We start from the raw sequence: 72,089 nt of genomic DNA, 5'->3' as shown, positions 1-72,089 counted from the left end.
TTTGAAATAAACTAAACTGTTGTGAATGTTCCTCCACAAACACTTAGATGATTTAGTTCACGTTTGTATTATGTATGTTTGTGAATTTCGAGCAAAGCTGCATGAGGGATATCTGCGCTAGCCGTACATAATTTAGCAGTGTAAGACGAGAAGGAAGGCGACTAGTCATTACCATCAACCGCCAACTCTTGGGTTACTCTTTTATTAATTAATAATGGGATTTATCGTCACAATATAACGCCCCCACGGCTGAAATGATGAGCATGTTTGTTGTGACGGGGACTCGAACCTGCGACCCTCAGATTGCGAGTCGAGTGCCGTAACCACCTGGGCATGTCGGGCCATCATGTGGGAAGGTACACTATTGTTAACGGGAGTTTCGTGATTATGATGTGATTCGTTATATTAGTTTGTTCTTGTTTGTTTGTATTTAAATTTCGCGCAAAGCTACACGAGGGCTAGCTGCGCTGGCCATCCCTCATTTAGCAGTGTAAGACTAGAGGGAAGGCAGCTAGTCAACTCTTGAGCTACTCTTTTATCAACGAATAGTGGGATTGACCGAAACATTATAACGTCTCCTCGACCAAAAAGGTGAGTAATTTTGATGGAAAGGGGACTCGAACCCGCAACCCTCAAATTACGATCGAGCGTTCCAACCACCTGGCCATGCCTGACCTTCGTTTACATATTCTATCCATATGTGTGTATCTTTACTTTCAAAGCGATCAGTTAAAAGGAACGTTGTGGTTGAGTATATAAGTAAAATTAGCTAAAATCAGTTGCATATTTGGTACAAACGTAAATGTTCTAATCTTTACTCACTGTTTTAATTCTGCGGAATGTTCAAACTAATAGATATCTGAAGGGTTTTTTGCCCGTAATGTAGTGTACAAACCAATACAAAACCTCATGATACAAATCAAAGCTCTGAAACTACAAACTGGCATATTATTGTCGTTTTATTCTGCATTAAAAAAATTAAAAATATTCCCCTTAACATAAAACATTAACGTATTTCAACTGGCTGCACTGCCTTTTCAACGTATTATATTAAATTGTAATAAGTTCAAACTAGTCACACAGTATGGTTATTTTATGATAATACAGAACAGTAACAAGCTGAACTGATCATACTGTTTTTCATTGTATAACAATAAAACAATTACAAGTTCAAACCGGTCACAATCAATACCTTTTCATTAACTGCAAATAATCCTACACTTTGTTTCGCTAAACTATTTGAATTTTAATAGTTGACATTATCGTTTGTTTGTTTTTTTATTTTAATTTCATTTTTATTCCCCTGGAAGACCACCCAAACTAAAAAAAAACAAACATCTTAACCTACGTAGGTTTCAAGTGGCAAGTGCTAGTGTAGTTCTAAACAAGTACAGCGTAACTTTCTTCAGACCCAACCCGAAGGAAATGTAACCCGATAACAGTCTCCCAACAAGTTTTTTGTTTTTTTAGAGTTATAGTATTAACTTTTAAGTGGCAATTCTGTCGTGATAAGATTACGATGCCGTAGTGCTTTCATACCACACAGAATGGGTTTTCAAAGCGTGTGTTTATTTTATCAATCAGATATCTTTGTTTTTTAAAGTTTAACACATTTTATTATTATGGGAGGGCGCATCTCTATAAATTCTGACTAATCCGTTTATTTGTTTTTAAAAGTCATAAAATACAGATGCGAAGTAAGAAAAAATAAGTTAATCGTTGTCTCCCTAGAGCAGGAGTTCAACCTCGGATTCATCACTCTACAAGGGAACACTTTCAAGTGAAATAAAGTTTTGGTTTGCTTTGAATTTCGCGCAAAGCTACACGTGAACATCTCGTGTCCTGTTATTGGAAATAATGTTTTAACGTGTTAAATAAAACTATTGAAACACAAATTGTTTGTTTTTTTAATTTCGCGCAAAGCTACACGAAGGCTACCTGTGATAGCCGTCCCTAATTTAACATTGTAAGACTAGAGGGAAAGTAGCTGGCCATCACCATCCACTATCAACTCTTGGGCTACTCTTTTACCAACGAATAGCGGGATTAACCGTTACATAACGCCCCCACGGCTGAAAGGGTGAGCATGTTTGGTGTGATGAGGATTCGAACCCGCGACCCTAACCATCTAGCCATGTCAAGCCTCTTGATATAAGTGATTAACCTACTGTTAAAATGAGTTGTTAGAAAGAAATTTTACGTTTACAGATAACAGTAGGTTAGTCATATTTGTGACAGTCAGAGCATTGTGTAGTTTGTGCTTAACATCGGACAAAGAGCAGCAGAAAGATTGCTTCTTTGTACGATATTAAGCACAAACTACACAATGAGCTAAGTGTGCTCTGCCTATCACAGGTATCAAAACCCGGTTTCTAGCGTTGTAAATCCGTGGACATGATGCTCTCTCACGGGGCCGGGGTCGCAAAAATCTAATTTGTTGTAGAAAATACTTGTCTGTTGTTAAACGCAAAGCTGGATTACTTGTACTTTGCTAATCACAGGGATTGAACACCGAAATTGGGTTGTTCCACCACAAAAGCTGAAATCACCATCTGAGAATAAAAAGAATTGAAAAAATAAATATTATAGAAAGTAAAAAACGTAAATTTCAGGCCTTTTAAAAACAACATAATTTCACATTGCGTAAGAAGTCGGAACATTTGTGTCATACAGTCTCTAGAGAAAACTTTTGTTTGTTGGTTTTCTTCATCCATGAAAAATGAGTTTTTTGTTCCCAAAAATTTACTAACGCCCAATTTAGATGTGAACATATAAAAACTAACTATAGCCAATTACATAGAAAACCTGATTAAAAATACATTGATTATGATGCTTGCTTCTAAACCGACTATTCACAAGGTCCTTCGTTTCTGCCTTACTCGTTTGTTTTTAGATTCTTTTTGGTTTGTTTTTATTTTCAGACACAAAGCTTCGCAAAGTGTTGTCTGTGGCGTACCCGCAGCAAAGTTGAAATCTCAAATTTTAGCGTTATAAGCCCTGACGCTTACCATTGAGCCACTAAGGTGCTTCCATCTTGCTCACAAACAAACGTCCATCAACTAAATAATAATAATAATAAGATATTCTTCTTCTGAAAGATTTTTCAGGTTTTGTCAGTTTAACCAAAAAGAGTTTGATTCATTAAAGCATAGGAAATTCAAAACTGGGGTCATGAATTTCTGGGGATCTCGCAGAAAAGAGCAGGGGAACAGAATACTACTAAGTGAGCCTCAGTCAGGATACGTTGTTGGGTGGGGTCTTTGCTGAGAAACTTCGGAAATTCCTGCGTTAAAGGAAGATTATAAACGTATTCTTCAGAGACACAATCTCTTACACCGATATTTGATCTTCGTTAAGCTATCTTTGTACTTGCTATGGACCTTAAGGCACAAAAATGTCTTTAAACAAAAATGATTGATATTATCACTATTCATGTTCGATATACGATGTTATCCTTATCTGAGCACACTAAATCAAAATGAATGAACCATTTTTAAGAACCTAAAGACATGCGTGAAATGTTCGTGACAGCGCATCTCTTTTAAATCACCATATTTCGATATCAAACTCATTTAAACAAAAGAGCCAGAAGAGAGACAGAGAAAGAGATAAATTTCTTCATATATTCGAGAACGGACGTCTCACGTAGCATTTCAATAAGTCCTTGGCTGTTATTTAAGACTGGAAGCAAGACCGCTGGTTTAAACAGTCAGCTTAAATGACAATAAGTGTCACTGGGGCTGGCGACTTTCGCAGTTTCTGTCACTTGCATGTGTCACTTTATCTCCAAGACGAGACCAAATGACTGATCGTGTTTTTCTGGACGTCTGCACAGTTGCACGAACATTTTGCTTCTTTTGAACCGGAGGCTATTAGAGAGTACCGAAACCGGAGCGCACAAACTAAAGAGTTAGGCATGGGAATGAAGATCATGTTTCAAGTCTTTACTTTTTTTTTGTGCAAAAGTAGCATGTTTGTTTGTAATGTACACAAACCCCTGTGACAGTGTGACAAAACAACACGTCCGAGGTAAAATCCAGCAATAGTGCGAGATTCATGGGTTTGGTTTGTTTGTTTAATTTGAATTTTCGTGCAAGGCTAAACGAGGACTATCTGCGCTAGCCGCCCCTGATTTAACAGTGTAAGACTATAGGGAAGACAGCTAGTCATCACCACCCACCGCCATCTCTTGGGCTACTCTTTTACCAACGAGTAGTGGGATTATTCGTAACCTATAACGCCCCTACTGCTGAAAGGGCGAACATGTTTGGTATGACGAAGATTCAAACCTGCGACCCCCAGATTACGAGTCGACTACCCTAACCAAATGGCCATACGGGGCTTCTCATGGGTTTGATCGGCGAGAGCTTAAGCATTGTTAAAATTACGTCTTGTAAAAGTACAGAACTAGCACGTATACGGTGTACGAATTTTTCTGTAAAATAATGACTTCTCTTTCTGCTCTGTTAAGACTTAACTGTAAAGAAATAAAAATAATAACACCCTGAACTACCTTCCAAAAATTTAATTTAAAAAAAAGAGCGGTATTCCTCTTGTACCCGGTACAAGGTTTCTTCGGTGAATACCAGTGAGTACAACTTTCATACTTTTTTTCCACGTTGTTGAATGTGAAACAGGAAACATATATTGAAGATTTTCTTGCATAAATAATCGAAATGGCTGAAATTGGGAACTAAGATGAATACAGGCTTACAATAAATATACTACAAGCAAAGTGAATAAATGATCATGTAACAGAAATAAATTCACAAACAACGTTTCAAACATATACACATAACACACTATCAGACTTGTGGTTTTCTCCAGAGCTACGACTACTCTGACCAATCGCATGATAATCAGGAAACTCTCGTGCACAACAGTGTACCTTCCCAACTGACGGCCCGACATGGCCAGGTAGTTGGAGCGCTCGACTCGTAATCTGAGGGCCGCGGGTTCGGATCTCCATTTCAACAAACATGCTCACCTTTCCAGCCGTGGGGATATTATAATGTTATGGTTAATCCCACTATTTATTGATAAAACAGAAGATCAAGAATTCGCGGTTGATAGTGATGACTAGCTGCTACATTAGGGACAATTTAGTATAGATAGCTCTTTGCGTGAAATTCCAACCTATTCTCACGTGACTATTGCGTTGCCAAACCTATCATAATACTCACCAAAGCTCTACAGGCCGGCGGGAAGGCAGACATAACCACAGAACATGTCTCAACTTTCTTACGCTTTTCTTCTTGTTTTTCACCTGTAACAATTGTTGTTGTTTCCCTTGTGGATTAGGAAACTTCTGCAGCCAAAGACGTAACTTGGGTTTCAAAAATGTCGGGAAAACTTTGTTTATCAAGGATATGTTTGAGGGTATTTTATCAACACATTTCTTCTATCTTTGACACAAAAGGCGCATGCTTCCCGCGTCCCTTCCTTCAGGAAATTACGTCTACGTTTCCAATAGTTACTGCAAAAAACTTGCGTCAACTTACTTTCATCTCTTTCGGCTTCAACAATTATTGCATTTCACTGCTAAGTTATACATAATGCATCTGAGACAGTTATTGTATTTTACTGGTAAGTTATAATATACTTAAAACAATTATTGTATTTTACTGCTAAATTATAACACTACGTAACACAAATTTTGTTCCTGGATAATATGTGTTATTTCTTAATTGCTTATGTTGTAAAAGTACAAAAAATCGCCATTATTCCCTTCAAACTTTGTTTTTATGACATGGATAATGAAATTTAGAAAGTAACCTATTTTCTATGTAAAAACGGGCAAATTTGCACATTTTCATTTGCATGAGGTCTGAATAAAATAACAAATGAATCAAGATTTACATGTATTTATACTAAAGTTATACAAAAATGTTTAGAAGTGAGTAGTTTTTCGAGATTTGCGACTGTAATGTATCACGTATCAGCCCCCAAATATTTTCTCGGCATTTTACTTTGTTAGACCAAGATCTCTGATCAAATCATTGAGGTCTCTTTGGTTAGAGTAGTATGGGTTTATCTCACCAGCTGCACCTCTGAAATTGTAATCTGGATCTTCAACGTCTACCTCCTCTTCTGATTTGCTGCTCTCTTCTGAGGATGGTTGCTTTCTCTCTGGCAGAGTGGGTACAGGGAGCTCAAGGCAGTGTGGCACTGGGGTGATAGATGATGGAAGGTCCGGGTACATGATAGCAGATTCGTTCTTGCCTGCCCGACGTTTGGAAGGGTCCACCATACAGAAGTAGCAATTGCTTGAGTGGTCAGTGGGTTCACGTCAAATTCTTGGAATAGTGAACTTCATGACTCTCTTTTCCTCTCTGTACCATTCTGCAAAAAAACAACAACAAAATAAAATTGTTATTATGAAGATTAAATTTATTTCATCCACAACTAGTGTGTAATAGGTTCATGCAAAATATTTTATGTGATATTTTTATACTATTGGATATTAAAAATAAATAAATTAAAATATATTTAAATTTCAAAAGGTATAAAATTTGTATAATATAAAATATTACTATTCAAGCAAGCAAAAATTGTCTATCTTACCTTCTAAAGTTTTTTTGCAGTGCTCGCAGATAAAATGAGGTGCTCAGGGTTTGTCTTGATTCCCGACAGGCATGCTGAAATATGTCTTGTAGGCTTCACACATTTTAGCAGATGCTGTCACAGAGTACTTTTTCGCTGTTGTCTTGAAAAATTGGCCACATACATAGGGGAATGCGTCTGGAGAATGCTTGCAGCTTCTTGATGCCACCTCTGATAAAATCAGATAGGTCTATGTGTTCACTAAGACAGCTATAACTAAACTGAAGTAGAGAGTGATGAGCCCCTGTATATATTTAATGCCATGGAAAGTTCTGGAAAATTCTCATAAGTTCCACAACAGTTTTTGAAAATTCTTGTAAGTTCGAAAAAATTCTTTATCAGCTATTCAGTACTGAATCTTCCTGGAATGTTCTGGAAAAATAGGTAAATTTAAAATTTTCATTACCCAGGTCACAAAAGCAAAGTTTGATAAGAAAAAATAGGCCTTTTCCATTTACTTTAGGCACAAGCAATTGGGAAATAACACTTTCTGTCCAGGAACAAGAAAAAGTAAAAATTTTGTTACATAGTCTAATACACCTGAAACAGTTATTGTATTTTACTGCTAAGTTATAATACACCTGAAACAGTTATTGTATTTTACTGTTGAGTTATAATACACCTCAAACAATTATTTTATTTTACTGCTAAGTTATAACAAACCTGAAACGGTTATTGTATTTTATTGCTAAGTTATAACGAACCTGAAACGGTTATTATATTTTATTGCTAAGTTATAACAAACCTGAAACGGTTATTGTATTTTATTGCTAAGTTGTAACAAACCTGAAACAGTTACTACATTTTCCCTCCGGGTTTAAACATGTACCCCAAAATTTCATTCATATCAAAATAAAAGAGCTTTTATTTATTTATATTAATTACTAAGCTAAAGGATCCATTTCAACAATTAATGAAATACTCTAGAAAAACAAGTAACAGTAGTACTACATATTTTCGGAAAATATAATAATTTACCAGACAACCAGAGGCGAGTGTCGCCTAGATCGTACTGATATTTACCCAAATATATGAAACAAATATATATATTCAAAACAGTTATCCCCCCCCAGTAACACAGCAGTATGTATGCAGACTCACCCCCTGAAAACCGGGTTTCAATACCCGTGGTGGGCAGATCAGAGAAAGACCATTATGCATCTTTGTGCTTAATTCCAAACAAACAAAACCAGTTATGTTACAAAAATATGTAATGATTTATCATAATGACATGCTCTCGTTTTTTAGACAGTAGCGACACCACTGGCGTATAATAGAAAACATTGTTATTACTTTTGTAAAATATAGTTGGATTTCTGGCGGTGTTTCTAAAGTAAATCAATTAGTTTGAGAATAGGACTCTGTTCTGATTAAGGTAGGTTTCAGGCATTGTTTGGTTCTTCAGACCACTATTAAATAAATCTTAGATAGCTTGATGGATTAGCACATGCTGATAAAGAAATGAGTTCCTTATCCATAAACAAAAAATCTTTACAAAGATAGGCTGCGTAGAATTGTCATAAATCAAGGGATTCGTGATGATCTTACGGTAGTTTAACATGGTCACGTCCAAAGCATTTCTAATGTAATCATTTCATCAAACGGAAACAATGAATTGGTTGTTGCTGTTTTGTGATTAAGCACAACGCTACACAATGGACTATCTATGTTCTGCCCACTACGTGTATTGAAACCTGATTTCTAGCATTATAATTCCACAGACACCTTTGTCTCACTAGAGGAAACAAAGGATTGAAAGATGGTGGTTTTGGAATGTTGTATTATATCTAAAAAATAATAAGAACCGAACCCTTGAAATCACAGTTGTGACGAAACGTTATGGGCTGCAGCCTATTCATGAAATTCGATAGCATAGAAATGTTTTCTTAGACTAAATATGCTGACCTACAGTTCTGAATTCTTATTAAAGTCCTGGTTGAAAGATTTGATGCATATATGTCCAGTTTCCTTTCACAACAGGTTCAAGGTTTACATGAACCAAAGAGTAGTTATTTTATAGCAGCTGACCAGATATTTCCATCCAAAAATATATTAATTTTCCACTTCCTCAGTACTTCTCTCAGTAGACAAGGGTTCCAGAAGATGGCCTCCATTCAATAACTATTCTTCTCTGAAAGCCTAAGAGCTGCTTCCTTCATAGAATCTTGACTCCAGTTTTTCGTTTGTTGATAACATAACATTTATGCCTTAGTTTTAGCATCTGCAGAAAAAGGTAACATTATATTAATATATCTTCCATTTCTTGATTTTTTAATTTCAAAAACTAGACCGAAGATAAGTCAAAGTACACATATAGTTTAATTGTGTTTAACGCAAAGCTACACAATAAATAATGGGCTATAAATCTTCAATATTGCCTCTGAGCCACCGAAAGCGCGTGTATTGGAAGATAATTGTTTGTTTGTTTTGGAATTTCGCACAAAGCTACTCGAGGGTTACCTGTGCTAGCCGTCCCTAAGTTAGCAGTGTAAGACGAGAAGAAAGGCAGTTAGTCATCACCACCCACCGCCAACTCTTGGGCTACCCTTTTACCAGCAAATAGTGGGGTTGACCGTCACATTATAACGTCCCCACGGCTGGGGGGGGCGAGCATGTTGGGTGCGACCGGGATTCGAATCCGCGACCCTCGGATTACGAATCGAACGCCCTAACACACTTGGCCATGCCGGGCCCACACAGGAAGTAATATCATTCATATTATTTTAGTTTAGAGAAATTCCGCTAGAATTCAGTGATAACTTTATATATCTACAACGACAAATATCCGAGGCTCGATCCACGCGGTGAATACTGCAGATAGCCCAATGTGCTTTGCTCTAAAGCAAATAAATGAGTTATAAGAGATCAGTATAGGTAAAAATTAATGTAATTCTTCTCCTAATAATATTATTTTAGTAGACAATAATCACAACCATTTGGCCCGGCATGGCCAGGTGGGTTGAGGCGTTCGACTCGTAATCTGAGGATCGTGGGTTCGAATCTCCGTCGCAACAAACATGCTCGCTCTTTCAACCGTGGGGACGTTATAATGTTACGGTCAATCCCACTATTCATTGGTAAAAGAGTAGCCTTAGAGTTGGCTGTGGGTGGTGATGATTAGCTGAATTCCCTCTAGTCTTACATAGCTAAATTATGGACGGCTAGCGCAGATAGCCTTCGTGTAGCTTTGCGCAAAATTCCCAAACAAACACAACCATTTTTTAAAATAATAATAGTGATGTTTGTTTATGACTTCCAAAAGCAAAGCTATATGCAGAGTTCACAGGGGGGAAATCGAGCCGCTGATTTTAGCGTTGTAAATCCATAGACTAACCGCTGTAGTAGCGGGGTACAAAGTAATAATAATCAAAAAGAACAAATTAGCGATCCCCCTTCATGAATCTCTACACTGAATCATCGTGGTCAACTCATCTGTATAGAAGCAGAGGAATTGTGAGGAGCCATAAAGACAGACTTTATGTGTATTGAATGTAGTTTTAATAAGGAAATGCCTTTGAAATTCACAAATGTTGCAAATCTTTCTAGTTTTTTCTTTTCAGTGGAATGTAAATTCGCTGTTAATGTATTTTATAGAAAGAAATTACGTATATATATATACATACATTTTTAAATTTTATTTCGCGTTGTATTTCACAAATTATAGAACAAACAAAAATAGCGACGTAAATGGAGAAACAAACTGCCCACACTTCGTGTATCAGAGATATCTCGACATTTTCTGGAAAATTAGTGCTTTAAGCTACAAAATATAAAAATAAAATTTAAAATAACCAGTGAAGAAGTAAAATTAGTTAACATTAAGTGTGACTTTCATGTATTTTATGTCTATTCTCCGTACCGAAACAGTCGCTTTAACATGAAAGAAAAGTAATTTATTTTAAGTATTTGTTATAAGTATGTTATTGACGAAGAAATATAAACGTTTTTTTCTTTCTTAAACAATAGAAGCATAGACTGGCGATAAGTGTTATTTTGTCAACAAAACCATCATAAGTATGCTACGGTTATGGTAATAATATATGATTATCCTGGAATTCCAACATTAAAAGAGAAAACGAGAGTATAAAAATATAAGTTTTACACATGAGTCATGTATTTTGAAAAAACTACGGTGAAAATTTCTAAATAAAAATCCGTTCTAATACATACATAAGTTCAAATGCATTACTATCAGAAGCACTAACAACTCTTTATTATATGTTCACACCTAATTACAGGGTTGAAAAGTCACACAGAGGATTTTAATTTTCTCAACTTAGGATGAAGATTCACATTAACTACGTGACTAGAATATCAAACGAATTTAAATAATAATGAAATATTTTAGTCTGTCTAATGTTGCCATGTAGATTATTACCTATGTACGAATTTCTTTTGTCAAGAATTTTTAAGTCATGATAAAGTATCTTGATTAAAAGCTAAGTTACTGCTTGTTTATATCACGACTTTTACTTCGCAAATTTAAAGAGTTAACACGTTCTCGAATCTTTTTGTGGTAAAACATTGTTTTCAATAACAGGATATGAGATGTTCTCGTGGTTAAGTTAGGGTAAAGTCTGGCGCGTGATTGTTATGCCCTTATGTGGTGAACTAAACCTAACTATATGAGTGAGCATGTTCGATTTCCCAGACGCTGCTGAAAACCAACACAATATAGTGTTTATCATTTTCAATATGTAAAAATATTTTTGTAACAAAGAACAACGTACTGACTAAATTAATTAAGAATATTTATTCTTGGGTTTCGCGCAAATCTACACGAGGAATTTTTTGCGCTAGTCGTCACTAAATTTTCAGTATAAGACTAACACTTCGGATGCTCTTTTACCAACGAATAGTGGGAGTGACCATTACAATATAACATCTCCATGACTGGAATTGGCAGGATATTTCGTGTGACAGGGATTCTATAACATCTCCATGACTGGAATTGGCAGGATATTTCGTGTGACAGGGATTCGAATCCGCGACCCTAAGATTAAGAGTCGAGCGCCCTAACCGCCTGGCTATGCTGGGGCTCAACAGGTTTGTTGAAAACAGAAGTATAACAAAACAATTACTATTTTCTTTATTTAAAGTTAAACGAAACGGTAACAAGATAAATTGAGCAATAAAGTTCGTTTCAGTACTAGAAAACTTTCTTTCTTCAGCTAAATTTATTAACGTCAGAATATTTTCTTTTTTATTTTAAGATAATTAGTATATTTGATGATATGAATTTTAAAACACCAGATAGCAGTGAACTTAATCCTCAATAAAAAAAACACATCTTTCAAATATCGAGATTTCACAACACTATAAATTGGGTTTTGATACCCTTGGTGCTTGATTAAAACTAACCAATCAGATAGACGTCTTTATGTTGGTTGATTAAATCTACTTTTTTGAAAAGTGAATATTTTGTAACAAAAAGACAAAGTCACCATAATTTTATGAAACGTTATATATGGTAATTAAACAGTTTACTTACAGATATAAGTGTGGGGTAAAGTTGTATTATTAATGTAAAGACGAAATTAACTACTTTTCATTGTGGCTGCTAGTTAGTTTACTTTTATTTCACTCTTACCTCCGAAGCACATAAATTAAAGCACGTGAGATCACTTAGAAAATAGGCAGGAATTACCCAACACATATTAAATTTAATTTAACAGTATAAGTTGCATGCATTTCTAAATATATATTTAAGTAAAACAAAGATCGATAATAAAATAAATATATGATAGTAAATCCGTTACACCTATGGTTTACACTGAACTCTATACATTGGGTCTGCGGCCTACCCATAAATTATCTGTACGTTTAACGACCCATGGGTATCAAAAGTTATTAAGTAGATTCGTTCTGTGATTGTGTTTGTCGTTGCTGTTTAGCAAGCCGGTGTGTTATCCAGCATGATATAATAATGAAACTCTAACTTACATGTATGATACTGGAAAAACTTTTTTATTATGCGATGTGCAACTCCCAACTTCGTAACATTTGTGTCCGATGTGCATGTAGATTTGCATTAGGAGTCAAGATTTTCGCGTTTCACCTCCGTTTCCCATCACGGAGAACTTTATTCTTCTCTATTCGAATGAACAGAAAAAATTGGGAATCTATATTTCTGGGCAAAACAAAGATGGAAAGGTCGCACGCATATTCGATATTTACGAAGTATTTGGTATGTTTTCGACACTGAACAAGAGAAAAAAAAAAAGAATTCAATAGAGATCACTAGACAAGGCTGCAAATCGCTCATAGCCACCATACACTATTAGCCCTACCAACTATGTGAAGATTTTAAAGATTTTTGCCTAAATACGATATAATTTAGTGCAATTTAGGGCCATTTTCTTAAATAACTAAGACCGTTGTAGGGAGTTCATAAGTTTCTCTTCTTAATCTGTGGTACATTAATTCTAAATATGAAGACTAGGCCATTCATAATAATCAAATTTTTGTGTAAACTTTTATTGGGGTTCAACGTATAAAGTGGTATCAATTGTAGGCATATATATTGATATTGTCAAAACTTTAAAAGTTGCGTGAAAAGGAACAACTGTGACATTTAGGCCAAATTTTAGGGTTAGACTTGTTCTATTTCTTAGTACATGGTTAGGCTTAACGCTTATGGATTAACAAAGAAATGGAAACGTTAAAAAGATAGCCTTAATTAATGAAAGAAACCAGATTAATATGAAATATTATCATTGACGCAGAATTATAGAAATAATGAAAATATCCGGAAGTAATTTGTGCCACGTACAACGTTCAAACTTCATATTAAGAAATATAAAGTTTTTATTTTATTATTTGTAAAGAAACAATCTCATGACAGAGCATATATATTACAGTTTTACTCATTTATTTGAGATATAAAGTATCAAACCATTAGAACTCTTGTTCGCCACTAGGTGACGGGTCTATCTCGAAATGTTAATTTAGTGCACGAGTGATGTTCGGTAGAAGGTGAGCTACATTTCACCTTGTTGCAATTATTTAAAAAAAAAATACAACCGAATTACCGGTATTAATTATTGAAGGCTAAGTACAGACATGATTACTGGTACGTTATTCCATAAAACTCACCATAACTGGAGAACGTAAAATATGAATGAAATAAGATTTACGTTCTGGCATTTATGCATGCCTGCCATACGGCAATTAATACGTAATTAAGGCAGAAAGAACATAAAAAGGAAACACTTCCCCTACCTTTGGAAAAAGGTAATGCAATATAAAGATAGGCTCAAACTATCAAAAAATAAATATAGCTGTCCCCTTTTATCAGACATGTTATTCGACCTCTTGGTGGACAAACAAACAGCTTCATATCGTTACTTCCTTGAAAGTATAACGGTAATATTATTAGATCACGTTTAAACATTAGAACATAAAATACGTTGATTGTTTGAATTTTGCGCAAAGCTACACGAGGACTATCTGCGCTAGCCGTCCCTAATTTACTAGTATAAGAGTAGAGGGAAGGCAGCTAATCATCACCACCCACCACCAGCTCTTGGGCTACTCTTTTATCTACGAATAGTGAGCTTCACCGTAACATTATAATGCCCCCACGGCTAAAAGGACGAGTATGTTTGATGTGAGTGCCTTAACCACCTGGCTTTGCTGGGCCCCTCAAATCAGTTGATAGTAAGAATTAAATTTGAATTCAAATGTGCTGATGAGGGTCGAAATAGGTGAATCTTTACCTATTCTCCAAACCTTTATATAGCATTTAGTCAAATTTGAATAAGAGTTTTATATATTTTAATCTAGTTTTGCATTATAGGTCTAATTTACGTGTACTATTAAGGAGAGAGAGAGGTGAATTTTTACCATTTCTCTAATATTCTTATATGTGGTTAATTATACCGATGCATAGACTAAACATTTATGGAAACTAATATTAGGCTACCATTTAGTAGAGCTGAAGAGTCATAAAAGTAGAATTTAGGATCTGTTTTTGCCACAAAAACATTATAGAAAAAGCGTGAGAAGTTATAAATTGTTTATTTATTTAATTTTAAAAATACCCATTTTAAAACTTTCAGCGTCGTATATTGGATAAGTAATATACAGTTTTAGCTGTTACTACTTATATGACCCTCGGTAACGAAAAACCGACCTGTCTAGGCGTCACTCCAAATTTTGGAATATTGTGTTCCAGAAGACCCTTATTGGTGTAAATAAACTATCTTGACTATTATTCAGAATCTTTTTTTCAGATTTAAAATTTATGAAGTACTAAAAAGACACAACTGTATAAAGCAGTAATGATTTTAGAGGTTTCACGTTTCCATCTTCTCCAGAATCAATATCATACACCTTGGTTTTTATAACCTGCACCAGAGAGGTCACTTGTCGTTCTAATTACTTTCCTTTCTCCATTTTCAACACCACTTCTTGACTTATATTTAATTTGATTTGTTTTATTCGAACATGATTCCAAAGGTTAGCAACATCTACAAACACCACAGGTGAAGCAGTCAGCCCCCTTTACTTCTATGTTTATGTTTCTGGCAAAGCATTTTATTGATTTCACTTATGAGTAGATTTTCACAATGAGAAAAAGAAGCATTTTCAGATTGTATTATTATATTACAGTTAACGCAGACTCCAGTCCGTTTTTCGGCTCTGACCTCGTTTCCCTAAATTTGGATCGGTTTTTCGAGACCGCGGATCATAATAAGTAATAACAGCTAAAACTGTATATTACTTATCCATCGAGCTATCTGCTGTGTCCACTGAGGGGAAACGAACCCCTGATTTTGGCATTGTAAATCCGAAGACTTACCGCTGTCTTACCGGGGGCTAGAACCTCTGAATGAGGTTAATGTTGAGCAGTTAATGGCTGATGGTCGTTTTTGGGCTTTTTATCATATCATCCGTACTTTAGCCAATACCATACATTAGTCTTTTTGTTTGTTTATGATTAGGCACAAAGCTACACAATGGGATAAATATCTGTGCTTGCTCACCACGTGTATCGAAACCCCATTTTTAGAACTGTAAGTCCCCAGACATTCCGCTGCGCCACTAGGAAAGCATAAATTCATCAAGCAGTATTGAAAAACTTTCTAAAACTTTAAGTAATCACCAATAGCTCTGAAGAGTACATCTTTGTTAATTCTAAGAGCACGTGTTATTTAACTCTTACCTTATCTACTCTAATACACCCTAGCACTTATTAGTATCGCCCATCAACGAAACGAAACGTTGTTCTAAAGTTGGTGAAGTGTTGAAATAGTGTTAGGTGCAATTTAAGTTGTGTGCTAAAACTGGCGAATGGGTTTGAAACTGATATTTCTAACAATATACCACTTTGTATACTATAAATGTCACTATAAGACAACCATAAATGTGTAACTAGTTCTATTAAACGAAACTACATAGATTCAAATAGTATAATAAAATCATCTATTGACACCCTAGCAACATCTTCAAACTGCTGTCTTGAAGACGAGTCCAGACAAGTCTGATTGAATATTTTGTGTGTATGCGTGAGAACGTTCTTATGTACATGTAATGCTTGTGAAACGAGTTTGTAAAGACATGTTTTAAACGCCAACCGTAGAAACTAACTAAAAGTTGACAATCATTCGTACACAACTTTATCTAAAAATATATGAATTGAAAGTTTTATGATTTATGTACAGAATTTCACATTACATTATAAATATTGCTAAAAAATATTTTGAGATATATCACTTCAGAATAATTTTAATTATTGGGCTGTTACGGAGAAAGTTTTAAGATAAAACTTTGAAAGTGTGTTTAACTGTATTATGTATAAAATGATTAATATATATATATGTGCATATAAAATACCCAACTTCAAGGCCCGGCATGACCAGGTGTTTAACGCACTCGACTCGTAATCCTAGGATCGCAGCTTCAAATCCCCGTCACACCAAACATGCTCGCCCTTTCAGCACTGGGATCATTATAATGTCACGATCATCCCCACTTTTCGTTGGTGAAAGAGTAGCCCAAGAGTTGGCGGTGGGTGGTGATGAATAGCTGTACTTTCCTCTAGTCTTACACTGCTAAATTAGGGACGGCTAGCACAGATATCCTCGTGTAGCTTTGCGCGAAATTCAAACCAAACCAAACCCAACTTCAATGATTTTAAATACTGACTGCGACAGTAAATTACATACTCTATCCAAATTCTAATGTATGGTTTTGAGGAACCTTACTTCAACGTTTGGTAAAGCGTGAGGCACCTCCCCAGGGCGCGAACGATTAAAGCAGTTGATGGTACAAATAAGGCAAAAGTGAACGTTTTAATAAATTTTTTATTGATGAATATGATAAGCAATTACAACAAAACATATAACATGTTAATGTGTATCCGTGTACTATATCTCATCGCTTAACTTATTCTTTGCTCATTAAAAAAAAGGAAGCATATAAGAAACAATATTTATTAAAAGTGGGGCATGGGTGATGAAAGTTTGGAAAACTGCTTTACTTGGTTTTCTCTGTGATGGTTTTTACTTAGATACAAAATAAATATCTTTAACAAAAAAAATAATTATTTGTTAAAATGTCCATAACGGTTTCGGAGGTTTCTTGCACACGAACGAGTGTACATCAAAGTACAAGACTGGAAATCATAGATAATTATATTAATTTTCATTATCTTACTTTCAAAGAAAGAAATATTTAAATATTAAACTGTAGAGTAAAATAATTATCGTGTCACTTAGGGGAAGGATCCCCCAGGGAGAATACCCCACGTGTATTCTTCCTCTGTTGAACAACAATACTTTCTTAAAACATGTACTCGAAAAATAGACACTGACTGACGTGTTCATCTCATGTTTTCGCTTCTCTTTTTAGTATGTTTTTTTTTTTTCTGCTAGGCCTCTCAGATCAAAATCATACAAAGACGTTAAGTTCAGGCAAGTCCGAATTGATTACCTGTCAACCTTTAAGTCTACACACTTCCCGGAAGTCAGGCATTACTTTTTGTGAATAACCGGAAGCTTCGCCCACATATTAGGGTGTATTTCTAATGGGTAATGTAAAGAAGTACCGTATTAGTCCGCTTATATTTAATTACGCTTGAGATTACAGCTCGAGGGACGCCGTTCCTCAGATTAAGGCCTGCAATCACGCTGTTCCAAAACATTTCTTTGTGATGTTCGAGTATTGTTAACTGAATATAAACTTATGTTATCAGATTACAACTTAATAGTGAACCAAAAATTTCAGGACTAGTCTTAAAAATAACTTTCGTCCAATCTACGGCTTATCTGCAGTTTCATTTTATACAGTATCATACACAAATATAGTATATCGCATAACAACTTTATTCGAAATAGGCTTAATTTTTACTCAAATATTCCAGCAAGTTACGTAAATATGAGAATTAACTGAATAAACTGGAAAGTCAAAGGCATTAAGGTTTTTCTAAAGTATCTGTGAATCTAGATTTAGTTTAATATTAATGTCAACTTGCTCTTCATACTTCGAACAATTGTAATAACTTCTCAGTGATAATACCTTGAAATATGTGCGTCGTTGAAAAATATTTTGGTTTAATTCGTAACTTTGGAAGCCTGTAAAAATGTGTTGATGTTTTATAGGGATATTAAACTAAAGTATAATATGGATGCGATATATACGGGGTTAGATACCCGTCCTCTCTCCAGGTTATGCACTAAACATAGCACAAAAATCGTAAATTTTGCACGAAATATTTATAAGATAACACATTATTACAGTGTTCATTATTCTATCATCAAAAGTTTCTATAAGCTTTAATAACTCAGTATGTCTGAAACATGCTATATACACTGTGTGGTGTAGGTACCGGTACCTACTTTTACTTGCTTAACTCTTAACACCTAGCTCTTAATGGCATTCCAGTGTTTCACGTCATTAAGTTATTGACGGTCATTGGCTGCAGCAATGTCTTACGAGCCGAAGTTGAAAGATCACAGATCAAAACAGGAAGTTTGTACAACTAAAAAAACCGGCTCCTCATATAAGTCTCACGATGACTGTTGGAGTAGAATCATTAGCTGAGTTTATATATTATTATATTGTTGCAGTAGTGGCGGTAATTTTTTCACTGTATTCTTCCACAGAGAATTATACCGCATTGTCTGAGATACAGAAAACATTTGTGTGCCCTCCCCCCGTATTGTGTGCATCTTGTGTTATAGAAATTGTAATATCCTTTTTTGGTGTACGGACGTGGTTTCATCTATGAATTTTGTGAACGTTAACTTACGTCATAAATAAGCAATACTAAATAACAGCAATAAAAAAAGTGGAGGATGGTGAAGTTTCTTTAACATAACCCTTATTTCAAACTACCATCCCACAAAGTTTGGTTAATATTGGCCAAGTGATTTAGGAGTAGTTACATAACAGACAAGCACACAGACACAAAAATATATGTGCTATAAGTAACAGTTGTAAACATTATATTAATCTATATATATTTATGTGTGTTTCTTATTCTAAAAAAATATTATCAGTGCATAATTAGGACCAAATAATGTGAAAGTTGTTTAATGTGAAAGCACAGAAAGTGTAGTTACTTTGGCTAACAAGCAAGAGCAAAATACTGTATATACCCATCACAATACTTTGACTTTAAACTCAGCGTTTCGTTGTTTCTAACAATAAGTAATCGCTAATAACTTTTTGTGAGAAAGAAGCCTTTCATTAGAGGTATTTTCAAACTGTTTGTTTGTTTTTAAATATAAGGCGAGATACACAAGCCAGGTTTTTAGCATTATAAGCTCACGGACTTATCGCCTTTAGGGGGAATATTTTTCACCAAAGCTCCAAAGGTCTAAGCTCTAACATATAATTTTCGTAAGATTTATTAATTAATTTCTTAATTAGTTACGTAGTGGCCACTCAATTCTCCTCGTCTTACTGATTTTATTGACTCTACTGTTTCTAGCACAAAACTATAAAACAGCTGTCTGTGCTCTATACTCAGCAGAGAATCGAACCCCGGAATTTCCTATACTGATTATAAAGAGAGAACTTTACTGGTTGTAATAATTTTTATAACCAAATTTAAACTTTCCACTAGTCGTAAAAAAAAGTTACTGATTATCAGATAATCTTAATTTCCTGCAAAAACAGTGATTTTGAAAAATGCTGCACGTGCATAACCTCCAGGCACGGTATGGCCAGGTGGTTAAGACATTCGACTCGTAACCTGAGGGTCGCGGGTCGAACCCCAGTCGCACCAAAAGATGCTCGCCCTTTTAGCCGTGGGGGCTTTCTAATGTGACGGTCAATCCGACTATTCGTTGGCAAAAGAGTAGCCCAAGAGTTGGCGGTGGGTGGGGATGACTAGCTGCCATTTCTCTAGTCTTACACTGCTAAATTCGGGACGGCTAACGCAGATAGCTCTCGTGTAGCTTTGCGTAAAATTCAAAAATAAACAAACAAACTTATCCTCCAACTTAACTAGCTTCAACTTTTAGATGCTTTACATAATTATTCATTAATTAAAAACACCATCACTTTTTAATTACATAGACAAAAGTTAGTTTTTAAAAGGCCGTAAATTGATGATGTAGGAAAGTTATAAGACATCGTTTTTATAATTTCACTGTTTTATTTATCGTGTTTAAGACGTTTTATTACATTTAAAAAATAAACTAGCTGTATTTTAATTTTAAAAAAACACTTTGGTTATTCTTAACAAACATTCACATACTTATTGCTGGTTTTTAATAGTTTTTTGTCGTTATTGCAACTGAATGAAAGTTATGATTGATTGTTTGGAATTAAGCACAAAGCTATACACTGAAGTATCCGTGCTCTGCTTACCATCGGTATCAAAACCCGATTTCTAACGGTGTAAGTCCTCAGACATACCGCTGTGCCACTGGAGGGTTAAGGAAAATTAAAATTTCACTGCTTTGATACAATATTCTTGTTTTTTAACAAATTTAAAATAATTTTACTCCACTGGTGGGATCTCAAAATTTAACAAACATATCTCCAGTTTTAACTGATTCTAAACTGAGTTACAATGTTAATTTTTAAGCAACAGATAACTTTACTCATTATAGAATAGATTTATTTGTTTGTTTGCTGTTAAGCCTAAAGCTATACAATGGACATTCTAAGTTTTTAGTTAATCTAGCAAGAGGCTTATAGGTTGTGTAACCTAAGTTTTTGAAAAAAAAAATACATAACTTCCCCCTCAATCGACTGTTTTAGCTTTATCCTACACACATTCGACTCTAGAAATCAGATTTCGATACCGCTGGTGGGCAGAGCACATAATCCACTTCTGTACCTTCATGCTGCTTAACAACAGCTAACCAATTATAAAAAAAAAAAACTTCATGAAAATCCTTTGAGAGGTTCAAAAATTATGTTGTTTTATTTTATTACCAAATGATTTTAGACACCCGTAAAATATATTATGATTTTCTTCTCTTTTTTGTTTCAAAGTGATAAATTAATCCCGGAGATAAATTAATCCTTTACAGAAAAAAACGAAAATTTCAATTGCCTTTGGATAGAAGTGTGTACATGTCCAAGTGTAATTTCTGTTATTATCTCAAAATAAATGGGATCCAGATAAGCCAAACAAGGAACAATTAAAATAATTTTATATGACACATAAAATGGGCTTGCACTCAACACGTTAAAAGAAAAAAATCTAAATTCAAGTTTTCTGTTTCATTATTAGTAAGGCTAAACATTCTAAATCAAAACAATTTTAACCTTGTCCAAACCTGTTTTATGAGTTTTACCATCGTATTTTCCTACCATTTTGAGTCGAAGCTTACCTGAAGTACAAATTGTATTTATTACCCGTCAGAGATTGTTTTTGTTTTGAATTTCGCGCAATGCTACACAAGGGTTATCTGCGCTAGTCGTCCCTAATTTAGCAGTTTAAGACTAGAGGGAAGGCAGCTAGTCATTAACACCCACCGCCAACTCTTGGGCTACTATTTTACTAACGAATAGTGGGATTGACCGTAACATAATAACGCTCCCACGCCTGATAGGGGGAGCATGTTTGGTAGTGCGACGGGAATTCGAACCCGAGACCCTCAGAATAAGAGTCGAGTGCCTTGACCCACCACGCCTGGAGGTTATGCACATGCAGAATTTTTCAAAACTACTGTATTTGCAGGAAATTAAGATTATCTGATAATCAGAAACTGTTTTTTACGACTAGTGGAAAATTTAAATTTGGTTATAAAAATTATTACAACCAGTAAAATTCTCTCTTTATAATCAGTGTCGGAAAGGCTTTTTTTAGTCTTACATTGCTAAATTAGAGACGGCTAACGCATATATCCCTCCTGTAGCTTTGCGTGAAATTCAAAACTAACAAACAAATAAATTAATTTTAGCACAACCGAATACACTACATAACCAAAAGTACATGGACACCCGACCATCACACCAATATGTGCTTGTTGAACATCTCATTCCAAAACCATGACATTAATATGGAGTTCTTTCCCTCCCCCCTTTTCCAGCTATAACAACCTCCACTCTTCTGGAAAGGCTTTTCACTAGATTTTGGAACATGGCTGCGGGGATTCACTCCCATTCAGCCACAAGATCATTAGTGAGGGTGGACACTAATGTCGGGCGAGAATGCCTGGCTCGCAGTTGACATTCCAATTCATCTCAAAGGTGTTCGATGGGGTTGAGATCAGGGCTCTGTGCTGGCCAGTCAAGTTTTTCCACACCAACCTCGGCGAACCATGTCTTTATGGACCTCGCTTTGTGCACGGGGGCATTCTCATGCTAAAACAAAAAAGGGCCTTCTCCAAACTATCGCCACAAAGTTAGAAGCACACAATCCTCTGCAATGTCATTGTATGCTGTAGCATTAAGTTTTCCCTTCACTGGAACTAAAAAGCCTAGCCAAAACCATGAAAAACAGCCCCAGACCATTATTCCTCCTTCACAAATCTTTGCAGTTGGCATTATGCATTCAGGCAAGTAGTGTTTTCCTTGCATCCGCCAAACTCAGATTCGTCCGTCAGACTGCCAGATAGTGAAGCATGATTCATCACTCCAGAGAACTCGTTTCCACTGCTCCATTTCATGAAGCTCCCGACGAACAGTTCTTTTTCCAGAGACAGTTTGTAACTCGGTAGTGAATGTTGCAACTGTAGACAGACGATTTTTACGCGCTACGCGCTTCAGCACTCGGCGGTCCTGTTCTGTGATCTTATTTGGCCTATCGCTCGATGGCTGAGCTGTTGTTACTCCTAGACCTTTCCACTTTACAATAACAGTATTTACAATTGACCAGGGCAGCTCTAGCAGGGCAGAAATGTGACGAAGTGACTTGTGGGAAAGGTAGCATCCTATGACAGTACCACGTTGAAAATCACTGAGCTCTTCAGTACGACCCTTTCTACTGCCAACGTTTGTGTATGGAGATTGTATGGCTGTATGCTTGATTTTATGCACCTGTTAGCAATGGGTGTGATTGAAATATCCGAACCTACTAATTAGAAGGGATGTCCACATACTTTAGGCCATGTAGTGTATCTCGTTATTTCAAACCTCAATCTGGAATTGATGGTCCCTCGTTGATTCAGCCATGTGCTTAGGGACTTAAGACGCAAAAATCAGGCTTCGATCCTTTGCGAGAAACAAAATAACGCAGATGAATACTTTTCAGATTAACAACGACATCTCTTGTGAAACCAGAGCTCATTGACCTTTCGGGTGGCCCGGATGGCTCAGCGATGTTTTCTTTCCTTCTTTTTATTTGTGAGTGATGACTATAACACTAAAAATGCGGTTTCGATACTCGCTATGGACACAGCACAAATAGCCCGTTGTGTTGCTTCACACTTAAACACCGGCAAAAAGCTGTTAGACATCACGTTTAGGTTATATTCTTTTCCATATTAGAAGCAAAAGAAAACTCGACAAAATTCAGTTATTTTGTTTCTACAATGTACACAATTCTAAAACTATATTTTAATGGCGGTGGTGTCCTCTGCTAATCAGAGTTATGTATATATATATGTGTGTGCGTGTATGGAGAGAAATAAAATTATTTGATATATTGATGGTAATACTTGATTTTGTATTGACTAAATACACAGGCCTGCGATGGTTTTAGTGTCTTGAACTCAGTACATATTTTACAGTAATTCCTCTAGGGTAAATCCGAAAATGATATCCATTTTTCTTCATCACGTACAGAGTTTTCACAAAACTTTATGTGTACTTTTACATAAGTGAATAATTTCCATTGAACTCCAGTCACATCCTGTTCTGTTTAAAATGTTGACAACAACCGGCTGTGTACTTCTCTAGGCCAGTCGCGATATGAGAGCCTTATCGATTGTTCTAGAACCCAAACATAACAAACACAATAATTATAAAATGTTTATTGTGGTAAATTAAACAATAATTTGACCTAAAAAAGATTTTTTATTCCCAATTTGTAAAGTTTGTGATTGAAAAATAACACGAAATCTCAGTAGCTGAATTATAGAAAGCCCATTACTACAAACAAAACAACTTTTATGAAGTTTAAGCTAACAGGCTTGTTTTACCTGACTATTTCTCCCACAACTATAAAAAAAAAAAAAATCTTTCCCGCGTTTTTCATGATAGCTGTCATGATACGACGCAAGCATTGCGCGTGAGCACTAATACTACTGATTTGCGTATGAGATAATTGACCGGCATTCTATTCTCGTTTTCTAAAAGAATTCTTGAGTTTGTCTATTTGGTTCAAGTTAATCAAGCACAAAACTGCATAAAGGTATATATATGTTCGCTGTCTAACACGGATATACAAAACTAATTTCTCGCGCTGTAAGTCCACACATAATACCGCTCTGCTACAAAGGAGAAGGGGCGAAAATCCTTAAGAAAACTATTCCAAGGTCATGAACCCCCGCACCTTTATTATGTAAGTTGCACCTTCCAATATTTAAGGAAGATATTTTAGAAGATTATTAAATGATTAGGATACATGAAGAGATAGATATGACATATAGCATACGATTTTATCATGATTTCTCACTAGAGTGCACTACTACTGAAAGCGACATTTGTCGTCGAACTCGAGTACAGGAACCTCAATTCCCTTATGGTTTATACGATTTAAAAAGTGGTGAATCCTCTGAATATTACGGTAAAGTTACAAATGTTAGTTTCATAAAAAAAAGAAAAAGTGAAGAAATATTATTATTAATTGAGTTTTATATTGCAGTTCCTTCTTGTTTGTTTGTGTTAAACAAACAAATAGGTGGCACTACTGTTGAATTTAGAATCCTTCTCCAACTTTTTGTTCTGTATCTATACCATAAGATATAGATACCCATAAGCTTTCATTGACACAGCGGAAAGATATAGTTTCAACCCTTTTATCACTTCTAAACAACCTGTTCTTCTAAAATATTCAGGACGAAGAACAGAAGTGGAGAAAGTATTAAAGAAGATTTGAAGACCAGTTGTCGAAGTTTTCTTCAATGGATAAAATATAAAAGTCACCATGTGTAAAAAAATAAATAAAAAATAAAACAACCCTATATCTCATTTACCCTAAGGTTTTGGTTAGTATTATTTTTAAAAACTTACATAATAGGGGGCCATTTTGGGGCCGTTAAGCCATCTTGCCCTTTTGTACCTTAATGTAGTTGATAAGTAAACTTGATTGTTATAATAAAACAAGACAAACTGAAAAGAATCAAAATAGAAACTTTGCTAAGACCAACAGACGCATTTGTAAATAGTAATTTAACTTATCTAGTGCGCTGTGATAAACTGTGGAGAAATTCCATTAGAAAAGCGATGCATTTAGAAATTATACATCTAAAAAAAAAGTCACAATCATCATACGATGATCAAACTCTTGCTTATATATATGATACTGGAAAACACGTTTTTGTTACGTGATGCACTACCCCAACTTCACGTATCCTTTGTGCATGTAAAATTGCAATAGGGGTCACGATTTTCCCGTTTTGCCTCCGTTTTTCGTCACAAAGAACATTATTTTTCTCCATTACAATGTACAGAAAAAATTGGTCAGCTGAATTTGCTGCGCGTAGCGGAGCAAAACGAAGCTGAAAAGGTCTCACGCAGATTCGACGTTTACAGTGTTGTTGTAAAGCGATGAACAGCATCAGAAACAGTTCTGTATTATTAGTTTTTCAAGTATCTACGGAATATTCGAGCGAAAAACTGTTATTTGTGGCCAGAAATTAAAAGAAAACATGTAAATATGTTCCCGAAGCAGTGCTATTTGTTTACAAGCACACAGGGTGGGTATATGACGTCATGATTGTGTTTTAGGTAGATTACTGTTTTTCACAAATTACAGAGTTCCAAAGCAATGAATAGTATTACAAACAGTTCTGTATTCTTAGTTTTTTAAGTATCAACTTATTCTCCAAGCGAAAAATTGGCATTTGCAATATTCTGTCCCTTATTTAATGAGTTTACATTGTCTTCATTTTTATGTGATTTATTATATCTTTCCAACTTGTATCCTTCCTAAAGGACACAAGCATTTTGGAAAATAGTACTTTTCAGGACCTCAAAAAGAAAGCAAAAAGTGAACACCACCTAATGAATGTTGTATGCTATAATAAGGTGCGGCCTGGCATGGCCAGGTGGTTAAGGCGCTCGACTCTTAGTCGCGGGTTCGAATCCCAGTCACACCAAACATGTTCGCCCTTTCAATTGTGGGAGTGAAATAATGTGACGGTCAATCCCACTATTCGTTGGTAAAAGAGTAGTCCAAGAATTGGCTGTGGGTGGTGATGGCTAGCTGCCTTCCTCTAGTCTTACACTGCTAAATTAGGAACGGCTAACGCAGATAGCTCTCGTGTAGCTTTGGGCGAAATTCAAAAATAAACAAACAAAGAAAGTAAGGTACAAGCTCTTGAGACTCTAGATAAGTGTTACCATTAATTAGCACGTTGTTCACGGTGGTAATCTCATTAACCTATTGATATGCGGATAGTCTGTTTAATTAATTTTCACCATAATTTTTGGTTTCTATATTTAAATACCAGTGTGGCTATTTATGGAAAGCTAGCTATCTGTCGTCCAACTTCATTACGTATACGAAGAAAATTTTACAGTAAAAAAAGTCGAACCACTCTCGAGTTCTCTGTTGACAACAGGTTTGGTCATCAACAGGTCACAGATATTTATGTATGATACCTCCTCCTCTGTATGTGACAGAATGTTTAAATTTATTAATTTGTTATTTTTTATTGTTAGTAAATATTACTAAAAATGGTTTGTTTCTTCTAAAACAATCATTGGGTCCCAGTTGTGAGCATAGACTTGTGACTCTATTAACGATCCAATGAAAATCTTCCGAAATCGTGGAACACGGGTGTTAATACTATCAGCCGGAAACTGGTAACGCTGTATATTGTTCAGGATCACCTGTCACCTTGTGTACGTAGGAGTTGACTTTATCTGTCCCGGAAAAGACTACAGCAGTAAGGTTATATATTTAAACTATAAACCTATTACGTTCTTATCTGCCACTCAACAGTTCTTTAGCTTGGAGTAAACTGAAAGTTATGTGGAAGAAATGAAAATACTTTACAAAACAATTAAGATAAAAAATATATTGAGGCATTGAAGCATCTAAGCTGCCGAAAACTAAAGCACCAGAAGGTTGGTTCTCGTAGAACAATTAATCTCAAGTGACTTTAAATGAAGCATATTTAGAAATGAGCTACCCTAGGCTACCTAGAATCTATCAGGCTTCGTATAAAATGTTGAAAATTTTTGTAACTAGTTTAAATGAGTAGAAGCTGCTATTCCCTCTGCATGTCACCTGATTTTGTTTTATGATCTTTAAAATTTCTTAAGAACTATTAGTTCAAATATGAAATGGTAACTAGCGATGGCTAAACTTTAAAGATTTGTTTGTTTGGAGTTAAGCACTAAGCTACACAATGAGCTGTTTGTGTCTACCCACCATAGATATCGAAACCAGATGTCTAGAGTTGTAAGTCTGCAGACGTACCGCTGTGTCACAGTTAGGCTAAACCTTTAAACAGAATTAGCTTTAAAAGAAAGTTAAAGATATCAGGTGCTTACTCAGTTTCGAGCCAAGCTTCTCCAGGACTTTGTGCTCAAGTTATCCGCAATTTTACACTGATAGATTGGAGGGAAGGCAGTTACTTAACAAAAGCAATTGAACTACTCGTCGTTTGTAGATCTTCTATGTTGTATATAAAATATAAAGGAAACTCCAGCAGTAATTAGTGGGATTAATTGTAATATTAATGTGTTTTTTTTATTATGCATTTTGTTTTTAAGAATAAATGAAACCAGCCAATCATTTGTTCTCAAGCAATTTTATGCATGGATATATATATATATTTAAGAATTTCACGTAAGACAAAACAAGGGCTATCTGCGCGTGGCAAAACCATGATTATGAACTGAAAAACTATAAAGAAGTAAGCTATAGTTAGCTAACAGATATTGAGCTACTCTTGTTTGAGTGAAAGAAGTTACGGTCAGCCATCAGATCTTGAACTGCTTTTACCTGAATTAATGTTAGATTTCACTGTCACTCTTATAATGTGTCTACGGTTCCAAAGCGCGTAGCGCATTTGTACATCAAGTGGACACAAAACTGAAATTTTCGGGTTTACTTTGAGACATGCCTAGTTCAGTTAGTTCAGAAACGAGTCATACCAACATCTTTTCTTTAGATAGAGAGGTCACATCAATAATTCCATAGTTAAAGTAATTACGATGTCAAGATGTCATTTGATCATCTATAGCCTAGCCTTTCCAATATCAAGATGTCATTTGATCATCTATAGCCTAGCCTTTCCAAACGTATACACATAAAATAAACTAAGAAAATTTTAAAATGACAGTTATTAAATGGACCTTTGTGATGCAACATGAACATGAGTTATGGTAACGAAGTAACACTAGGTTTGTTATACTAGAAAAAAAAACCTGTAACTGATGCGATCAAGTTATCAAACAGATACCGTCACAACCAGCGCAGCTGCTCTAGTACACCAGAGCGCGTTATTTTTTCAATAGTCACCGACAGACTTCGGGAGTACCTCTCTATCAAAGCCTCTTGAGATTGCACGTGCCAACAGATACCTAACAGCGACACCTGTTGCGCTTGACATTTCTACGCGGTTGAACTCGGTGATTACTGCTGATTTTCCTCTTTTCTTTCTTTGATTTTACATAAGAAAATCAAGATGAGCAGCTGGATAATAAGTAAATTGATGCTTGAAACACGTTTTAACAAATAAAAACCATCGATTTTCTATAAGTTAGACAGCCTTCAGATTAGTAAAATATTACAACGTAACTACTGCTCGTATATCATTTAAATTTAGGTTTTAATTATATTAAACAGTTCTAACAAGAATGATTATGCTTTAGAATAACCTCTTTTCTGTCTCTGTGTTTCTATACATAGTTACTCGGTAATGGAAATCTTTGGTAATATGTGATTTGTACATGCATTTTATGTATTATATCTCATAACTGAAATGGAAGGTGATAAGCCAAATAATATTGACATAACTCACTTTAAGCTGGATTTTTTTTCTTAAGTCCATTGTGGATCTCAAATTACAGACATGTAAAAACGCTGTCTTAAGTTTACTCTCGTCTGCCACATGTTGGTGCCCGGGAGGTCTTTCGCATAATACCAGAAGTTGGCGTGGCGACTTCTGTTAAAAGGGTATTATACGTTGGAAAAAGTACTTAATATTACTGTTTTAATTGCTACAATCCGACGAAGCCAATAAATCAATCAACTTTCTTTATTTTTACATTTAATAACTCTTTTAAAACCAGAAAGTCAAATGGAAATTGCATTTTTATCTTACTAACACCTGTGCATTGATAATGTTACACTCGTGTTTATTACTTGTTCAGATAATTGAATTAAATTCATCTTATCTATTTATATTATTTCTTTCTCTACATATACATTTATAAATGAAAAATGTGTTAATATATTACTAATGTTATTCTAAATATCTAACAAGTAATAAATAATGCAGAACGTGATATAATCTCTCCAGGCATTATATTCTTAGTAAGAAAACCTAAATTGTATAGAAATTGACAATGCTAATGGGTCCAGCCGTTTGTGGGAGCCTACGAAGAAAGATTTTCTTCAAAATATTAAGTGAAAACGAATAAAGATTAGATGAATGATCTTATGTATATCATAGTTTTCAATCTATGTACCTAATATTTTGCGAAATATTTAACCTCGAACACAAATACAAATTTCCCGAGTTCTGTCGTTTTGCACCATCCCCACAATAATTTGGAGATTATTTCTATTTAAACTTGGATATTGTTTCCTAAAACAGCACGATCTCTGAATAAGGTGAACCATTTAGACAATTTACAATTGTAAAACGCTCAAATATAATGTTACTTGTGACTGGCCTATAAATACGTTCAAATATAACATAATTTGTGATTGGCCTATAAATACCTTCAGATGTAATATAATTTGTGATTGGTCTATAAATATCTTCAGATGTAACATAATTTGTGATTGGTCTATAAATATGTTCATGTGTAAGATTACTTGTGATTCAGTTGGAGAAATTTGCTGTTTCAGACGAATAGATACAACTGATCAGTTATGTTTTTTTTAAACAAGTGTATACATGGCCTAAATTACGTTTGGAATTCATGTTATTGTTTTGTTTTTAAACCAAGTAACGACGAAAGAAGCACAAACGTCTGAAATTTATTATTTATTTTTAAACCAAAATTCGCATGTATAAATCTTCGTTATCTATAGTGAAGACGTTACAATCTCTTCGGCTCGACACAGCAACTATAGTCAAGAGCTAGTCGCTGAAAAACAGCATTTCCTTACCATTCTGACTCGCAAACATTTCATGTAAGGACTTAATAATACGGGTATGAGTAAGTTCGATTTTTTGTTTTGTTGTTTTGGAATTTCGCACAAAGCTACTCGATGGCTATCTGTGCTAGCCGTCCCTAATTTAGCAGTGTAAGACTAGAGGGAAGGCAGCTAGTCATCACCCTCCACCGCCAACTCTTGGGCTACTCTTGTACCAACGAATAGTGGGATTGACCGTAACATTATAACGCCCCCACGGCTGGGAGGGCGAGCATGTTTAGCGCGACGCGGGCGCGAACCCGCGAATTACGAGTCACACGCCTTACGCGCTCGGCCATGAGTAAGTTCGAAATCACTACAAACATCATGTAACTTAGAATATATACAGATGTAAAAAAAACATCGATTTTACATTTTTATTTATATGTTAATCTATATAGCCTTTCTTATTTACAAACGTAATTAGAGCAATGAAAATAAAACCAATTTAACAACAAGAAATATTACGCCGAATCTGTTGCTATTGTATCCAACAGTTACCCACACAACTATCCTAAATGTCCAGCTTTTGTTCGTATTCTGGCAGAAAAACAAAATGAAATAAGACAAGTAAAACACGTCAAAAAAGTTAATAGACAGTAAAAAACTTTATATTTACATTACTTAAGAGTAAAGATGATGATTTCAGTATTCAGAACCTGAATATAACACTATTCCTACTATATCGTCACATGAAGTAAGCGAAAAACACACCATTTAATTCCTATGGTACCTGAGTGAGGCGTTTCACAATAAAGCTCTTTTACACGAAACATATGACGTTCAAAGTGGTTAGAGTATCAACTACAAGGCACTGATTTTATGTATACATACATACAGAATTATTTTTGGAAGTTCATTACCAATACATGATATTAAAGCATAAATTTATATGTTATAGCCCACTGATCAAACTATGTTATAGGATCGTTATAATTTACAAAAAATTTAACACTTATAATATGAAACTGCAGATCTGTACTACAAGATATATTTTTTTTAATTATATCTTTAACACAATTCACTGTCGCCGTTTTTCTACATTAAAAAAAAACAAACTTGTGCGAATAATATCTCTAAACTAGGGGTTTATTTCTTCTCCAAAATTCCGACTAAAGCTGTAATATAGCTCTGAGCCATCTGCAGCGTGTCATATTTGGACAGTTTTCTGTCGTTTTCGATCGAAGGAACCACATCTCGTAGTCGGTCGAAGGCAATGTTTAGGCTGTTCATTCGGCGTCGTTCGCGAGCGTTAGCGGCAAGGCGTCGTTTCTTTATTAGTGCAGGAGGAGTGGGGGACTTTCGGATGTTGTTTCTTCTAAGAATTTTCTTGTGTTGTGTAATGACTTTACTTCGAAGATCGTTAGGGGTTTCCTCGTTTATTGAACTGTGCTCGGAGTTGTTAAGGTTGCAATAAAAGTTGCTTTTGTGCTGGAAGCTCATTGTTCCCGATTTAAATGAGTTATAAACAATACTGTATGGCACGAGACGAGAAATATCACCAGCTGAGCAATAGTTGAGAGAATTATGTAAAACCGATTTATCATTTGGAGAGTTGCCATTATCATTTGGAGAGTGGCCACAGTTTATGGATTTGGAGACTGTAGATGGGCATCTGTGGAAAATATCCATGCTAGAGAGGGAATCATCCATCGTTTACAAGATGAGTCGAAGCACGTTCATTAATTACCTTTACAAAGCTAAAACTGTGACTCTTGTCCAGTCTTATAATTAGTAAAAGCAAACGAGTCGCTAAACCATAAACAGTGATGAAGAGTTACTGGGAAACGTTAGCTACAAATTCATACTCCAACTGAACAGGTGAGCGAGCAAGTCCGTTTTCTGTTCTTGATGAGATAACAACAACCTTCGTGAAACGTAGCCGTACTTGTGGATGTAGCTTGTATAAATAGACAAAGTCGTACGAGCCACCTGCTGCCATGGTTATTATTAACATATCACCTGGCCTTGCAAAAACCAATGAAAGCGTGCATCCTTCGCTGTTACCTGTTCTGTTATCAAAAAACACTTGTGGTTACAAATCTTAATATCACAATATGACTTCCAGCTTCAAAAAAAAAAAAAAATTAACAGGTTGAAGTCATTCCACGATTTTCAATCAGGACATGAGTTGTCATATTAAAAGTCTAAAGATTCAAGGTACTTGTGGAAAATAAATAATTAAACAGTCGATTAACGTTTTTGAGAAAGTACGCAACTTAGAAACATTAACTTTTGCGTGTTATAATCGCAAGTTACAAATTCCAATCATAAAAGAGAAACGTGGTTGGTTGGTTTGGTGTTTCATGTCACAAAGCAGCTTGGCTATCTGCGCCAACCTTCAACTTATGTTCGCTTTCTCTTTTAAACACTGACAGGCGTGGCCCGGCATGGCCAGGTGGTTAAGGCGCTCGACTCGTAATTTAAGAGTCGTGTGTTCGAATCCCCATCATACCAAACATTTTCGCACTTTCAACTGTGGGGGCGTTATAATGTGACGTTCAATTCCATTATTTGTTGGTAAAAGAGTAGCTGCCTTCCCTCATATCTTATACTGCTAAATTAGGGACGGCTAGCGCTGACAGCCCTCATGTAGTTTTGCGCGAAGTTCAAAACAAAACAAACTAAACCAATCACTAACTAAAAAAGGAAATCACTCTGTTATTTCATGCCTAAATAAACTAATAATACTCACTTCTTCTTTCGGTGTTTGTTGTTAACCAAAAACCAAAACAAAAAAAATCGAAACCAAAACCGACGCCATGCTGGTGTTCTGTTTCAATTATATGAAAAGTGTCTCCTTGTGTTTTCTCCAAATTGATGGATAAACAAAAGCAGGTCATGAAAATACGTTTGGGAAAAATACAACAAAAAGGAAAAAACAGAAGAAACGTACGGCTTCTTCTGTTCATTAGCTCCCCCGTTTTCTCCAGGAGGTTATGCGGGCTAAACGTCACTGAATTGGTTCGAATGAGGCATATTTTGCAAACCTCACAAAACTCCATTAACGACTTAGGTGCCGCTTTTCTGTTTAATGATAGCTTATTAGAGGTTTCGCTGTTGATGAATGCGTTTCGTAGCGAGAGAATGAAACTTTGCCATACTTGAACTGTTTTATATATTATATTACATATGTGTCTCTCCATCTGTCTATGAACCTGCATATAGTCAAGTCATGCAACACCTAAACTTTTTAGATATTCTATTACATATGTTTCGACCCATCTGTCTGTCTAACAGCACATAGTCAAGTTATGCAGGTTTACAATACTTGAACTTTTTGAAGACTAAATTAACTAGTATTATATCTAACTTTCACCGATCGGAGTAACAATTAAAATATTTATTTATTTTTGTTGGGGGGGGGGGTTAGTTGAGATATTTGGGGACAAAATAATATGCTCTTAACAGACTATAACATATAAATGAGTTGTATTTATTTATAAAATTTTCTTTATTACTTATGTTGCATAAGGTTAATGAAGTCAGAAAATCGTACTAATTTTACATATGAATGACAAAATTGACGTTTTTTCCTGGTAAAGGTGATTTTGAAGAAATGGGCTAATGGACAAAAATGCAACAATAAGATATTATCAGGTCATCCCAAAAGTAATGTCCGAAAATTTAATACAGAAAGTGCATCATCATTTCTATCTTTGTAGAAGGCTTTAATGACTAAAATATGTAGTAGGACGTGTACAAAAATGTTCAGACAGATAAAAGAAATTAACCCAATTCCACGTTTTCATGTCATTAGTCAAATAAACACTTATGAAGATGGATGTGTCTGAGGAGCACATTGGGCATATAATGCTTTATGAGTTTAAAAAAGACAATAGTGCAGCAGAAACTATGCAAAACATTCAAGGTGTTTATAGTGTGGAGTTTCTCAATGAAAGAAAATGTCTAAAGTTGTTTCAGAAGTTCAGATCAGGTGACTACAGCTTAAGTGATGCGTGATATTTAGGTTGTCCTGTTGAGATTAATGATGACTTGCTGTTGGCTGCATTTGATGAAGATTGTGCTGTAACAGTTGAAGAACTAGTACAGAAGTTTAATTCAATCCATTCAACAGTTCACCATTATCTGCAACAGCTTGGAAAGGTGTCAAAACTTGGAAAATGGATCCCCCATGATTTAACAGAAACCAACCTAAGAGCATGAGTAAACATTAGCACTTCTCTGGACTTTCATGAATGTAACTCACCTTTTTTAGACAGGTTAGTGACTGGAGATGAAAAATGGATAATTTATAAAAATGTTAAGCACAACAGACAATGGCTTAGTACAGGTATACTGGCTAAAGCACAGCCAAAAATAGGCCTCCACCCTAGGAAAGTCTTGTTAAGCGTTTGGTGGGATATTATTGGTGTGATTCCCTTTCAGTTGCTGCCACTCAATGTAATGATTACATCAGACTTCTATTGTCAACAGTTAGAGCACTTGAATGTTACACTGAAAGAAAAGAGGCCTGCTTTGAGCAGTTGTAAAGGTGTTGTGTTACACCAGGATAATGCACAGCCCCATACAGCAAGGATCACATCTGCAAAGATTGAAGAGTTAGACTGGGAAAAACTTCCACATCTTCCTTATTCTCCAGACTTTTCCTCATCTGCTAACATCATCTAATCTGAAGTTTGCAGAATTATCTTGATAGAAAACAGCTTGTAACACATGAAGATGTCAAAACTACCCTCTCTACATTCTTTTCTTCCAAACCCCAAGAATTTTATAGAAGTGGCATTCAGAAGTTTGCAAATCGTTGGCAGGAAGTAATTAATAATAATGGAACATACATTATTTATTAAATAACATTAAAAGCGTTTGTAATATTTTCTCCTTTTCTGGACGTAAAATCGGACATTACTTAAGGGATAACCTGATCATTTAAATAATTATTTATGTCTCTTTTGACTTGCAATAATTGCTCAAATACTTGCCAGTACGATGGTCATTTCAAAAAATCAATGGATAGAAATTTGTGAAATCTCTGTTATTTTTCACATTCTTCCTAACAATGTTTTTTTTTTCTTTCAGTAAACATGATTTTCCCGACACGATGAGTCAGCTTCTTGATTATGTTACATACTGTTGCCTGGGGTATCTAGATGGATTTTAGCTCTGATCTTTGTATTCTGTATTTCCACCTGTGACGAGATGCAGAACTTAAAGTTACCACGGCTTGGGCTTCACTCGTGCAGATTTCGTTTTTTTGGACGAGCTTGAGTTTCCAAATTGATCCATATTTCTTTGGTTTCCTTTAAGCACAAGCATTATAAGTTCTAAATCACCAATCCGACACATCTTTATTTGGTTTCCAATGCCTTTAAGCACAAGTCTTATAAGTTCTAAATCACCAATCGAACACATCTTTATTTGGTTTCTAATGCCTTTAAGCACAAGCCTTATAAGTTCTAAATCACCAATCGAACACATCTTTATTTGGTTTCCAATGCCTTTAAGCACAAGCCTTATAAGTTCTAAATCACCAATCGAACACATCTTTATTTGGTTTCCAATGTCTTTAAGCACAAGCCTTATAAGTTCTAAATCACCAATCGAACACATCTTTATTTGGTTTCCAATGCCTTTAAGCACAAGCCTTATAAGTTCTAAATCACCAATCGAACACATCTTTATTTGGTTTCCAATGCCTTTAAGCACAAGCCTTATAAGTTCTAAATCACCAATCGAACACATCTTTATGATGGAATGGATAAATATGTTGTGTCGGATGGAGCTGTTACGTAACAAATCTCAAAAAAGATCAATTTTGGTGGCATCACATGTAATGTGAAAATGCACTTTTGCCACACGCTATTTTATTTCCATTAAATACCACGTATGGTTATAAAGTGACTTGCTACTTTGCGTGTTCAAAATCTTTTTTTAATATAACGTACCTCAGCCTGTTGTATTCGACGAAATCCTGGCTAATTTTAGAAAATGCTAAGATTGTAACAAGAAATAAGCTTGCGTAGATGCAGAAGACGTGTTTTTTTCTAATTAGCATTCTTTATTTATATTCTTGGTTGTTGTTTTCACGTATTCTGCTTTTTTTGGGGTATACGACTTTGGGCCCAGTGCTAAATCCTTCTTTAGTTCATAAAAACAAACACTATATTGAATACGCTGTCTAATCTCGTTTCGATAGCTTCCATGTTCGTGGTTATGGTTTATTTATTTCTGAATTTCGCGCAAAGCTACACGAATGTTATCTGCGCTAGCTATCACTAATTTATCAATATAAGGTTAGAGGGAAGGCAGATAGTCATCATCACCCACCACCAACTCTTGGGCTACTCTTTTACCAACGAATAGTGGGATTGACCATAAAATTATAAAGCCACAATGGTTGAAAGGGCAAACATGTTTGGTGCGACGGGGATTCGAACCCGCATTCCGCAGGTTACGAGTCAACCTCTTTAACCACCTGGCCAACTCTTGTGCTATTTTTCTTACCAAATAATTGTAGGACTGACCATAACAATATAACGCTCCCACTATTGAAAGAATGAGCATGCTTGGTGTGACAGGGATTCGAACCCGTGATTGTTGAATTTTTGTTTAATGTTTGTTAGGTGGAAGTGTCTTGAAGATGTTCCTTTATTTTACTTTGATAACTATGTTTGATTGATTTACGGAACCTTTCCCTTTGTCTGATTCTTTTAATCATTAGATTGTCGTATGTTCGTAGCTCTTTTATAGCTGCTTTTCTGTTGGTTTTCATGACTTACGTGTGTAGTTGTAGTTAGGATACTTTGTATCTGGTGTCGTAGGAAGAAGATATTGTCTTCTGTTGCTGTTGATCGTCTTGGCGGCTGATACTTCTGTGAGTCAAATCGATGATTGCTGATTAATATGTGAATCTGATTATTTTCTTGGTAATTTGTTTCTCCAACTTGATATTGGTTGGTAAAGGCTAGAACGCTGTTTTGTCCTGTACAGCAGTTATTTTAACTTTGGTAACACTTTGTGCAAACACGAGAAGGAAGTAGCAGTAGGTAACAGAGCAGCAGTCATATTTGCTATAATATTCATGCATGCGCTAAAAACCAAAGTCCTTGACACAAATAGACAGAACACAGGCTTAATACCAGAAGTGTGGTACAGATACATTGGCGACATATTTGGAATATAGGATTATCGGAAAGAAAAATTACAACAATTTTACTATTTCCTAAACAACTTCCACCCATCAGTTAAGTTCACACTAAATCTACCCAATGGTACTTAACATTCTCAGACGTACCCTAAAAATTCAAGATAGACAAAGTGAAAAAAAACTGATGTTTCTCAATTACAAATCACACTATAAAGAACGAGTCAAAAGGGAAACAATAATAAAATAATAAATCAAAACTGATCCACTTTGAATGTCATTCAAACAGCACATAAATCAAAACTGATCCACTTTGAATGTCATTCAAACAGCACATAAATCAAAACTGATCCATATCAAATGTCATTCAAACAACACATAAATCAAAACTGATCCACTTTGAATGTCATTCAAACAACACATAAATCAAAACTGATCCACATTGAATGTCATTCAAAGAGCATATAAATCAAAACTGATCCATATCAAATGTCATTCAAACAACACATAAATCAAAACTGATCCACTTTGAATGTCATTCAAACAGCACATAAATCAAAACTGATCCATATCAAATGTCATTCAAACAACACATAAATCAAAACTGATCCACTTTGAATGTCATTCAAACAGCACATAAATCAAAACTGATCCATATCAAATGTCATTCAAACAACACATAAATCAAAACTGATCCATATCAAATGTCATTCAAAGAGCATATAAATCAAAACTGATCCATATCAAATGTCATTCAAACAACACATAAATCAAAACTTCAAAGATCCACTTTGAATGTCATTCAAACAGCACATAAATCAAAACTGATCCATATCAAATGTCATTCAAACAACACATAAATCAAAACTGATCCACTTTGAATGTCATTCAAACAGCACATAAATCAAAACTGATCCATATCAAATGTCATTCAAACAACACATAAATCATAAATCAAAAAACAGCTGATCCATATCAAATGTCATTCAAACAACACATAAATCAAAACTGATCCACTGATCCACTTTGAATGTCATTCAAACAGCACATAAATCAAAACTGATCCATATCAAATGTCATTCAAACAACACATAAATCAAAACTGATCCATATCAAATGTCATTCAAAGAGCACATAAATCAAAACTGATCCATATCAAATGTCATTCAAACAACACATAAATCAAAACTGATCCACTTTGAATGTCATTCAAACAGCACATAAATCAAAACTGATCCATATCAAATGTCATTCAAACAACACATAAATCAAAACTGATCCATATCAAATGTCATTCAAAGAGCATATAAATCAAAACTGATCCATATCAAATGTCATTCAAACAACACATAAATCAAAACTGATCCACTTTGAATGTCATTCAAACAGCACATAAATCAAAACTGATCCATATCAAATGTCATTCAAACAACACATAAATCAAAACTGATCCACTTTGAATGTCATTCAAACAGCACATAAATCAAAACTGATCCATATCAAATGTCATTCAAACAACACATAAATCAAAACTGATCCACTTTGAATGTCATTCAAACAGCACATAAATCAAAACTGATCCATATCAAATGTCATTCAAACAACACATAAATCAAAACTGATCCATATCAAATGTCATTCAAAGAGCATATAAATCAAAACTGATCTGCATTAAATGTCATTCAAACAGTACCAAATGAAATTAAAACACCATTATTACGAAACGGATTCCCTGATTATTAAATCAATAATGTTTTGAAATTACACACACACAAAACAAGCATGCGCGAAAACACCTACAACGAACATTCTTTTCACAAACAACCCAATCACAACAAAGATTCATAAAACCATTTAACAATCTCAAGTGATTATTAACATAACACCAGAACAAACAGGTAAAACACTGAAAAAGCTATTAGTTTACGTTCTGAAAACAACAAAAACAATGCTATGCCAGAGAAAACGGACTGGAACAAATGTGTCACATTTAGAACGTGGTCTACCAAATCATGTGTGATATATGTGAAGACGCATGTATAGGAGAAATCAGAAGACCTTTGCACACGCTCATCTCAGAACAAATCAGTGTGTTGTATACATACGACCAACACCAAACGGCTCCAGCATCACAGTTCCTATACAAACATAAAACCCTAACCACAGAAAACTAATTTAAAGTTTCTGTTTTATAAACAACCAAATATTTTAAAGGCAGAAAATATATGGAAGCTGTACTCATTAATGAACACAATCTAAACAGGAAGAGAGACAATGAATGGTAAACAATCTTTCACGAAACAATATATAATGCCAATACTCATGTTAGCACAACTGTATTGCTAGTTTTATAAATGTAATATTAAAACAATAATGAAACAATTATAATAATTCATATATTGTTAGACGCACGTTATAACACACTCGAGAAATAGAACGTTTACAACCAGTTTTATAATTTAACGAATATTCTAATATCAGACAGTTGTGTATATTAATTAACCGTGAGGAAACCACAAAGGTGAAACGTTGGTTAAAGTAAAAATAAAATTATATATATATATCTGGAGGGTAAGGATCGTTTTCTTCAAAACTTTTAATCAAGACATATAAATGCATATATATGTTATACGTAATGCCATACAAGAAATATTTTGGTGCTTTATGTCACATACGATATATTCACAGTAAACCGTAATAAGTATATATTACACAAATGTGTACAACTTGGCTTCTTAATACCATTTATCAAAAGCACATTTTCATACTATTTTCAAGTCCTAGTGAATAGTACAGGTAACAGTGAAGTGATATATATTATGACACTACTGTATTCTAATTATGACATTTCGCCTCCGATTATATTTAAGACTTATTCACGATAGACGGTAACTTAAATGTTTTTAAAGTCGGTTTGTAAACATTGTCATAAGTGACTTCTTTAAATTGACAAGTGATCAAATTCCGAAGAGTATTAATGTATAAACTACTACTAGACCCGGCATGGCCAAGAGGTTAGGGCGCTCGACTAGTAATCTGAGGGTCGCGATTCCCGTCACACCAAAGATGCTCGCCCTTTCAGTCGTGGGTGCGTTATAATGTTACATTCAGTCATAGTATTCGTTGGCAAAAAGAGTAGACCAAGAGCTAGCGGTGGGTGATGATGACTAGCTGCCTTCCGTCTAGTCTTGCACTGCTAAATTAGGGACGATTAGCGCCGATAGCCCTCGTGGAGCTTTACGCGAAATTCAAAAACAAACAAACAAGGCTAGTGGTGACATCTCAGAGTAAAATTAAATATAACAAAGAGTCAGCATTGATTTCAATACACGGAAGGATGAGTGGGGTGGCCAAGTAAGTCGATAATTTAAAAACAACAATAGTATCTCATAACTACGGCGTTTCAAGACTGAAGCCCAGTAGCTTATGAAAGATGGCGCTCTAACCATTGTTATAAAGTATTACTCACCCAAATAATTATTATAAAAAATCAATATGGGAATCAAACTGTGTAGTTAGAAGCTGAAGTACTGTAACGGAAATTTCTGGGCTATTCCTTATCTGATGATTTATTTTTGTTTCCTCATTGGATCGGGGATCAAACTAGAGATTAGTGGAAAAATATTTGTTTGCCTCGACATAACTACGATTTTACTGTATTCTTGAGAGAAAATCATTTTTTTCGTGTTTGCCACAACAGACATGTGTAGAGACTGTTATTATCCGTACTGCGAAGTATCTTATAATTACAAGTCTATAAGTAGGCTCGGCATGGCCAGGTGGTTAAGGCACCCGACTTGTAATCTGAGGGTCGCGGGCTAAAATCCCCTTCTCACCAAACATGCTCTCCCTTTCAGCCGTGGCGGAGTTATAATGTGACGGTAAATCCCACTAATCGTTGCTAAAACATTAGTCCCAGAATCGGCGGTGGATGGTAATGACTAGCTACCATCCCTCTAGTCTTACACTGCAAAATTAGGGACGGCTAGCACAGACAGCTCTCGTGTAGCTTTGCGCGAAATTCGAAAACAACAAACAAATCGTATTTTTTTCTAACTTTGGCTTATTTTAGTTTAATGCCACCACTGTAGCTCAGCGATACGATTGTTGACTTATAATAATAAAAATCAGGTTTCGATACCAGTTCTGGGAATGGCTGTGTCAAACAAAGAAAATCTGAAATAATAAAAAACTATATAACGATGGTCCAGGTTTACGTTTTCGGAGAATTCTGGAATCTGAACTGTCCATCGTGTTTTACTTTGTGTAAAACATTACTAGAGGGAGAAAAAAAAAAACTCAACTTTTTCTTACGCAAATACCTTGAACAAATCGTGTCCGTCTATCGGAAGTGTTTTAACGCGAAGACCTGGATACGATTAAAAACAAAATGTCAATAAAAACCCTGAAAGGAAACAAAACGTTCGTGAAGAATATTTAGCATCAACCCTATTATTTCGAGGATAAAATTATACTATTTACATGTAATTTGGAAAGAAACTCTATAACCTTTTCCTTTATTAATCATTCATGTTATTTGGAAGAAGGAAACAAGCCCATGGCTCCTAACCGACCCCTCACCACTGCAGCGACTAGTATCATTATGTCCCTATCTTCTTCCCTTATTAAGAACTATGTTCACACCTTAACTACACTTTACTGCATGAAACCCTATAATCCTCCAATACTAAATAGTTTACGGCAATCTCCTTTACGAAGAAAAAATTATCTTTTTTTAACTCGGATTTTTCACGGAAGTTTGCCAGCTTTTAAAGGAGTTTTGGCTAGTTGATTGTTGTGAAATTTCTAGGAAAGCTAAACGAAGAGCTATCTGCGTTTAGCTGTGCCTAATCTTGGACTATTAGACTTAAATGAAGGTAGCTTGTATGCTTGTTTGTGTTTTGAATTTCGCGCAAAGCTCCTCGAGGGCTATATGCGCTAGCCGTCCCTAATTTAGCAGTGTAAGACTAGAAGAAAGACAGCTAGTCATCACCACCCACCGCCAACTCTTGGGCTACTCTTTTACCAACGAATAATGGGATTGATCGTCACATTATAACGCCCCCACGGCTGAAAGGGCGAGCATGTTTGGTGCGACCGGGATTCGAACCCGCGACCCTCGGATTATGAGTCGAACGCCTTAACACACTTGGCCATGCCAGGCCTATGAAGGTAGCTAGTAAACGGTATACGCCATCGACTGTTGGTCTAGTTATTTGTAGGCAATTACTGGAATTTGACCTTTATTCTTGCTGCGCACCCATGGACTTTAAATACGGAGCGCGTATTTTTTGCATCTGGCTATGGAAGATTGTGGTTTGTATACATATATCGCTAAAGTCGCTGGGATCTGCTGACAATGGTAAAGATAAGTTTTGATTGTAAATAACAACATGTTAATACACAGAACCTGTTCAGAAAACATTTAATAATTACACCTTGATAAAAAGGTTGTGCCTTTCTTTTGACGAGCAAATCTCTAATGTTACTCGACTCGTAATCCGAGGGTCGCGGGTTCGAATTTCCGTGAAATCAAACATGCTCGCTCTTTCAGCCGTGATGGCGTTATAAAGTTACGATCAATCCCACTATTCGTTGATTAAAGAGTAACCCAAGAGTCGGCGATGGGTGGTGGTAACTAGCTGTCTTCCCTCTAGTCTTACACTGTTAACTTAGAAAGGGTTAACGCAGATAGCCCACGTGTAGGTCTGCGCGATATTCAAAAACAAACTCTAGTGTTAACACTCTTTAATTACGTGCAGGTAATTAAATCGGTAAACCAGAGCATCTAATCTTACAAGTCCATGATTTGCCAAATGTTGTAGCATAGACTTTATGAATTATTTACTAAGGAGTTTTATGGCTATATTATTTTTAAAAACAAAAATGGGGGAGCGTAATGTTTTAGTAAGACATATCAAAATTCCGAATATCGTTTAGTCATTTTAAATATGAATTTAAGAACTGCAAGAAAATAAATTGTTGAATCAACTGTTTCTCAAATTCTTTTACATGAAAAAATAGGAATAATACGAGACACTGATTTTATATTATCAGTACTAAAAATTCTTTATCCAACTATTAACGGTAGAGCAAAAGAGACAGTGGCAATCACATGGCCAGGTGGTTAGAGCGTTCAACTCGTAGTCTAAGAGTTGGGGGTTCGAATTCCTGTCCCACCAAACGTGCTCGCGCTTTCAGCCGTAGGGGCGTTAAAATGTTACAGTCAATCCCACTATTCGTTGGTAAAAGAGTAGACCAAAAATTAGCAATGGGTGGTGATGACTAGCTGCCTTTCCCTCTAATCTTACACTGTTAAATCAGGGAGGGCTAGCGCAGATGATCCTCGTGTAGCTTTGTGCGAAATTCAAACACAAACAGACAATGAGAGTCTGTTTATTTATTATTGACTTTTAAGTTGAACACTCTCTTCTGATGATAGTTTCTAAAGGTTTACAATGCTAGAAATGGGCTTCGATACCCGAAGTGGGCAGGGTAGACCGTAGATGGTCCACTGTGTAGCTTTTGATTAACTAGATACAAACAGTCTTGTAAAGTGCAATACGGCAGAAAGGGGAGAGGCACTGTGATAGAAGTTCTATTCTGTGTGGTTTTTTTCTATTACATTTTAACCAATAAAATGTTTCACTGGGTTTCAACCTTGCAATATTTCGGTGAATCAATATAATTTAACTTTTAAACAAAACCTAAAAAAAAACGATCCCCCTCCAAAAAAATCAGTTTGCAAAAATATGACGTTTGATGTAATAGAACAAGACTAAAAAATAAACAACAAAACTGGCGTCTTATAATTATGAGCTTATAAACAATGCAAATAAACAAAAGAAATAAATAAGTAATAGTAGTCGAAAATAATTCCTTAATCACTTTCTATAATTGGGTATGGATAATAAACAACGACATGGTATGTTGTACCCTCTGTTGCTAGAATGGCCAGCTAACGATATTAAATTTTTCGTGATTCAGAAAAAGTTGGTCTTTTCCACTTACTTTAGGCATAAGCAGCTGGGAAATAACACTTTCTATCCAGAAACAATAAAAAGTAAACACTTTGTTGCATAGTGTAATCTACTTTCGTTTTGCTACTCCGTTTTATTTGTTCACATTCTGTGTCAATTCTGAAACACACGTAGTTTCGAAAATTTTTCAACTTCTGGGTTACTCGGCCCGGCATGGCCAGGTGGTTGAGGCACTCGACTCGAAAGCTGAGGGTCGCGGGTTCGAAGCCCCACCAAACCAAACATGTTCGCCCTTTCAGCCGTGGGGGCGTTATATGTTACGGTAAATCCCACTATTCGTTGGTAAAAGAGTAGCCCAAGAGTTGGCGGTGGGTGGTTATGACTAGCTGCCTTCTCTCTAGTCTTACACTGCTAAATTAGGCACGGCTAGCACAGACACCCCTCGTGTAGTTTTGAGCGAAATTAAAAAACAAACAAATAAAAAGTATTGAACCTAATCATTCAATAACTTCATCTTTCTTATAACGTCGTGCATATATTAATATGATACATACAGCTTTTCCAAATCTTAAGGCTCGACATGGCCAGGTGATTACAGCACTCGACTCGTTATCCGAGGGTCGCGGGTTCGAATCCCTGTCACACCAAACATGCTCACCCTCTCAGCCGTTGAGGCGTTATAACATAGCAGTCAATCCAACTATTTGTTTTGATAAAAGAGTAGCCCAAGAGTTGTTGATGGGTGGCGATGACTAGCTGCCTTCCCTATAGTCTTAAACTGCTAAATTAGGGACGGCTATCGCAGATAGCTCTCGTGTGGTTTTGCGCGAAATTCAAAACAAACCAAACTAGGCTCTTGATTACTTAGTGTACCTGAACTATCTGTTTCATTTACTTCATTTGACACAAATAGTTTCTTCATTCGTAGTTGTCGCTTATGCCTACAATGAGTTTTTATGTTGAAAATGTGTGGGTTTTTTTTAACGGCTTTGAATTAATGTTCCCATATGAACCTATGGTTGCTCCCGTACACACGATTCAAAACAATAAATATTTAAAGCATTTAATATAATGTAGCAAGATAGATGTCCATAAGGCTCAGGGACAGCCATCTTTAAGTTTGACCAATTGACCATAAAGTAGACAGCCAGTCAGTAGGCACCCGCTAGATGCTTTTTTTTCTGCCCCTGAAAGCGAATAACTTGTTTTACTGGCACTCTTACAATTCACTCACAGCTAAAACTGTGTAGCATTTACAGGGAATTTGATACCCCTCGGTGGACGCAGCAGATAACCCGATGTGGCTTTGCTATAAGAAAACACACACACATTTACAGGGAAGTCGTGGGGCGAATCTTGGATCTATCAGTTTGCAGCCTAGCACACTAACCAATAGGCCTGCTCAACCCAGTAGAAACTTAAAATGTTTAGTTATGAGCCATAGTTATTCATAAAAACATTTATCCTTACTAACACCCAGTCTGCGAGTCGGGAAGACACATTTATCCTTACTAACACCCAGTCTGCGAGTCGGGAAGACACATTTATCCTTACTAACACCCAGTCTGCGAGTCGGGAAGACACATTTGATTCCCAAAGAACGTTTTCCAGAACTCTCTCTTTTTTTAACTTTGAATAGAGTTGTAAAATTCGTAGTTTCCAGGTTATGAGAAAGTAATGCCAATACCCTCCATCCAAAAGCTCAGGTAAAATACGATAGTAACCGCACATGTTGCGGGACACAAGATCTGTTTTCTCATCTCTCTAAAGCCGTTTCCCTCGCACTTTTACCGTGTTCTGACGATGAAGGGCCGGCATGGCCAGGTGGTTAAGGCACTTGACTCGTAATCCGAGGGTCGCGGGTTCGAATCTCTGTCACACCAAACATGCTCACCCTTTCAGCTGTGAGGTGTTATGATATTACAGTCAATCCCACTATTTGTTTGTAAAAGAGCAGCCCAAGAGTTGGCTTCCCTCTAGTCTTAAATGGCTAAATTAGGGACGGCTAGCGCCGATAGCCCTCGTGTAGCTCTGCGCGAAATTCAAAATAAACCAAACCAAACTGTCGATAAGGGAAGCTCAACGAAGCTTACCTGTCTCTGTAAGGTGCAATATCTGTTTTATGTTTACGCTAACATGAATTTTTTCACTATTTTGTACAATAAGGACGCAGTTTTATTAACCTCTGAACTCTTCATCTTTGTGGTCAACTACTAATTAGAAGTATGTTGCTATTCATTAAAGTTAACAGATCAACTTTTTTGTTTTTGAATCGAGTACTTCACTGAAATACCTTTATTTTCAAACTTCTACATCGAAAACGTAACTTCTTCTATAACTTACCCAGATCCCTGAATTTAGTGCCTTTTGCCAGCAAACTAAATGTTGAAAACGTATGTGTAGTTCAATTTTCAAAGTTTCAATGGGAACAATTTTGCAAGAAAATTATATTGAACTTGGTTCAAAAGCCGATAGGTGTTTTATCCATCACTCAAATATTGTTGTGTTAAACGAATAGTGCCAAAATGTTAGGTTTTTATACTTATTGTTTGGTAAATTTAACGTGATAACTGCAATGCACTTAATCTAAAAAAATACGTGACAATCTTAACGAACGAATTACATTTAAATGTCTATTGAGTTTCATTACACTAACCCTAACTATAATAAAGATTGCTCTAAAGTGTCTAAAAATAATGAACTGATCATAATTTCGAAATGTCTTAACCGATTTATACAACTTAATTTTTGTTTTAAAATCATCAGGGACATCACCTATAAGTAAATTTTCAAGTGTTGAAAGAGGAGATTGGATTAAAACTGAGCAACCTTGGCCGTTGACTTTGTATCCACGACTGATGTCTTGGTCATGGTTTACGATCAGATTAATTGGGCATTCTAAGCTGTGGCACTCTCATTTTGGTGAACCCGTTTCTCAGAACTTTGCTTTGACGCATGTATATTTTGAGTAAACTGACATGTTCTTACACGAGGCAAAACTTCACTGGTTCTACGAACCATGCACCACTAAATCAAACCTATCAAAATCTAGCCACATGTTTCAAGTAATAAAGTATCAAAGTACACAGGCTTAATGCCCAGTACATTTAAAACTAACTCTAACTTCAAGATCGTTTATTTAAAACATGTAATCAAATTTGTTTTAAATTTACCTGAAGAAAAAAATAAATAAATAGCCTGGAGTTGTTTTTCTTCCAAACTCCTGATATCAGTACTCAGTTACTAGAAATATTACTTACCAATAGATATATTTACTTACTGGTTCTTTTTCCATTATGTCCTTGTATTTTAGCTTGAATTGTAAATTGCGTTTTTATTTTCAAACGTTTGAACACTGTACGAATTGTATTACAGTAACTCTTTCTGCTACATTCAACTATAGAAATGTTTTTGGAATTTCAGCCATCTAAAAGAAATACTTTGCAGATGGTCTATGAACTTGCTTACTTTTTTTATACACGATATATCATGAACTACAAAATCAAACTAATGAAAGATTACAATATTTCTTCGTTAACCCTTCCGGTCACTTTACTAAATAGATGTCATCGATAGACCTTCAAACCAATTCTTAAATGCTAAACTATAGGAAAGACTGAGAGTAAAAGCACCCTTCGCCAACTCTTGAGCTACTCTTGTCTAACTTGATAACAGATTTTGACCATTTCTTACATAACGCACTCACGGTCCGAACTTGGGGTAAAAGATGTGAACTTCGGATCTCAGAGATGCTGTGTGACACACTAACCACTGGGCTACGCTCAGCCGGCAGACTATGCACTTACCTGTCCCAGTGTTTGCCTTCTTAAAGTAAAAATGCCTAAAATAAAATAACATCAAACTGGCCCCTTCATTCTGAGCTTTACGTTAAATATAAAAACAAACATTTTTTTCTTTCTAAGATAAAAAAATTGTTGAAATGAGAAAATATAGAAACTTTAGGCGCTGATAAAACAGTTAGTGCAAGGAACGGATGCTTATTAAACAGATGTTTGTACATAAGTTAGAAGCTAATGAAACCGATATTAACATAGTGCAAGACATAAGCACTGGTTAAAGAGATGTTTGTTCGTTCGTTCGTTCTGGAGCTACTCTTTTACCAAGGAATAGTGGGATTGACAGTCACATTATAACGCCCTCACGGCTGAAAGAGCGATCATGTTTGGCGTGACAGGGATTCGAGCCCGCGACCCTCAGGTTACGAGTCGAATGTTTTAACTCACCTCGCCAGGCCAGATCAGGCCAAGTGTAACTGCTCATTAAATATATATTAGTGTTTTGTAAGACACTAACATATGTTAGTGTAAGACACACACCGGTGCTGATTAAGCATTTGTAAGTACAAGCCAAGATACCAGAACAGCGCAAGAAGTTATCGAAACGCATGGATGTTAACTCCGCGGGTATGGTCATGGACGCTCATCACTTGGAGAGAATTTTCATGAGATGACGTCACATGAAGAATGTTTTCTGCAGACAAAAAAACCAATAAAACTAAAATCTGAATCTTTTCATATACATTATTACCTTATCAAAGGTGTAACCATGATTACTGGTCGGAGCCATGAAGAACCGGGAACGCCAGGTTTAAAGACTGTCCTTAATAGTAAGTAACAGGAGATCTTAGTAGGTCGATACAGGCTGAATATTTATTGATTTACATATCAAAAAATCAGTAACTCAGGCAGCAAGTGAGGCTTATTGAGAAAGATGTGTCCCGTACATGTAAAGAAAAGATTTACTCTTGTACCGCTATGACGTAAATATTCAAAAAGTTGAAAAATAATAATTAATTAAGCCGTTTCACGTTGTAATAATGTACTATGTTTTTGAAGACTCGAAAATGACTATTCATCGCTAGCAGTATTCTCTCACGTGTTATGCTAGTAACAAAATGCATCACTCAGTTAAAAGAGATATCACAGCCGTTTATATAGCTGAGTAATTCTGAATTTTCAGCACTATGTCATAAACTACACAAACCCCAATTCAACTATAAGTAACTTACATTATATAACATCTAATTTACTACTAATTACAGTTTAAGCTGTTAATAGACAAAGGTGGTAAGAGAGAGAGGACATTCTTCATGACATTAAGTTTGGTTGTTTTAAAGACGATGAAAAGCTTATGGTGTGGAGAGAACACCAAGAGTTATTTTTGTTATGTATGAACTTAAATGTATTTATAAATAAATAAAGTCTATCAACTAATACTAAATTTCATTTATGTATTTCAAACATTTAATGGAGGAATCTTAATACTCCCCCCTTCCTCAAGCAAGCCTATCTCACTCCCGCCAACACCAAATAAACACAATCACAACCCACATGTTAGAGTGTATTATAAGAGTTACGACCAGATTCTATCAGGGTCGGTACTGTTGACGAGCTAGATTATCAGATTATTGTTTGTTTGTTTTGGAATTAAGCACAAAGTTATACAAGAGGCGATCTGTGCTCTACCCCACCGCTGTACCACTATGAAAAAAAACGACTTGGGTAAGTAGTGCTCGCTCCGACTAGCTTCTTGAAAACACCATCACTGTGTGTACACGAGGGCGTTTGTTTGTTATTAAAAACAAAGCTGGAAAATGGGCGATCTATGGTTTCCCCACCATGTATTTGGAACCTTGAATTTTACCGTTGTAAATCGTTATTCTTACTTATGTAAAACTTATAATGTATTTTTCTCGCGTTATAAATAAAATGTATGATATTTCTTATATGATGATATTTAACGACATTTATTTCGTGGAAATAACTATTACAATAAGTAACCAGTTTTTCACTATTATACTACTGTTGTCTAGAATGAAACTCAGGGAAAGTTTGAAAAAATATTTTGTGTATAAAAAGAGTACGGAACAAAGTCACATTAGGTTTTACAAAAATGTGTAAACTCTCTTATGCAAATCAAATAACTGTAGAAAACGGTGAGTGAACTATCAAAGACAGTTTCGTTCAGCGAACAGCTGATTTCATATTTCACCCCGTTTATTTAAACTGTTATTTTTATAACAAATATGAAATTACAAAATCATACACAGTTGACATTGTTAAAAATTCCAGCTCTTTTCCCGCTACAGCCAAATCGCGCATCGCACTTTCGAGTCGTGAATGAGTTATAAGAGTAACGGTCAAATTCCACTATTTGGTCAGGGAATAGAAGCCCAAGAATTAGAAGTGGTTGCTGTTGACCAGCTGCCTTTCCTCCTGTCTGCCAGTTCAAAGCTAAGAATGGCTAGCCCTTGTGTATCTTGACACGAATATTTGAAACAAATAAACAAAATACTTAATGCAAAACCAAAACCGAAATGATTATTCTTTAACCTTTAATGTTACAATACATCAGAACCTATTTAAGCTGTGCAAATTCAAATAACACATACGAACCCATTGAGGCTGTAAATATACAATAATACATACTGAAACTCTTAAGGTCATAAATAAAATATGTATACACGTATAAAGACTAAAAAAAAAACAGTATCATGTTGCACCTATTAAGGCTTTACAAACGTGCTAATACGTCTAAACCTCTTGAGGACGTTAAAATATGATAACACATTTGAATCTATTAACACTGTACAGACATAATAACCGTTTGCAAGCTATTACGTTTGCTGATATACACAAGGATACAATAATTGGTTTGTTTTAAATTTCACGCAAAGTTACACGAGGGCTATCTACGTTAGCCGTCTCTAATTTAGCAGTGTAAGACTAGAGGGAAGGCATCTAGTCATCACTACCCACCGCCAATTCTTGGGCTACTCTTTTACTAACGAATAGTGGGGTTGACCGTCACATTATAACGACCCCACGGCTGAAAGGGCGAGCATGTTTGGTGTGACCGGGACTCGAATCAGCGACCTTCGGATTACGAGTCGAGTGCCTTAACCACCTGGCCATGCCGAGCCAGGATACAATAAACTTAAAACTACAGATCTCTGCGATTCGAACTTTAGTAGCTGCATCTCTTTAAGCGTCAGGAAATAAGTAAGTTGAGGCTTGTGAAATGTACTTTTTTTGTATGGATGTATTTTTGTTTAGTAGAATGTAGATTATGGTGCGTCAGCGGATAAAGGATAAAAATTAAAATGTCCCAATTTTTTTTGCTCAGTTGTGCCACTGCATGAGGAAAGAACATAGACAAAGTTTCATTTCAATCGCGAAGTATTTAGGGGTCGCGCATCCCTCGCAAAGTTCACTATTTTCCTTAAATTTACTCTACATTACATTGTTACTGGTAATTAAATTATTTAAAGAAATTATTTAATATTTATTGATTATACAATTAGCAAAAACATAAAAACATGAAAGAAAAATTTATTTCATTGAAGTTTTATCTTGCCTGCCCCCTTCGCATTATGTTCGCCGATGTTCTTCTGCCACCTGAATCATATACTGAAATTGATCTTCGTTCTTGGTGCGGCCCTTTGTCGTAAACTGTTGAATTAAAGCTACTTCTCTTTCAGCTGCGTCATTTGTCACAAAAAGTTTCTTTACTCTGTCCTTTCCTTGTTTGTACTCTTCGGAGGCGCTCCACTCTTTCGGTGGTAATGATAAAATTGCGCTACTAATATCCAGATGATAGAAAATTTTCTTCGTTGCCGAGGTAAAAAAAATCTGGAAGTTTTCTGGAAACAGCATTGCTTGCAGCATCAACTGTTAAACGTGGAGTTGGCCTAGGAGATCCTTTCACGGTATTCATATTTGAGACCATCTTGAGTTTGTCGCTATTCGTTACACCGTCATCAAAGAGCGCAAGCCCAACTGCAGCCTCAGATAAATACCACAAATGCCGATTTATTGCCTTTGTACCAACTTCCTTAATCATATGATTTTCATGCAATGCAAGTTCCTTGAGTAGTGTAAGGTCCCTTCGAGCTGCCACGGAAGCATCCTTAGCTGTAAACCATGAGAGCAAGTAATGTTTAGTTATAAAGACACATAAATCGCCAAGTTTGCTGCAGAAATGTGCGTCACATGAAACACGAGATGAAGCAGGCCGTGGTTGCAGTCTACCAAACTCCTCTTGGAACATCCAAATTTTTAGAGGATATATTGCTCGAGCCATCCATCGTGCACGATGTACAGCACCAGAAGTACGGAAAGAAACAGAAGAACGTCCGTGTGGAAGAGATCCAAGAAAAATGACAGCTAATTCCAAGAGCTCTTTATAATCGTTCCGTGGTTGATGAGATTGAAGGAGATTCTGACAAAATTGAATAATATCGTCCTTCTAAGGCTGTATTCGGAGTGGCATTACTTCTACTGCTGTTACGTACTTAGTTTTATTAATTTTAGGCCAACAATCTCTAAAGTTTAAAAACAAAGTAATATCTGGACTTTTTGATGTCTCTATCACGAGAGTAGAGAATACAGCGCTCAGAAGAATCTCCAAAATGTGATGTCGACAGGCAAGGTGCAAGATGTTCAAGTAACATTTCAATCCTCAGACAGACGCCAGATTTGGATCCTGTATTGGTCGCCGTGGTGTCAAAGCAAAGCGATTTAATTCTGTCTTTTACATTCCATTCTACTAAAACTGATCCGATCTCAGAAGCTACTGAATTTGCATCCCCACTATCAATCTTGGGCACTGAAAGAATCTTCTCTATACCTTCACCTGAAACTAAAATTGCCAAACGTTCGATCTTCTCTCTGCCAACCAAGTCAGGCATCAGCTTACCATCCCAATGTAATGTCAAAGGAACGTTTGGAGAAAAACTCTCCTTCAATTCAGCTGCTAGAAGAGTACGGTTAGTAATTCGTTTCCTCCTTATGGAACTTGGGCTAATGGCAAGATCCTCGATATTATGTCCAATATGAGCTGCAAAAGGAAGCAAAATTTGCGCGGCTTTTCGGTCACTGATCTGGGTTCTGTCTAAAGCCGAAGCTAGTCTTTCACTAATGCCAACTTTTCGTTTGGTTCCGGAAGCACGTTGTTATTTTGTGCGCATTGCGCAACCCCTAAATATTAATGTATTGGATTGATTTTTACGCTAGCATATTTTTTTCAATGAATGGAATCAAATTATAAGCGAGCGACTGAGTGTCACAACTTTTTGTTTTTTGACGCACCCTAAATTGTAGATGTTTACTGACACAGATATTGTTGATTTCTGTACAGCAAACACGAGTACTAAATGAAGTATGCAATTGGTAGTCAGTTGTTTTAAATGTTGACTCATTTGAAATACCGGTATGCGAGATACCATCGTGGGATTGAAGCAAGTTTTAGCAACTTTCATGTGTCAAAACACGTGCATGTCGAGCATATTCATTTCCAGCAGAATCATAATTTGAATATTTAAGTTATCAAATTTTTTTCAGTTAATTTCGAATCAATCCTGAGAGAGTGTGTAATTATTTGTAGATTCTGATCACGGGTCAAGCATTATCTGAAAGTACCTGGTAATATTAGGCTTAAATAATCGGGTGAGAAAAAAAGCAAACTACCATACAACAGATGGTAAACTAGAAAGTGACGAAACAAGACTGGGGTCAACCAATGCAAGAGTTGGAGATGGAACTTAAAAATAAGGGGAACGTTGCTCGACCTTGAGGCACGTGATTACCAGAGCATGAGGCTGCTGTTTAGTCAACTATAGGGATGATGCCGAGCACGTGCGTCGCCACACGTCGATTCGTATGAATGCGCCTCGACAATGATTGGCAGAAATAACTTGAGTAAAGATGTTTAACAACGTGGTGAGCATTTAAACAAAAAGCACCCCTTGTCACCGTTTTGCTGATGGATTAAAGAAACACGTATATTAATGAGAGGCTTGTGTGTGTGTGTTAGCAAATAAAATAATTTCTTAAAATAATTCTCAACGGACAGATGGAATTTGAAAAGACTGGACTGAAAATGTATTTGCAGCCATAATCTTATTGTTTGTTTGTTTGAAGTTAAACACAAAGCTACACAACGGGCTACCTGTGTCCTGTCAACCACGGGTATCGAAACCCGATTTATAGTTTTGTAATTCTTGTTACGTATTATAATTTAATTTGGTTTATTATTTTTCGTACGCTAAGTATTACTATGGCTTAGGGCGCTTGACTCGTAATCTTAGGGTCGCAGGTTTGAATATCGGTCACACCAAACATGTTCGCCCTTTCAGCCATGGGGGCTTTATAATGTTACATTCAATCGCACTATTCGTTGGTAAACGAGTAGCCAAAGAGTTTGCGGTGGGTGGTTATGACTGGCTGCCTTCCCTCTAGTCTTACACTGCTAAATTAGGGACAACTAGCACAGATAGCCTTTGTGTAGCTTTGTGCGAAATTCAAAAAACAAACAAACGTTTTCCGTACACTTAATCTGGAGTTTATGACAGACAACGTAACCCATCGCTCTACATTACAAGTCATTGTCTAACTCTAGTCAAGTTTAATGAAGAATGAAAAATACATATAGTGTTCTTTTAATCGACTGTATATACTTTGTGTAATTTACCAAATACTTTAGTGCAGAGAACGTTGGTTACACATGCGATAAAATTCCCACACAACGTGTGCGTTGTTTTGATAAGCAAAACATATTTAATATTCTACCCCAGTTAATACACACACTAATATCTTATTTGAAATGAATATCACACGTGCTGAAAATATTCTTTCAAAGTCATCGTATATTTTAAAGTATGTCGCTAAGCCTAATTTCTATTTTCTATGTCAACTCGATATTGTTTGAAGTTAAGCACACAAATATTCAATAGGCTGTCTGTGCTCTATCCACTACAGGTATTGAAACCCGGCTTCTAGCGTTGTAAGTCCACAGGCATACTGTAGTAACAATGGGGGAGCTCAAGTGGGTAAAAGAGTTTTAAAAATTTGCGAATTGCTATACCAGAGCTTTAAGGACAAGCACTCACAATTATCCAAATTGTGAAAACCGTATGAAAACTGGCATATATGTAGATAAATATAAAGAAAACCCATCACAAAACTTACCCCACCCAACCATAATCTTGGATGCTAACATAGCTGCAAACCAGTAGAACTCAGTTATATACTTTAAGAAGTGCACGTGGAAATGCATCCATACAGAAAGCTGTTTGTAGTTACAAGTTTGCACTCTTACCCTCCAGCCCAACTGAGCATCTATAGTGAGTTTCTAAGTTTGAATCCTTACTAAACAGCCTTGTTAAGAGTATGTGTATTTTTCAAAATTGCATTATTATTGCGAGTATGTATTTCCAAGTTTGCATCTTACCCATTACCCTAATTGTGTAAGTGTAGTTTTCTGGTTTGTATCCTTATCCGTCATTCAGATTATATTTTATTTTCCATAACTTACATTATGGTAATTCAGAATTAACCTACATTATGGTAATGTATTGACTACTGTTTATTAACTATTCACCTCTCTGTGCGAACATTCTAACAGACCGACACCCGAGTCCACGTGGTGCATTAATACTCAACATACTAACGTGTCTGATATTGATTAATTTTTCAGATAGGTGTAGCACCTTAAGGATTCGTAACTGAAGAATCCAATGCGAATTTCTATGTCTGTTATTATAAATATGGTTTTAGCGCATGTATCGATGAAACTCGACTGGGAAGGAACATGCCTTTTGCCATGTCTCATTCCTTGTCCACAACTGTTCTCATACGTCCAGAATACGTATTTGGGTTGCTCAGAACTCTGAGATGAATTCAAATGCTTCGCTCTCTGGGAGATTTTCGTAATTCTGTCTCATATAGTAGAGGAATAGATTCCTAAATTTCTTTACCCATGAAGATGGTATGTCAGAGGAATGTCGGTTAATATTATCACGTATGTACTAGTCGTCGGTATTATGTGTCAAGAACAGAGCTATACGCTGTTCTAAACACAAAATGCGGAACCTAGCTTTATTAGAATGGGGAATTCACACCGGAAAAATACGATACGCCCACCCTCTCACACACATACTCCTCAAGTTGTACTGGCTGTTACTTTAGGCAACGTAAGTTTGATCGGATAAAAATTTCCTTGAAAAAGCAGTTCCTGTGTGGTAAATATCAGAATATAATCACAACCACGGCATAACAGAAACTTGTGATTTCTGCTGATTAACCACTTTAGCACTGGAATACCGAATGTCCTCAGATCATCCAATGAGGATGAAATCAAAAACAGCTTCCTCGATTCTAATGGAAATTAGTAGCTGTTCAAAGCATATTATAGACAACAAAAGACGTCTACGCTGTCTTCGCAGCCTTAACTATTAACACTAAGAAATCGCCTAAAACACAAAAAGTCTTGAGAGACCAGTGCTTCAGGAGGAAATGTTACCGTGGGTGATGTAGTCTCACTCGTGTTATCACTGTCTATTCAAACTTATGTGAAGAGTCTGATAAGACACACATCGAATCCAATGTAAAAACACTGAAAAAAAAACAACTAAAAATCGATCATCACTTAAGCTTTGCGTTTTTAAAACGAAGTTTGTTTGTTTAATCTCAACCAAAGCTACACTAGGCCTATTTGCGCTATTCGCCCCTAATTTAGCAGTGTCAGACTAGACAGTGTCTATTCATCACCACCTACTTTGGGCTACTCTTTTACTAACAAATAGTGGAATTGACAGTAAGATTATAACGCCACAGCGGCTGAAAAGGCGAGCATGTTTGGTGTGACGGAGATTCGAACCCACGACCGTCAGATAGATTGAGAATCGAGTGTCCTAACTATCTGGCCAAGACCCTAAAATTAAGTAAATCGTAATAAAAGTTGCGATTAGAAAATAAATACGCTAAGCAATAAATAGGTGAAACTAATCATTGTTTTTCACTAATCTATCCTTTGACAGGAAAACAAACTTAGTAACGTGTTTCTAAATTAACAGGAAGCGGGTAACAATTTCACATCACTTCTAATCATTTTAGTTTCCATAGTTTTTGACTGGTTGTTAGAAAGTGCATTAAACGAAATATACTCTTTGTCTTGGATTCTAAATTAGTAACTTACACAAGTTATTTTAGGTGAGTTTCTTCCTATACAATGTGAAATAAATCAATATATTAATACGAAGTGTATCTGATGTGTCATTTCCTGATTCCGTGCAGATTAAACATGTCAATGCCTGTTTGTAAGAAAACCGAACTCTGTCACCCACCGTCTACAAACGTGGAAAAATATGGTATCTTCATTGGTAATTGAAATATGAAAGTTTAATTTACAAATAAGGTGCGTTTGCTCTGGTTTTTAAAATGTCATATGGCACGTTTCCCTACTTTAGAAAGTATTAATAAATTTTACTAGGTATATCAGTACCTGGTCATTTAAAAGTAAGTATATCATTGTCCATTATTTACAAAAGTATTAAGTACATCATTGTCCATTATTTACAAAGGTATTAATATATCATTGTCCATTATTTACAAAAACATTAAGTATATCATTGTTCATTACTTACAAAAGTATATCATTGTCCATTATTTACAAAGGTATTAATATATCATTGTCCATTAGTTACAAAAACATTAAGTATATCATTGTTCATTACTTACAAAAGTATTAAATATATCGTTGTCCATTATTTACAAAAGTGTTAAATATATCACTGTCCATTATTTACAAAAGTATTAAGTACATCATTGTCCATTATTTACAAAGGTATTAATATATCATTGTCCATTATTTACAAAAGTATTAAGTATTTCGTTGTCCATCATTTACAAAAGTATTAAATATATCATTGTCACTTATTTACAAAGGTATTGTGTTACATGTTACATGTTTATAGACTAGCTGTAGCTCTGTCTTTATCTGAACATATCTTTATCTGGATATACCAACTTATTTTTCTTTACAAAATCAGCGTCCAAATGACTTAGTGGTATGTTCTTAATAAAGTTACCACTCCAAGTGGCTCATAGGTAAGTTATTCAAAAAAAAAATCAGCCCTTAAATGGCTCTGTGTTAAATTTCATGGCTTATAATACTTAGTTTCCATAAAAAGCAACAACAAGTGTGTTAGATTTCTGTTATCTTACAAAATTATAGGATCAGTTGTTGTAAACTTAGCAACTAAAGCAGAAAGACGTTTATTTATAACTCGCAGTTACTCCTGAAAATGATGTTTATATATATAATTTCCTAATATTTAACCAGTTTACGGAACAATTTTATTCGCATTTCGAATTTACCGTGACGTAACCAGCTTGGTCGCAGACAAGGGGGGGTTAAACCCCCCATTCATGGACCCAAACTTTTTAGACAAGTTCAGTTGCCACCTGTGAAGTTTCATAAAGATCCGTGATTGCATGGCACATAATTTCACACACGACAAATAGTCAAATGCAAATTACTGATTGAACACTCTTTTAATACAGAGTTGTCATTGGCATGCAAATATCTAACACACAGCGAAATCTGTTCAATGCCTGAAATATCTGTTGTTTCATCAGCTAATACTAAGAATCACTCTGCAGCATTAACCCTGTTGACCAATGCATGAAGAACATGAGTACTACAGGCATTGATGATTTTATTTTGAATTTGAGAACTCAGATACGAAGCATTCCTCTTTGTATTCTTGAGGCTTGCTGAAAGCTTGACATCACCCTTTATCCTGTAGCGCAAAATTGCCCGAAAATTCCCATCATTATTGATGGGCTCCTCATCAGTTTCACCAACAAACATTGGACCAGAATCATATTTTTCCCTCAAAGCTAAACCCTGTCTCCCACACAGCAATACAGCATCAACAATAGGCATTAAATATTGCCGGTTCTGTTCAATTTCTTACTTATTAGTTGTACCAAGCTGCAAGTGCACAGATGAACTTGTGTTTACGACCTATAGAAAATTGTTAGCTTTTTCTTTGCTGTCTTGGTGATACTGTTTCAATTCATGTGCCTTGAAGTCTTCAACAGCCTTCTTCCAGTTTGTGTATGGAAATTTCACTAGTTGTCCCAATTTATGGCTTTCAACACCAACACCATCAGGAGCAAAAAGACAACAGAACTTGCAGAAAGCACCCTTTGCATGTTGACTGTAGAGTAGTCATCACCTCTGTGAAAACCAACGATGCTGAAAATGGAGCTTTCTTGGATCACACTGGGGGAAAACATAATCACTCCCTGGCTTCCAGGCATTCTCAAGGAGGCATTTTTTGGTTTCAGCGTTTATCGAAAAGAGACAGAAAAACATAGTTCTAATTAAGATATTTTGCACCCAGGAAAGTTTGTTATAAGAGTACAATAACCTCGAAGAGGTTTGTTTGTCAACGTCACATTCACAGTACCATTGGTGCCATCTATAGTGAATGATTCACTATAGGTGGTGCCAATGGTACTAGGTTAGTGCCATGGTGCTGTCAGCCTGCCACGGTGCCACGCACTGTTTATTTGTGAAGTTAATTCTTAATATCTAGGGAATCTGAACATACACTGTTCATGATATTTGAATACAGATTATAGACACTATACATTTATTTTGCACTCTCCTGAGTGACGCTATATTTTATATGTTGATGACAGGACTGTAGGCCTACTTTGCTCGGCCTGATAACTTTAAGTTATATATTATATATATAGGCCAATATATTTATTTATGATTAAATAATAAGAGAAACACCTCAGTGTGCAATTCTGAAATTTGCCAAAAAGGTGGTCTCAGAATGCATAATTCAGACTTTTCTTTTATGTTTTTATTAAAAAATTTTCCGGGGGAGCATTTCTGGCTATACCCCTTGCATGTATATTAACCTAACGAAGAGTCTTGAAATTTTCTTCGTGAGTTACGTGTTGTGTTGGTTTTTTTTTTCTAATTTTGCGCAAAGCTATCTGCATTAGCCGTCCCTACTCTGGGTTACTCTTTTACCAATGAATAGTGGGATTGACTCCTTCATTATAATGGCTCCACGGCTGAAAGGACGAGTATATTTGATGCGACAGGGATTCGATCCCGCGTACCCTAAGATTACGAGTCGAATGCCTTAACCCACCTGGCCATGTCGGGCCTATAGTAATTGAACTAGTTCTGTATAAGTTAAACATAATTGCACCATTTTTTTGAGTTCATGTGGTAAATACATTATTCATTTTTCACGTAACAGAAATATAACATTCAAAGTATCAGACTTATTATATAATTTATTTATTATGCATTCACACTTTAATTTTTATGAGTACATAAGCATTTAACTGATGAATCACAAAAACAAATATTTAGTAAAACATTGTATAAAGATTGTTCTAGAATTTATGAATTCATTGTTTTTGTCACATTCCTTTTCAACATGGTCCAACAACATAGCTGGTGGTTAGAGCATTCGTCTCACAATCAGTTGATTGCATGTTCGAGCTCTCGTCAACGAATGTGCTTACCCTTTCAACCGTCGATGCATTATATTGTAATGGTAAATTTATTATTTGGTAAAGAGTAGCCCAAGAGCTGTCGGTTGGAGATGTTAACTACCTATCTACATTCTAATACGTAATCTGAGGGTCGTGGGCTCAAATTGACCGTCACGCCAAACATGCTTGCCCTTTTAGCCGTGGGGGCGTTATCTAGTGACGGTCAATACCACTGTTCATTGGTAAAAGAGTAGCCCAAGAGTTGGTGGTGGGTGGTGATGAATAGCTGCTTTCTTTCAAGTCTTACACTGCTAAATGACGGACGGCTCGCGCAAATAACCCTCGTGCAGCTTTGCGCGAAATTTCAAAACAAACTCAAGCCCATTCTAGTATATCACTACTGAAGTAGGGACAGCTAACAGATGGACCTCAATTAGCTGTTCGCGAAAAAAAATCCTTTAATCCCTCTCTATTATCTTCTTCCACCTTCTTACACTTTCTCTTGAAATCGAAGTGTGATATGAAGATTATTTTTTACTTACATTTATTATCATCATTACTTAATAAAAAAGCTACTGTGCAAAATGTAAGGCTTGTAGACAATGATAATATTCTAAGAGAATGTTGAAAGTAGTGTAAGTTTTACTGGTTATTGGTGTAAAACGACGCTCTCACCTACCATTAATTTGCGTAAAGGCAAAGTTGCAAACATAACAACTATTTCTTATTATTTTATCAGATTTTCCTTTGCGCACCAAATAATCTCACACAGGGGAGGTTGGACATGATAAAACAGTTACATAATATAGAATAATTCTTTTTCTAAATGCCATGATCTTTGTGGTCAAGCTGAATCAACCCTGCCAAACTTTCAGTACTGTTTCAAAATATTTGACTATTCTCGATACTATTGTTTTCACATAAGAGATGGGGAAAGACATGAAAATAATGTATTTTAAAGTCTTCTCTCAGTATTATCAGACCGAGCAGGAACACTCACCCTGTGGGTATGTAGAACTTCTTGTTCCTGCGGAAGTCTATTCAGCCTACGGCCTTTACTTGTCTAACAGTTATACAACAATGTATACATTCTTGTCATTTACTGATGTTTGCCATCGATTACATCATATAATTACATCACAGAGCAGATTTTACTGAAGTATTTATTTGTACACACAATAATTATCATGATAGTGCTCATTGCTTTTCTCTAAGAACACTCATATGATTTTCATAAAAAAATGACCGCCATCTACGAGTAGTACAGCGGTAAGTCTACGGATTGACAACGCTACAATCAGGGGTTCGATTTCCCTCGGTGGGCTCAGCAGATAGCCCGATGTGGCTTTGCTATAAGAAAACACACAAAATAAAATAAAAAACAAGTTTGTTTGCTGATTGTTTTATATTTGAAACTTACTACTTCCTGTTTGTAATTTGTCTTATGTTAAACATTTTGCAGAAAATTCAATTGTTTAATGTATTGTTCAGCTATAAAAATACTGCACAGTTATAAAAATATTACCCTGTTATTATTGTTAATGTTCTTTGCGGTAGTTTCCGAGATCTCAGTTTTGGATTTCTACATCGCCAGCTCGATCTAAGATCAACCTTAGACAGGACAAAACCATTTTGGTGTAGTCTAAGCTAATTTCTCTCCCGCTGGAACAGCGGTTAGTCTATGGATTTACAACGCTAAAACCAGAGACACAGCAAATAGTCCGATGTTGTTTTGCTATAAGAAAATATTCACTAAGCTAATTGACCAATTAGCTGAATTTTATTTGACCAGGTTTCCATTAATCTCAGAAAGTGTAGAATATCTAACTATTTGTGAAAAGACGTCAATGGTTTATCCTTCTTTATTGTTGTGAGTAATTTTAATTCTTTATTAAGTAATACACGGATTTAATGATTATAAAAATAAATGAAATGAACTATTCACAAAATATAATTATATTGAGTAGGTTAAATGAGCAGACCATTTCTGAGTAAATCATTTTATTTTGTAATGAGTTTATATTACTAGTTAATTTCCCAGACTTATCAAATATTCGTTATTGTTCTAGGTTGTAAAGGTTTATGCTGCTATTGCAACACAAATTATGCTTATTTTGCAATTATTTCACTTATAGTTTTATGAAACTCTATTAACAGGTAATTTATACGGAAGGTATAATACGTTTGGACAGTTACTCCTATTGAATGTTAATTGATATATTTTTTTTTAGAAAAAGGTGTGTGTGTGTTTTCTTATAGCAAAGCCACATCGGGCTATCTGCTGAGCCCACCGAGGGGAATCGAATCCTTGATTTTAGCTTTGTAAATCCGAACACATACAGCTGTACTAGCAGAGGCTAGAAAAAGGTATAATATGTTTGGGTAGGTACGCTGTTGGAAGGTAAATTATTAAACAAAACGTGTAATATGTTCGGGTCGATGAGAAAATTTATAACACAGTGTAACACAACTTTTCTTCCTGGATAGTATGTGTTACTTCTTAATTGCTTATGTTTGAAAAAGTACAAAAAATGGTCATTATTCCCTTCAAACTTTGCTTTTGTGACCTGGATAATGAAATTTACAAATTAACCTATTTTATATGTAAAAATGGTCAAATTTGCACATTTTCATTATAAGGTCTGAATAAAATAACATATGAATCAAGATTTACATGTATTTATACTAAAGTTATATAAAATGTTTAGATGTGAGTAGCTTTTCGAGATTTGCGACTGTAATGAAATCACTTTCACGTATCAGCCCCTAAATATAGTCTCCCATCATGTTCTTGTTATACGCTCCTTGGTAGGGGCGTTCAAAGTCCAGTATATCTTGGTGGAAGCGCTCGCGTTCCTCCTCTGAGTATGTTCCCATGTTTTCCTTGAATTTGTCAAGATGAGCGTCAAGGATATGGACTTTCAGCTACGGCAAAATTAGCTGCAATTCTTCACCAGAGCTTCAACTAGATCCACATAATTTTCGGCCTTGTAATTGCCCAAGAAGCCCCGAACCACTGCGTCAAAGCTGCCGCAAACTCTTTTTTCCTTCCTACTAAGCTTCTTGGGGAATTCTGTGCACTCCAGGATCTTCTTTATTTGTGGTCCAACGAAGACACCAACTTCCACCTTTGTCTCAGACAGCTCAGGGAAGAAGTCTCGAAGGTACTTGAAGGCTGCAGACTCCTTATCAAGAGCTGTAACAAATTGTTTTATAAGACCCAGTTTTATGTCCAGTGGTGGGAACAACACCTTCTGGAGGTCCACTCGTGGTTTACACTTGACATTATGCCTCCCGTTGTGCTTGTTGTTGTAGTGTGCTGCGGTGTTCCTACTGTCCCAAAGGCAGAGATAACAGGGAAACTTCGTAAAGCCTTCTTGAAGACCCATCAGGTATACCACCATTTTGAAGTCTCCGATAATCTCCCAGCTATACTCATTACTCTTCAAGGCTTTTGGCAAGGTATTGACACTGTTGTATTCCTCTTTGAGGTGCATCGAATGAGCCAGGGGAAGAGACGGATACTTATTCCCGTATGGAGCAGCACAGCTTTGAAGCTTTTGGATGAGCTATCAATGAAGAGGCGCCACTCGTTCGGGTTATAGGCAATTCTAATTGCTTCGCACAGACCGGATACATTATGGCAGAAGCAGAGTCCACCTTGACGAGTGAAGAAGCTTGAGAAATGTCGGTGACGCTTCCTCTGACTTGGGACTTGCACACTTTCATCTAATAAATCCCCACTCCTAGATGTCAAAAGCTCGGCATTCGACTTGGTTGAACCAAAATCTCTGGAATGTTCTAGAAAATGGGTAAATTTGAAAATTTCATTACCCAAGTCACAAAAGCAAAATTTGAAGAGAAAAATATATCTTTTCCATTTACTTCAGGCAGAAGCAATTGGGAAATAACAAATTATGCCTAGGAACTATAAAAAGTAGAAAAATTAATAGCGTGGCTGCTTGTTAATGATTTTAAGCTTTCATTTGCAATAATTTTTTCCTAAAAATGCAATAAAACTGTTTTATGATCAGAGTTAACACTTTGCTAAAATACCGTACATCATATCACTTTCCCATTTAACCTTAACCTCCCTAAACATACACTACTAGAACAATAGAAAGAGATAGATCACAAAAGCCTGATAGAAAAATATCAAAATGTTTATAGAGAACGAAAATGGTTTTTCAGCAAAACCCACATGCCAGAACTATGAATGTAATGTAGACTAAAGAGACATTAAAAAGAGGTAAATGACGGAACTGTGAAAACGCTACTCAGAAAAATTCACGAAATGAATTCTACCTGTATTCATATCCTAGGATTGTTATTATTGTTGTTGTGTTGAATTAAGAATAAAGCTACACAATGGGCTATCTGTGCTCTGCCCACCACGGGTATCAAAAGCCGGTTTTTAGCGTTATAAATCCGCAGACATACCGCTGAGCCACTGGGGAGCCATAGCCTAGGAAGTGATAACATTAAATTAATCTCGCTTTTGTTTTTCCATTTCGAAAATTGGAATCTGTGAAAGATGTTGTTTTTTTAGTTTATTTGTAGTTTTTCTATGCGAGCTTTATACCGTATCATACTCCTTGTCGGAAACAAATATGGGATTTCAAACTGGATCTGTACATCATACTTAATTTCGCTTCTTCTTTACGTTAAAAAGTTCCAGAAAATAATCCTACTCCAGTTTTCCATTCACGTACTTTTTTTTTAATCTGCAGAAAGTTATGGGGTACCAATTAACGAGGTCAAGGTTTGTTACCTTTCATACGGTAAACTTCACTGTGTACTTCTTTGTTATTCGATTAAACATTAACGTCTGTTAGTGCACACCAAACTCACTGCCATAGGTTAAGTTTTAAAAGCTTTGTGTTCTTGTTGAAGTATTGTTACGTTGATGAAGTTTGTTCAGATGCATTTTTTAAAAAATATACAAATGTGTGTGTTTTCTCATAGCAAAGCCACATCATGCTATCTGCTGAACCCACCCAAGAGAATCGAACCCCTAATTTGTGCGTTGTGAATCGGTAGACATACCACTGTACTTGGGGGGTAGCAAATTTGCGACTGAAATCCATAGTATGTTTACTTTAAGCACTCTTGTGAAGTATTGTTGTATGCTTAAATATCAATAAAAATGTGGAAATATGTCAGTTTAGTTTGTTTCTTTCAACTGCAAACTATAGCTCTGAATACTAGCAGGATTACTCCTTACCATTCAAACACCTGTATTAATGTTATAATAGCAGTTAGTCGGGAACAACTGGAAAATATTCACTCAAATCCCTGTTTTTATCTTCAGGCCAGTTTATCTCCATTTAAAATATCAATTTGTTTGTTTGTTTAGAAATAGCCACAAAGCTACAGAGTGAACAATCTGTATTCTGCTTACCAGGGGTATCAAAACATTGTTTCAAGCGGTGCGGATCCGCAGACATGCAGTTTTGCCACTAGGGGGCTTAAAATATCGGGAATAAATGAGAAACATTGGATAATTATAAAGCTCTTATTTACAGTATCACGATTGAGATTTTTGTGTAACTGAATTTTTATTGTCTTTGTAGGTAACACATAAATTGAATCAACTGTTGGGTCTTACTTAAAGATAAATATTATATCTGATGTTCTTTTTAAATTAATATCATCAAACCCTTTCTTTAAAAGCAAATACTGATGAAAAAAATTCGTCCAACTCTGATGAAATCCAACTCTGCGCGAAATCCGAAACAGAACAGACAGAAAAAAGAACAAGATATGTTATTTAACGTGAAAATACAATAGCAAAAAATCTGTATGAAAATAAACTTAATCTTTAAGGCCTATAATTAACATTATTCATGCAAGCTACAAGTATTTATTTTGACACTTCTAACTATTAGAATTTATAAAATTGAGTTAAAATAGCAATTTGTAGCTGGATATGGTTTTTCATACCAATGAGGGAAGGGCACAAATGGCTTATAGCGTAGCTTTACGCCTAACAAGAAAATAAAAAAAAACAGACAAGTCACTTGTGATTAATGGCTTTCGATGTAATTTGAGAGGGTCTAAGTGCAGGTAGAAAGCAATAAGACATATGAAATAGAAAATTTTAAAAAATTATTAATATATCTGTATATATATATATATATATATAAAGCAATAAAATATTCAAGTCATAAACCAAAACACATTATTATGAAATTAAAAAATATATATTTAAAACACGCTGTACGTTTTTTAGAAAAAGAGGATCATAGGGTACAAGTTACAACGTGGAATTATAAAGTGTGTCCCAGGGTTTGGAGATGAGTGAGAAAGTAGGAGCCACACTGCGGTGGAGATAGACCGTCTGTCAGTCTTAATGTTGTACATTTTACATCAAAATTTCTTTCTTTCTCTTTGAAATACCTTTATACAACGGGAAACTAAGTTTGAATTTTCAAACAAGGTCTCAGTAACTGTCATATGCTTTCTATTGAAATGTCAAGCAAGTTGTTTTGAAAATTTTTGCAGAACACTTTGTCAATATTTCACTTCCTCCGTCTGTAGAAGAAAATAAATTACCAGAGTTGTAAACATGTTAGTAACCAGAAGAAATGTACTAGCCCAAACTGAAAAGTACATGAGGTTTATCTGCGCTAACCGTCCCTAACTAAGCAGTGTAAAACTAGAGGAAAGGCAGCTAGTCATCACCGCCCACCGCCAACTCTTGGACTACTATTTTACCAACGAACAGTGGGAATGACCGCAACATTATAACACCCCCTTGGCTGAAGGGGCGAGCATGTTTGGTGTGATGTGAATTCGAACCAGCGACCCTCGGATTACGTGTCGAGTGCCTTAAACACCTGGCCATGCCAGGCCTCCGTTCCACGGAAAATAATTCATTGTAACGTGTCTCTCATACAAATTACGATACGAAAATCATCCAGTAAGAATACCACACACTCTTGTCACGCACATGATTCATATTGAGTTGTACAACACTATCGTTTCATATTTGGAAGGGCTCTTGTTTAAACGTTTGAAGTTTTTCTTTAGTGCGCTCCCTAATTGTAACTTAAATAGTTTAACTTCCGAAGTGGGCTTTTTATTAATCGTTTTTAATTATGCATCTGACGATTTCATTTTAAACTCACTGTTCAATCTTTATTGTTTTGTAGTTGGGTTTTTTTTTTCCTCGCACGTTTGTTTTCATCTATCAATCAATTTGTTAGATTTATTGTTTACCATGAATTTTGAGATTAATGTGACTACTTTGAGTATCACTCGTTTTACAAAACACTTTTTCGTTGGTAGCAGGTTGGGTAATCTTTGTGATTATTATCCAAGATATTGCTTACTATATAGGTCAACCACCTTTTCTTGGACGTCACCGACTTCCCCAAGAAATATTATGCCTGCTCAGTGTTATAAAAGCCCGGAGGCCAGGTGCGTTAAGGCGTTCGACTCCCGGTCGCACCAAACATGCTCGCCCTTTTAGCCGTGGGGGCGTTATATGTGACGGTCAATACCATTATTCATGGATAAAAGAGTAGCCCAAGAGTTGGCGGTGGGTGGTGATGACTAGCTGCCTTCCCTCTAGTCTTACACTGCTAAATTAGGGACGGCTAGCGAATATAGCCCTCGAGTAGTTTTGCGCGAAGTTCAAACAAACAAACTAATTAGATTAGTTACCTGTTCTAGTTTCTAAGGCTTTACGCTTAGCAACGTAAAGAAAAAATATTTTAAAGATTTCCTCCTAAAAGTTTTGAGAAGAACAGTATTTTATTGTTAATAACCACGCTGGTTGTAACTGCGGTTTCTATTTATCTTCTGGATATTAGTCAAATTATTTTTATTCATTCACGGTGGACAGATAACTTTCTTCCACTTGAAAAGATATATCTACTCTTTCTTTGGTGCATGGCGACAGTGCTAACCTTAATCTATTTCAGATTAACCGGATCAGGGTATTCTAAACACAATGTCCTTAGATTTCTCCAGTCGGCAATATTGTCACTAATAACGGCAACACTTCTTTTCGACATTCTATTTTTATCCTATATGTACAAAATATCCTATGAAACAAATAACGTCGGCTGGAGATTGAGAACAGCAGTCATCTCTGTTATGAACAAAGAATACCCTAATTTTGGGTAAGTTATGAGACTTAATGAACTTTATTATACTTTTTAAAATAAAATTTAGCGTAATTATTTGATGTCAGAAGTATTTGACTGTTAAAAAATATGTAGATCAAAGCAACAAAGATGATACTGCGTGTCTTTAATAGATTGAATCTGTCATTAATTAACTGCATCTTTAAACATAATGTGTAATTAGTAATTAACGATGCTAATCTTTTGTGTTAATTTTCACAGTTGCTGTGTACTTACTTATGTGTAATAGCAGTTGTTGGTTCTACGGATTTCTACAATAATGTGTATTTGTATTATCAATACGTGTATGAAACTAATGATTTAAACACCATGTTACGAAAATTACAGATCTAGTTACTTAACAACTTTCAATCTGCTTTCTGTTGTCAGATATCCTGATTATAAAAGATGCAACCAAGGTTGCCCTGAAGGAGAGACATATTTACTTGGCTTAAGTAACCTTTTATTTCACTATGAAGTATTTACAGTTGCGATAGCTCTTTCGTCATGTCAGCTACTCCTTCATGAATTATTGGTGAGATTTTAACTTAAATCATCTAATGTAGTATTTTTAATGAGAATCCCTTAGTCAGTTAAACAAGACTACATAAAAAACAAAAACACTTTCATTTGAACCTAATTACATTAATTATGTGTGAAATTATTTATCGATTATTGTAGACAATCTTTTTTTTAGTGTGATAAAGTGAACTTACGTTTTACCAACAGCAAAAACAATGCAAGAGGTGTTATTTATAACAAAAACATAAGGGGTTGATTCTTGGTCTAAGTAAGAGATCTGACTTTGTTCATAACTTTCATAGTGTAAAGTCGAATGTTCTACACAACAATCATTACATTCTAAATAATATTTGTTGATAAACACGTATTTGTGTGGTGTAGTAATTGTTGTTTTATATTTTCTCAAAGAATAATCAAATGACAGAAGAAGAAGTTATGAAAACATTTAAAAAGTTTTGCTTCTGTGGGCGATCCCAACGAAAAATATACTATTATAAAAGAAATAAGACAAGCGTAAGTTTAAATGTAATATGTAGACCAGGAGCTTTTTCTGCATTTAAACTTATAGAAAAGTGTGGTGGTTTGAATATGGTAGGTACTCTTATCAGTACTTGAGTTTTTGGTTTGAAATTCTTCAGTTATGCGGAAAATTGAGTCCAAAGAATAAATACTTAATATTTTGTGAAAAGTTGCAAAAGAACGGTTTATGGATTTAAAGGTAAATTTGTAATTTATAGTAAAATAATAGAGATTAAAAGTTATGTTTTGAAAATAGCTCTAATTATTTAGCAATACCACTTAACGCATGTTGGTATTTTGTTTAATTTTTGTTGCACATTCACTAGCTTTTCTAACAACGTTCCAACTGATTGAGGATGTGATATTTTGTACATTTCACATGAAATTGTTTTATTCTCTCTTTCAAATACCTCTATAGAATGGGAAACTAAGTTTGAATTTTCAAACAAGGTCTAAGTAGATTTCTCAATCATCTTGTCTTCAGGTGGATTTGCCTTCAATGGGTTACTCCTTACATCGATTGCTTTACTGCATCCTTCGACCACAAACTACTTCTGTTTTGGTCTTTTGTCCCTCATCCTCTTGCCCTGACTATCAACACTTTTAGTCAGAACTTGGTCAATAAATATCTGCATGTTGATTCTCCCATTCAACTTTTTCAGTGGCTGATTCATCTGTGTTTATGTTAATTATCTAACTACCTGTGTTTCGTTTCCTTTGTTAGTAATATTGATCATATCACTATTCCTTTCCTCATGCTTCATGCTTAGCTTTATCTGGTGTTTGGGAGCAAATCAGACTTGTTGTGATATTCAGTTCATTTCATCCATGTAAGTTTATCATCATAAATGAAATGTTTTCTGCCATTCATCTCTGGATCAGTGGATCGTCATCTCAGCGGTTCAATGTTTCTCGTATTGTTCAGTCTCTTACTAGTTCTGTTTCTTCGGTTAGCAATATTATCAGATGCCTTGTTCAACACGTTCCATTTTTATCAAAACTTCTGTTTTGATAACTTTTTTTCCAGATTCATTATCTTCTGTGACATGTTGATCTTTCAGACTGAACATGTTAGTAAGGTCCTTCATTGTCTTACTGCTTTACACTTTCCATCTGAACTTTGTTTGACCATTTCTTATAGATTTATTTCCTTTTCCTCTTAGCCTGTGAACATTAGCTGAATTTTTAGTCAGCACTATTTCACATACTTTTTATCATCTCACATATATTATCTTTTATCTGAATCATTCTTTCCTCCCAGAAACTACAGTGGCTAGGGAGTATAACTCTGATAACCTTCTTTTCATTTCTCACCTTCTATGTCCTGTATGTGCTAATTCTCAATGTTTAATTGTTTGCATGACGTTCGTATGTAGTGTTCATTCCCCTCTTTTTATCCTTTGGAAACCGTTCTCTGTTTGTAATATTTCTCCCTCACTAACTGAAATTGAGCTTTTGATTCAATTGGTGTATTCCTCTTTGCATAGTTTAGAAAGGTTTAAACATTTGAAACTAAATAACTGCGCATTTTTTATTTAAAAGGAATATTTAGCAAGTTATGAAGAATAAAATAACAGTGTAGAAATACATCATTGCTCTGCGGACTTTTAAAGTACGTTTGTTCAGTTACTAGTAGGCTTAGCATAGTCAGGTAGTTAAGGCGTTCGACTCGTCATCTGAAGGTCGCGGGTTCGAATTTCCGTCGCACCAAACATGCTCGCCCTTTCAGCTGTAGGGGTGTAATAATGTGTCAATCAATTAAAGTATTCATTCGTTAAAGAGTAGCCCAAGAGTTGGCAATGAGCGATAATGATTAGCTGCCTTCCCTCTAGTTTTATACTACTAAATTATGGACGGCTAGCGCAGATAACCCTCGTGTAGCTTTGCGCGAAATTAAAAAAGAAACAAACAGAAATTTACAAGATTTATAAAGCAAAATAATCAGTAGTGTCGTTAATATTATTTTGCTTAAAATAATACATTTACTTCAATGGATTGATTAAT

General features: G+C 35.6%; 1 protein-coding gene across 1 annotated transcript; it reads right to left on the bottom strand.

Annotated features, from left to right (window-relative positions):
- Positions 1-30,354: 30,354 nt before the first annotated feature.
- On the bottom strand, positions 30,355-32,362 carry LOC143235504 (helix-loop-helix protein ngn-1-like). The gene has a single exon (XM_076473709.1). The coding sequence runs from the start codon at positions 32,147-32,149 to the stop codon at positions 31,586-31,588; it is 564 nt and encodes a 187-aa protein (XP_076329824.1). The 5' UTR covers positions 32,150-32,362; the 3' UTR covers positions 30,355-31,585.
- Between the last annotated feature and the right edge of the window lie 39,727 nt (positions 32,363-72,089).

The sequence above is a fragment of the Tachypleus tridentatus genome, chromosome 12 (genome assembly GCF_004210375.1).
Source record: "Tachypleus tridentatus isolate NWPU-2018 chromosome 12, ASM421037v1, whole genome shotgun sequence".
NCBI classification, from domain to species: Eukaryota; Metazoa; Arthropoda; class Merostomata; order Xiphosura; family Limulidae; genus Tachypleus; species Tachypleus tridentatus.
This window is presented reverse-complemented; position numbering and strand designations above follow the sequence as displayed.

Bases quoted from the DNA above. Each gene is read 5' to 3' on its own strand.
- LOC143235504 (XM_076473709.1), bottom strand. From the start codon at position 32,149: ATGGATGATTCCCTCTCTAGCATGGATATTTTCCACAGATGCCCATCT.